At 47.7% G+C, this 72,089-nt stretch overlaps 1 pseudogene; it reads left to right on the forward strand.

The window, feature by feature from the left end:
- Positions 1-16,213: 16,213 nt before the first annotated feature.
- Positions 16,214-46,337, forward strand: LOC144180127 (uncharacterized; annotated as a pseudogene).
- The last annotated feature ends 25,752 nt before the right edge of the window (positions 46,338-72,089 follow it).

A 72,089-nucleotide genomic window follows, 5' to 3' on the forward strand; every position in this document is an offset into this window, starting at 1 on the left:
ATTCCATTACGGAACGTGAATGCCTCGCACTCGTCTGGGCAGTCAGCAAGTTTCGCCCATATTTGTACGGCAAATCTTTCGCGGTCATTACCGACCATCATGCCCTATGTTGGCTTTCTTCGCTCAAAGATCCGTCCGGACGACTCGGCCGCTGGGCGTTAAGACTCCAGGAGTATGACTATTCGGTGGTGTACAGGTCTGGTCGCATGCACCAGGACGCCGACTGCTTGTCTCGTCATCCTGTTGATCCGCCTGATCAAACGTGGAACGATGATGACCCCAGCGTATTTGCCCTCTCCGACTTGCACGACATAGCCGCCCACCAACGACGCGACCCATCGCTTCGGCAGGTTATAGACCGTCTTAGCTCAGAGCCGTCCGACCCATCTCTGCACGCCTTCAAACAGCGTAATGGCGTCCTGTTTCGCCGCAACTTCCGGGCGGATGGCCCTGACGCCCTTCTCGCAGTAACTCAGCATCTCCGTCCCGACATACTCCACCAGCTTCACGACGTGCCGACTGCTGGCCATCTGGGCGTCACTCGGACGTACGACCGGGTGCGGCGACGCTTTTACTGGCCCGGCCTTTACCGGTCCGTGTGAAGGTACGTCACGGCTTGTGATGTTTGCCAACGCCGCAAGACGCCTCGGTCACTTCCAGCAGGCACTCTTCAACCAATTGATGTTCCTCCTGAACCATTTTGCCGGGTTGGATTGGACCTTCTCGGTCCTTTCCCATTATCCCGCTCTGGTAACAGGTGGATTGCCGTTGCCACCGATTACACCACGCGATACGCCATCACACGTGCCATTCCTACCAGCTGTGCCACGGGCGTCGCCGATTTTCTACTACACGCCGTCATTCTGCAACACGGTGCTCCTCGCCAGCTGATCACGGACCGTGGTCGGTGCTTCTTATCTCAGGTCGTCGACGACCTTCTTCGGTCCTGCCGCATTAAGCACAACCTCACCACGGCCTATCATCCGCAGACCAATGGGCTCGCTGAACGATTTAACAAGACGCTTACGGATATGCTCGCTATGTACGTGTCCACTGACCACCGTGACTGGGACGTTCCTCTCCCTTACGTTACTTTCGCCTACAATTCGTCACGCCTCGACACTGCCGGCTTCTCTCCTTTCTTCCTACTTTACGGCCGCGACCCTACCCTGCCATTGGACACCATGTTGCCTGACTCGACCACGCCACGAACTGAGTATGCACGTGATCTCATTGCCCAGGCTGATGTGGCCCGCCAGATCACCCGCGCCAAGATTACAGCGTCACAGGCAAGTCAGAAGCGCCGCTACGACGAGACACACCGTGACGTGTGCTTCCCACCTGACTCCCTGGTCCTCCTTTGGACGCCTTCACGTCATGTTGGGCTATCTGAAAAACTACTGTCCCGCTTCACGGGCCCCTACCGCGTCATTCGCTTGGTTACTCCTGTGACGTACGAAATCATTCTAGTCACGCCCCCGCCGTCAACTGTGCACCAGCGTCTCAAATTGTGCACGTGTCCCGCCTGAAGCCCTACTTCGTCCGTGATTAACTTCAGCCCACACCTTCTACCGTCTTCAGCACCGGGACGTTGCTTCTGCCGCCGGGGGTCATGTCACGGGCTCCGTTCCTTGGCTCCTTACTATAAACGGAACCAGTGTCCAACCCCGCTCTGCGGGTATGCGCCCTCTGGGATGAGAAGACGACGACGCTCGCTGATGTTGGTGCGCGTTCAGTTCCTGGGACATCGCAGCTGCCTTGTCTGCCTTTGCTATCCCGTCTATTTTTGTAATTACACTATCTGAATACATCTCCTTCGTTGCCACGTCACAATATTATTATGCAGTGTCTAACCCAGTAAACCAAAGCACGTCTTGTAGAAGTCTGAAAATTATCTTATGTAGATGTTCAAGACATCTTGATCTTCACATTAGTACAGCTACCATACTTGTACACGACCTCTTGGGAAGACTTCCATGATGGCTACAGAACACTCGATCAAGATTTTTATAGACGTTTTCAAGACGTGACTGCAGCTCGCCCTCGTCCCTTTGCGCTGTTCCGAGAATGCTATACCAACACGAACAAGCTTATACCTCAGTGGATATTCTTCAACAGCGCAGATAATATTGTTGTTGGCCTCTTGTTGGCCGCGCCATCCTGTAGCGCGGCTACCGCGACGCTATTCCCAAGGTACAAGACGTCTGGCAAGATATTCCTGATGACATCTCGAAGACTTAAAAATATAACAAGACGTTTACAGGGTGAGTACTACACACCTGATACTTAGTGGATTGAAAGCAACAAAACGTTTATTCTCCGTTTTGGTGATATTCTCAATAATCTTACATGGCAATCTACGAGAAACGTCTAAGCATGCCAGATCAAGTAGTTGTGGAGACATAAAGGAAAACCTCTAACGGCAGTTTACGCCAGCATTATTGTAGTCATCTTGCTATCGTCTTCTCAATATGTCATCGAGATGACTGTTATAGCTCTCTTCCTGTTTTACGCTCATAAAATATACAGAAATTTGGGTATCAGAATTAGAGTGCAGATATATGACTGGTAACATCTAAAAAACCTTTGATGTTGCATGGATGGGACAGCATAATAGCATTTCCCTGTATTTCGTGTGGCCTGACAAATTTGAATGAGCGAAAGCTTCCAGACACGTTAAACACAACAATAAGCACACTGAGCAACTTTTGCAAGACTAAAAATTTTATTATTAAAATGAATCATGAGAAGTCAAAATAACATAAAAGGTGATTGAAAGATGTAAAAGTGAATAAAGCTTGAAGCACTAAAACTGAAGCTACACACATGTTATGGATAAAGGTAAAAATGAGAAACAACGCGTCCTATTTCGTTGCCATAGTAATAAAACATACTAATAAATAATGACTAGATACTGAATGCCTTTCAACCCTATAGCGAAAAACATGAACTGCAAAACTTAAAAAATCATCACAAGAAATAAGTTTGTGTATAGAGAAAATGTATCAATACGTATGCATTGCAGCAAAAACACATTTAAAGTGAGCTGACTTTTTAATGATGGTTGGAGCGCTGCAAGTCGAGGCAGGCTGATCTGATGGCGGACGGGTAACCTTCCTGCGATGCAATACATACTAATCTGAGTATACACACACGCACCCAAATGAAACACCGGATTAGCACATTTTAGAGTAAGGCGAATTTCTGAGACCACTTGGGCAGTGTTAAGGCAAATGGTTAAAGGAACCATGCAGACAAAGCACAAGTTTTGTTCATTCGAAAGATTGCCTCGTTAGAATCATAGCCACCCCATTTTTGAGACACACTTCGCCTAAATAAGCTATATAATGAGGGAAAAAGGGAATGGCCATGCGACCCACTAGCTCATTTCCCACAAAAAAACATGATGTCATACGCACTGCTGTACGACTGGGTGAGGCCGGCAAAAGCAAACGCAAATTAGGCAGGGCTCGTAAGCTTGCCAAACGAGCTATTTGCGCTTAAATGTAGTGTACAATAATTTTACAGCCGTAACAGTGGTCGGGTACACAGTGAGTTATGAAAATATACGTGGACGTAGAAGTATTGATGCGCACTGCTGTTGGTACTGGGCGCACTATGCTTGTCTTAGCTGCACATCTCACACGGGACTGGCCGACTGGCGAAAGCGACGTTGTTTTACGTGACCCTGTCGAGAAAAATGTCGAGCATACGACATATTTCCCGAGACGGTTACTTTCTACTGTAACAAAAACAAGTCAGGTGCAAATACAGTCTTAAGAAATCAACGACGGACTGAGTACGGCAGCGAAAGTCCGCGGCTGAGTATGGCAGCGCGATCTCGGGCAACTGACTGTAATCAAGGCTGCAAAGCCTAATGCCGCACTGGAAGTTCATTCGCCGTTATGACTTCATGGCAGACATCACGAAAACGAAATATTTGGTGAGAGAATCAAAACTTTAACCTAAATTGATTAATTTCACAGCGAATACGACAGCGTTTGCTGCCTTGCAAGCGCTGCGGGAGCCATAGAACAAGAAATCTTTCGAATACAACAAACATTTTATCTGCATGGCCCCTTTAAGGTAGCTGCTTTTTTAAGGGTTTCTTGTGAACTATTTGTGAGAAATGTTTTATGAAAATTCTTTTTTTAGATGCATGGAAGGCCATGGCATAGAGATGTCAACATGGGGAAGGGGTAGTAAGGCATACATTTCACTGCCACTTATTCAAGATGTTAATAATACGCCCCATTTGATAATGTCGTTAATTCTGCAAATTACTGCCAGGAAACGGTAAAATGTTGCTTTTCAACCATTTAAGGCAACATAAAGCAGCATAAAATCACTCTGACCGATTTCCACAATTTCAAACAAATTTAGAGGAGGGGCAGCAGAAACACAGGAGTGTGCAATATTTGCTGTATTTCCTTCCAGCCTACTATCCACAATGGAACATTTTTTTGTGGTGGGCAGCTATCCATTTGGCAATATTGTACATATTGCAATGAAAACATATAATGCAGTTTCAACCCAATTCCGAACTATACTTGGGATTGTTTTTTTAAAGATGAAACACGAATTTACTGTATTTTCACACCTCAAACATGTGTCAGGGGAATTGGGTTAAACCCGCTTTGTCCCCTGGATAAACCTTTTCAATGTTGTAATCTGCACAATCATGGGCTGACGGTCGGCCGTTCTCAACCAGTACTTGCTGGAAGCAAGCCCCCAAAACAGAGCGTCCAACCTCATTGAGCATTGGCATAGCTCTACTGCTCACTACCCCAGGCCGGCAATCGCTTCACTGACAATCCTGTGCCTTGCTGATGGAAACTGTGATATCAAGATGACTTTTCCCGCCTGACGTATGTTCAACGATCCCAGAGATCTTGTATAGAGACCGGCATGTTGTGCATGTCTGCATAAACAAAGACGTGTAAAATACGATGACCAGGTTTTTGTTAACAAAATATTTCATTTTTTTCAAATTATCAATGCTCTCCACAGTCACCTTTACTGATATATTTCCAAACAATTGCAAAATTTTGGACGGTGTTGTATAAAAAACCCTGATATCCCTCCTGATTCCCAGGTTGAAAAAAAACACAATTTTTAATGCATCCGAGTTGCGAAGGTCGTAATGCCTACTGATAAAATAAACTGAGTGCATCCATTATTACGTCTGTGGATTTACATTAAAACACAAATTGCAGAATGATTTTACAAAAATGTCAGTTTTGCCACGGTTACCATATTGAAACACAGCAGCTGATTTTACGGACAGATTTTTACTAAATATAAAACCCGAAAACGAACAACTCCAACTATGCTGCGCATGCTAACAATGTGGGCCGAACTTCGTAGCTCAAGGGCATTAATTGATAAAGAAAGGACACTTTCTTTTATTTTTGTATTTTCTGGTTATGCACGTGATTAATTCTGAATATGCTTTCAGCAAACAAAATAAAGCAAACAAAATATTACCGAGAAGCCAGCTATAGCCATGTTTAAATAGAAATCGGAACTTGGTAAACATGCGTGTGGAAGGCTCCTGTTGATTCAAGGAGTCTTGTGAGTTCAGTCAAATTTTGGCATTTTTGTGCAGCTTTCATGCATGGCACCTATCTGGCCGGCATTGTGGCCACTTTGGAAGTATCCCAAGCATTTTTTTTGGGTGGTGTTCGTGAACTTTGCGTTTCAAAGTAGAAAAGAAAAGGTTTCCCTGCCTGTCTTGAGCACAAAAAGTGACGTTTTTACTACTGATGCAAACTCGGGATTGCCACTGCTTTCTGTCATTTTTTTTTTCAATGTTGATTCAGCTGTTGTACAACTCTAAAGAACATGTAGAATGAGTAAAGAACATGCAGAGTGGGTACCGCTTTGAAACACTTTCAAGCCTGGCTGGGTAATTCTTGAGCCAGCCTTGGATGGATGCTAGGATATCTTGAAGGGAATCCTAGTCGATGCCCTCCATCAGTCCGACCGCATCTGCAGAAATTCAAAATTTGTCTTAGTGTAGAACATGTGGCATATAAAAACCAAAAAGCATTCGTCCTTTATTTAAAAGCTATACTTTGACAACAAAGCAAATATTGCAAATGTAGGGTGTTTATTGTGTAATAGCTACATAAAGAGGCCATGAGGCACGTAATATCGTAGGCTCTGGATTCATTTAGTTCGCCTGCAGACACTCAACATGCACCAAAATCTCAATACAGGCATTCTTGTTTCTTGCTTCAACCACAAAAGTGACTGCTGTGGCTAGGATTACACCTGCATCCATGGACTTAGCAGTGCAACATTTTGGCCCCTATAGGCTAGTGGTACTTTGACATGATGAACATGAGGCGACCCCGATTGGGTGCGCAGCCTCAGCCCAGGCTGGTTGAGAGTTTTTAGGTGAACTTGCTGCAAATGGACACTTGTCACAAACTGTAGGCTTCAAAATATTTCTTCGCAGTGCACAAATTTGGGGTAGTCGGTTTGAACTCACCTGCAGTGTGTCGCAGAAGAATTCAAAGGAACCAACTTCTCGAAGTCGCGTGTGTTTGAGCTGGGAGCCAAGATAAGTTGTACACCTCTTCCTTGAGACGATCCACTTTTCCCGCGTTGAGGAACGTCTGAAGGCGCCATTTCACTAATACACTGTTCACACTAAGAGTGCAACAGTGAACGAGAAGCCACCGCTGACAGCGCAACGAACTTAGCAGTTTTCTTTCACACACATTGCCAGCCTTACCGCTACTGACAGAAAACCTACTGTAGCCGCTGGCACAGCTAACAAAAAATCGACACGGAAGGAGGGTTTCAACTAAACGTAACGCCACAAAAAAAGGAAACGGTTTTATAACAGTGCATACATTCACGAAACTTTTCTTCAAAATGGCGGCAACACGGCTTTCCAGCATTCACAGAATTCCAGATTTGAAAATTGGAAAAAATAATCAGTGAGTTCCATTTCAATTACTTCTATATTTAAATTGATAAAAATCTGCAAGCGTATAGCACAAAATCATAATCATTTTCAGCAGCAAGCCTACTCTCCTTTTTATGTGTGGTCCTATTGAGTACCGCCTTCATGACATCCCTTCCCCACGCGTATGCTTCACAAATCTTCCACAGCTTCGCACTTGTTTTGTTGTGTAAACCAGCCGCCGCTGGTGCTAGTACCTTACCCCTTTTTGGCGCGGTTGTTTGAATGTGGAGTAACTAGCTGCAATCCTTCATACCGGTTCTAACCAGGAAATACTGTTTAGACGGGATTGCGCCCTACCTGATAAACATCAGTGTAAGTGTGACACCGGAATTCAACCAGCAATATTATGCCGGTGTGTGGCCAGTTCGTTCGCAGCATCGTACGAGTACCCACTTGCCGGGAATGTTCTCAGCGGTCTCTGGCCTGAAAAAGTAAAATTTTCCCTCTGTGGTAGCTTATTAGTATGTGTAGGACCGTCGTGCGGCGAAAGAATATGGTTCGTGTAAGCTCACCTAACGACGTAGTTGACCGCGGGTCAAGCCACATCTACCGCGCTTACTGCCTAACTTGGGGAAAATTCGCTTGTTTTGAGAAACCGCGAATGTTTTTTTTCGAGTTTGATGGTTCTGTTGTTCCCGAGGGCAATCAATTCCTATATTCGTAACCTTTTGGACTGCGTTAGCCTGAGTATCTAATGTGACACGAGGAAACCCTCGGCTTTGCTTCTCGTACATGTCCATTGGAGACAAAATAGTCTTTGGTTAAGGCATTTTAACAGCGAATTGTTTCTGCTCACAAAAAATGAGCGCTAAAAACCAGGAAAGAAAAACGAAGAAGTTAAGAATAGTGAAGCGTGCACGTGCACAGACTCCATACGCATACGATACAATTAAGTTTAAAAGGGTCGTACGCATACGATGTCGGCATAATAAAATCGTTTCAATGAATTTAATTTTTTATCTTGCTTATGTCAAGGTGTGATAGCCCGGTTCTCATTCATTTATCCACATATACGACCACGTGTGTGTGTCTCACAGTGAAAAGTAGCCCGGGTTTATACAGAATTTCAGTTTCTAGGGGGTGGCGATACAACCACGTGTGTGTGTCCCACAGTGAAAAGTCGCCACGGGTATATACAGAATTTCAGTTTCTAGGGGGTGGCGAAATCTGTCTGGGGTATTTTTTTGCGGGGGGGGGGGGGAAGGGGTCTATAAAACCCTGAATAGGCAGAGAAAAGAACAGTGTTCCCGTCAATCACACAACTATGTTTGCCATAAACACAAAGCGTGTCTCGTGCATCTATGGTCTCTTTAGCCAGCTGGTGCAATTCCCCTGGCGTGTCCTCTCCTTCCCCCGCCACCTCTTCTCCCACTCATCAGCGAATTCACAATGAGTCCTCTTCCCTAGTTTTGACGCTTTCACTCTTGATTGGATTGGATTGGGAAAACTTCATTGGGCTTTGCGAATGAAGTCTTCTTGCTAGGTCTTCTCGATTTAATCTTGTTTCCTCAACTTCCTTGAGACGCGTCCAGTAGACACCATAAGACATTAGTTGTCACAATAATTTGCACTATCTCATACCGGTCTCCATGCAGGTCATCACATTCTGTACCCAGATCCTTCTATCTCTATTGCAGCTAACGCCGTTTAAACATAGCTATGGGCGTAAACAGGGGGGTGCAAAAGGGGCACTTGCCCCCATCTCCAATTGCCCCACCATCCAATTGCCTACTTCCACCTTTTCTCTGCCCTCCCCTCGGACCACAACAGGTTTTCCTCCTGAAGAAAAAAATTATGCCGATGTCCATAGTCCAATGAGCTTAGCTAAACTTCCTAAACGCAAACAAAAGGCATTTCCTTGTTGTCTTTTCAAGCACCTTTGCAATTTCCTCGTAATTGTCTTTGCAAGCTCTTTAAGACACCCACAAAACGTTTATCACGAGGTGAATATAGCACGTCTTGCGTAGATAACTAGAAGACATTAATAGTAGGTGTCTTCGATTTTAAGCTAGAAAATACGTGTACACGAATATGATTGCAATGCAGCTGGACGACATTGCGTTATTGAAAATGTCTTTAACACCTTTTTAAAACGCCATCTCTTAGCTCTCTTGCAATTCACGTCGTGTAGACGTGTTCAAAAGCTGAACGTCTGACACATCTATTAGCGATATCTTTCATCTGTCTACACAAAACGTACTGTAGACATCTCATGATAAACGCTTTGTAGGTTTCCTAAGAAGCTTACATCAACTAGCTGGGACAAACGTCTGGTACACGTCGTGGTTCGTATATCTTCTAGCCATCTTAGCGAAGATGGCTTATCAACATCTAACGTCAGAGGTCTCGCACAGGTGTCCTGTAGCTATCTCTCTTAAGACATTTTTAAGACATACGAAAATAGACGTCTTATAGCTAACATTCATAGCGCAATATGTCTAAGACCTTGCAAGACCATGGTAGACATCTCTAAGACGTTTTGTGATCAGAGGGTAATATCGTCACGTAGCGTTTTGAACTTCGCTTAGTTTATTGCATTTTCCCTCTTTATTTCCCCCGAGAGGCTTCGCCAAATTTCTCTTCCTGGCGTCTACGAGTCAACACTCGGCCACTAGCGCAACCAAGAGACACAGCACATTCTCGCACGACAGCGCTCAAAGTAAATAACAAAACAAACGGCCATGGCTTCGCGGCCACAACATTCGAGACTGGCCTGGAAGCCTGGTATCATGTTTGCGTTGAACCACGCCGATGTTTCGGGATTGGGGAAAAAACGAAAATAGTCAGCCCCGCTGCAGCCGCTGCTGTGTTGTTTTTTTTTCGTCGCGTTAGCGCGGGTAAAAAAGAAGCCCCCGTGCATATGGTAAAGCAGTATTGTTGAAATGTGATGATGTCACGGTGGCTTTTGTGTATCGCCACTGGCGACCCCTGTCTCATGATTCCAATGTGCTAACTAGTTCTTGAGTCTTCGTGTTCCTCCTTGAACGGCCTCGCCTACAATGAAGCAACTGTTTATAGGTAGCCACATCGCCTGTGGTCAGGGGTGCATCCTCCGGCTCAGTCGGTGGATATCGTTGGACTTCGGGTCTTACATCTGCATCCAACTATTTATGTTCTACTTTGCAACTTTCGCTGTTAACACTCCTCGTTTGTGCCTTTTTAAAATGGCTACAGCCCAAAAAGCAACAAGAAGAACAAAAAGACAGGACCTTGCTTCTTTTTGCGCTGTTGCTATTTTTCCATGAGCTGCCAACTCACCCAACAGTACACATTGTTAATCGTTCGTGGCATTGAGTAAAGAGTAACTCTCTCTCCTTTGTACGTTTTTGTCACATCTCGTTAATGCTTCATATTCCCGTGCCTGCGCAGTTATTCGCTTCTTAAAATATACGCCCGTCTCTGTTTTTCGAATCAAGGCTCTGGCGCGTTCTTTCAGCCCCTGTTGGCGAAAGCCGCTCGTCAGAGTACGCGGGGCCCTGTTGGGTCGCTGGGTTTGTTTTCTTGCCAGAGTTGACTCACCCATCTTCCCGACAGCGTACCACATTAGCAAACATGACACTTGGGCGATCCTTGTTTTTTCTTAGAACATTTTGACTCATGTCTAAGTTCATATCGATCGTTGTTTGAGCAAGCAAAAGTATTCGGATTCTCACGTTTAATTTATCTTAAGCTCTAAGAGCACATGCGTTCTCAACACGATACCGAGGTTTGCATGTCATTTTCCTCAGCCAGAAAAGTTCATGTTGATAGCTATGTCCTAACTAGGTAAGAAATTAAGAGCCATTTACAAATACTTACCCCCCTGGAGCGTCCCACTCTCCATAAAATTCCACATAGCTTCCTACACCCAATTTCATAAGCTTGTGTTCGTACTGGTATCTCGGCTGTAACGAAAAAAAATTGTAGAATAGTGCAGGTTATATGTAGCTATGGTTCAAAGCGGAACTTGGCAAAGCCACTTCAAAACTAAAAAAATACTTTTTTGAGAGTACGTGTAACCAAAGATGCACACGGCCATCCTGGGCTAGTACAGATTCCCAGCATGCGTAAGGTCAACTTACATATTACTGTTCAAGTTTCCTACAAGGTGTCGCATCTGATCACCAAGCTGAAATATTTTCCCCGTGATTGAAAGGTATTCCTAATGTTTACAAATAGCTACGCAACCGTTTCAGACGCATCCTTGCAGAACGAGAATGCAAGTGTGTAGTGAGAGAGAGCATCTCTAAGCATTCACCGACCGATTCGGTGCTGTTTACTGCGAATAGCGTCATTGATGCGATTTTTAACATTCCCTTGACTGAGTTTTGATATTTAATATTACACTGACCAAATGTTCCAAACTTAATTTCAAGCAATCATCTCTGCATGAAAGAAGCACGTACAGGAGCGACCCGCACTTTTAAAAGACGACAATCTTTCCTGGGCTACTTAAACAGCCGAAGTCCGTCTGTGTGTCTATGTGTGTCCCTCAATTCAGGAACATGGCCCAGAAAATAAAAAAATTCTGAAACTAGCAGTTTATATTCGCAAAGGCACTCTAAACCTCAAAATCTCTCACCATACTTGACACTAGTCAACATTGTAAAGCAAAAAGAAAACGGTATGCATAATTAAGGCGAAGCATCAATACAGTAATGGATAACGGATACTCAGGAGTGTATTGTATTAATTCAAATGATGCGCACCCAATATTATCGACAGCATTAAAAATACGCGCTCAAAACCACATTTTTACCTAGAATTTCGAAAACAGATAACACCACAGGATGGGCCTCACGGCGACATTTTTACGGCGAGAGTGACGAAAGTGCCGCGACGAGATAGACAGAGAGCCTCACTGCCACCGAGTCGAGCAAGGATGCAGCAGCAGCCGCGTCAGCGTAAGCTAAGCCCGCCAACGAACACAACCAAATGTGGCACAAGCTACACCAACACCAGCGTTTTAGTTTATCAGCCCCATTTATCCTTGAAGTAACGGCAAAGACAACTGAAGCATCGTAGTGGGCTTGAGGGAGTCCACAAAGTGAGTGACCATGAAAGGGCGGTAAACAAACGCTGCGGAGAGCTACAAGAGCTCCCCGATGAGTGGTCCACACAGCCACATGAGGATGACGTCGGAGGAGCTCGACGCAGGCTCTGAGCAGGCGCACAAAGAAACAACAGCGGGAAGCCAAGATGGTCGGGTAGCAAAGGGAGCAGCACGACAACGCTGTGACAGAGGTGAGCACCCTTGCACGTGGCGGGGCTAATGAATGAACTAGTTGATTTGGAAAACGACGCACTACGTTAACAAAGGAGGACACAGTGAGGCGACATAACGGCCTGCCAGTCAAACACTATACTGCGGTTGAAATCACACAAGCTATGTTAGCTGCCTCTGTAGGAGAAGGGGGAGTGAAAATTTCTGTTTTAAGAATAGAGTTTGGGCCTGTGGCCCTCCGCACAGGTGTAGCCCCTATTCCGGGACTCCATTGCTCCAGGACACCGCTTTCGTCCTTTGTATCAGAAGCCCCGTGAAATTGAGCAGGGCCGCCTCCCATGCATCCCTGGTAGGGGAAGGGTTGCAGTATAAAGCTGGATTTTTATGATCCCAACATTTGCAAGGTATCCGACACCTCACGGCAGTGCGTACACCACCCATCTCTGCCAGGGTCGAAATACTTTGCTACTGCAGGGCACAAAAACGGGTTCGTCTGCAGGCGCCGTACTATTCACTCCCCTACCTTGCAGACACATTTTGTAGGCGCTGGAAAAAGCCCGCGTTTATTGCAGTAATGCTTAACGATTTCTCAAACCGCACACGCGGTTTCATTGTCTCCAAACTGGGAAGACTAGGTGAGGCGCGCGGTGGCTAAGTGCTCGGGCAGCCGCATTCGTGGCCTCGGTATCGCTTAGACCCGGATGGCTCGGTGAGCACACAATTTCTTTAGTTGTTGGGCCTACAAACCGCACCACTGGCTTTAATAATACTGTGTGCCAAGTCTTGCACGTCGCTCGATAAATACCCCTGAAAGGATCGGCCAGACTCCACAATTATAGTCCTTAACTTGCGCTCCGAGAAGGCGAGCGCCGAATTTTGCGCTGAGTTAGCATCCCGATAGGACAGTCCATCGACTTGCTGCTCTGGGTGAATGAAAGCGGCAGCAAATAATCATAGGGTCCTGCACATCAAGGTAGAGCATACCTCCTTTATTTTCTTTCAAGAGTCCGAGCGCGTGCTTCCGGCCTGCCTACGTGATTTTTCATGTCACGGGGAAGTGGATGCACCTGTGTCACCACGGCACTCTCGCAGTGTGCACTTGCGGTTGGAGTGCACTCGTGTTTGATATGTATGCGATCGCGACGTCTATGGGGCCTGTAAATGTTAAATACGTGTATTGGGTGGTCACGACGTCTACCTGGCACGACATTCACCATAGTGAATCCCTGCTTTGTTGCTAGATCACTTTTAACCAGGATGCACACCGTAGGGCCTGCATGGAATCAGCGATACCCTGGAAGCTTAGCACCCGTGTCAGCCTCTTGAAGAGCGAGGGCAGCTGGTGCGGCGTCTAGGGACTGTAGAGTTTCAGATGGCATCGTTTCTTTCTGTTCTGAAAGCCTCCACTGTGTCATTGTATGATCACGAATTTCTCTTTCGGAGTTTTGCTTCCCGCTTTCCACTGGGTATGGTTAGACGTGACACAAGGTTGTTGAGATTTAGGTAACACCCCCTCCACACAGGGCCAGCGATTCCGTGGATAGCGGCCAAGGTAAGTTCCTGCAAACCTGTGACCAGGAGATTCACCACTTTATGCCTCCGCCAATCCAATCCCGGGAATCGTGAATGGTTGTTTGTAAGTTGTGTGCCGACCAATCCTGAACCATTTCTCATGACGGAGTCAGTTACTGGGTGAATTACATGCTGGAGCTCCTGATACCAGATCCACGCAAAAGCGTGCCCTAACTCCTAATTTAGTTTTGTTGTGGGAAGAAATCACAGTACGTCAAAGAGCTGATAATCTCAGGTTCCAGCATTCTCGTGCTGAGAACCTCAAAACTGGAGGCAGCAAATCACCATCATCAACAGCCTACTCAAGACTACTTCAGGGGGATGGCCTCTTCCATTGACTTCCCACCGCTCCTGTCCTGCGTCGGTTTAGCCCACTGTTCACCACCGAATTTTCCAATTACATCCCTTCTCCTAGACCCCTCTCTTGGTAGCCACTCTGTTATCCTAACTGTCTGTCGGTTGTCGTTTCATCTCACAAGAGGTCCAGCCCAAGTCCATTTCTTTTTCTCTACGTGAACTCCGATATCATCAACTCGAGTTGGTTCCCTGATTCAGGAAGTTTGTTTCTTGTCTCTGAGTGTTACTGCTAACATTGTTCGTTCCAAGTCCCGTTGAGCCGATCTAAGTTTCCTTTTTATTTGTTTAGTAAGGCGCCAAGTTTCAGCTCCGTATGTCACCACCGGTAGTATGCACTGGCTGTATACTTTTCTGTTGAGTGATAGAAGTAGCATCGCTAGCATAGAAGTAGCGCTCCCCGCGCATGCCTACGCTCCGGCGGATTTTTCTCTCCTGGTGATTTTCAGCACAAACCGTCTGCCTGAGGTAGCTATATTCTTTTACTTCGTTTGCTAAGCTGAAGAAGGAGCTTCCGGCATGCATATTCCTTATTACTTTAGATTAATTCTTATTTATTTTCAGGCTCACTGCCGTGCGTTCTGTGCGTTCTCCTCAAGCATTTTTGCTGGTGTTCTGCACTCTCACTCAGCAAGGCTATGTCGCCGGGAAATCTGAAATCGGTCAAGTATGGTTCGTTTATGCTTAATCCAAAGTTTTCCCAGCCAAGCCTTCTGAATGCCCCTCCAGACATGCGTTGAGCAGTTTTGGTGAGATGGTATCTGCCTGTTTTACTCTCTTTCGGATCGGGCATTTATTGCTGTGCTTGTGAAGTGTTATCCTATCCGTACATCCTCTATATATACCAAATAGAAGTCTCCGGTAGGTGTCTTCTATTCTGTGGTGTCTTAATGATTTGAGCACGGTGGAAGTCTGTACTGATTCAAACTTTCTGTCATAGTCTATAATTACCATGTAAAGGGGTTTAATGCATTCTGCGAATTTTTCCATCGCTTCATTGACAACATGTGTGTGATCCATGGTTGAGTACCTTTCCTAAACCCAGCGTGCTCTCTGAGTTGTTGGGAAACCAGTCTGTCACTCACACGGCTAACTGTAACTTTGGTAAACAGCTTATAAACAACTGACTCTAGGCTGGTGGGTCTGTAATTTCTAAGGTCAATGGTGTCTCCCTTGTTATAAATAGGAGTAATGTAGGTGTTTTTCTAGGCTTTGGGCACTTTTTGAGTGCCTAAGCATTCCAAAAATGGTTCTGCAAGCTTTTTAGTACACTATATCCTCGTTCCATCAAAAAATTCATGGATATGCTGTCGTCATCTGCAGCTTTTCCCATGCCGTTGAGCGCCTTTCCTAACTCCTGTTTAGTTACTAGTGGGAGACATCAAGTTGGGCTTGCAGTTGCAGTAGTTTCCCCTGGTTTAACGTCGCCGGCACATAGTCTGGTCTAGAATCATTCTGCTACCTTTATTATCTCGTGCATGTTGCACGCAATGTTACCCTCCACGTCTCTGAGTTCGTACATTCCGTTCTTGCTGATGGCAGGCTTCGCCTTAGTTCCTTTCAAGCTTGCCCCAAATTCCACCGTTTCCTCCAACACTCGCATGTTATGTGAGCAAATATTGTTTGATTTACTTTTCTTAAACAATTTATAAAACTCTGCTGACTCACCTTTATCCACCGTATCTCAAACCTTCTTGTTCTTACGTTTCCCAATAGGTCCCCTCGTTCTTTTAATTTTCCGGGGTTTTTTCATCATGCTGTTCTCTGTGTTGTTCCCTTATTAATAGCTGACTCCCCATCCTTGTACAAAATGTCTATGGCTTCACTCTTTGCAAAATTGAAATGTTAAACCTTCGCGGAAGTGATCCTGCGGAGATCACCAGTGTAGCGTTTTTGGAACACATAATTAGGTGGGCGGCCCGTGGTTTCCTCTCCAATACGTCAAGAAGAATTCATGCAAGTTCGCAGAGTTCCCACACCAAATTTTTAAATTGTGCAAGCAAGTATTCTCGGACAATACCAAACGGTGCTCATTAAGTGAAAGGGGAAACGATTCCGCGATGACGCAGGCGAACTAGCCTGCTACCTTTACATGCCATCCCGAAATGTATGCCAAAGGTGCTCGACGGCGGGCATCGAGCGGAGGTGTGCCCAACACCAAAGGTGCGCAAGGGTCAAATATGCGGACTTCAGAACACAGCTGAAGGACACTGGTGCCAAGCCAGGTGTGCGCTATGTGACGAAAAGTACTCGGCCGGTGCAAAGAAATGCAAGCGCATGCTACATTAAGCGAGTATCCCCCCAGGGAATCAGAACAGAAGCAACAGACAGAAGCGGCCAAGAATGTTCAACAAGGGTTCGCCCACGCTGGAACAAACCCAAAAGCACCTGGACAGAAGAAGCAGAAGTATTTTGCCACAAGCTACAGAAAAACACCAGAAATAGACGACACCGATAATGAAAAAAAACACGAAAAACCAAGCAACACTCCCAGAATGACAGGAAACGAAAAGAATAGCAAAAAGAATAGCAAAAAGAGACAGGCTCTAAAAAAACCACGTGGTCGGGGTTAGCAAGGGTCAACATATTCCACAAAAAACACAAAATTATGGAGATTACAAGGGCAAGCAAAATAAATAAAAATGGACAGAGACAGCCAGTCAGAAGAGGCGCTTCACGCCATAACATCCGTCTAAAAACGCACCGGGGAACGACGAGCATCAAAGGCACCATGGTCAGAAACTTAGGAGACAACCAAGTGACTGGCTTTCCTAGATACCTAACATGATCCACAGCTATGAGGGTTGATCTCAACTTTACGGAAACATTTGAAGGTAGTCCTCTTCCCCAAGCAAGAGTCTCCGCTAGGTAGAGGAAACTTGAGACCTGTTTCTCTTGCATCATGTCTGGGGAAGGTGTATGAACGAATTTAATAAAACTTGTTGGAAGGCTAGTTGGTTCATGATTCCTAAATATGTTTAGCGCAAAAACCAAAGACGGGAAAGAAGGCGAGACAAGAACGTGTCCCGTCTCCTTTCTTTTGTGCCATCTTTGGTTTTTGCGGTAAACATATTTAAAGGGACCCCAAAAAGCTTTGGAAAAGTGGCAATCAAATGCATTCAGGTGGTAGAACACATAACAGGGGATTTTTGAGCCAAGTGTGAGCCCCATACGTTGTACGGATAATTTGTAAACAATTTTTGAAGATCGCCTTTTTCAGCCGATGAGCGCGACGCCGCAGCGAGCCGATCGCGGCTGACGCAGCCGCGAAGGCGCCCCCTGATTCGCCCAATCGCCGGCGAGGTCGGCCCCCGGCGGCGTCACTGTTATTGGCTTCCGGCTGCTCTCCCTCCTTCCTGCGCGATCTCGAGGCAAAGGCGGGTCCGCAGCGATTGACGTGTGCTTAGGCGCAGGAATGTAGCTGGTCTCGATGTCACATGGCTATTCCCAGTGTTTCCAGCTGCTTTGAAGGAAGCAGAGAGGGAGGAGGAGTCGATCGGCAAGTGGGGAAAGGTGCATTTAAATGCTTCTAGCGCAGCTAATACTGAATGTAGATCAATATTCCAACGGCATTGCATCGCTATAGTGGTGCTACGCGACAATACAGGCCTTTAGTAACTTTTACAGAAGGCTCTTCTGGGTCCCTTTAAGAATGTATGAACAAATTATACTCAATTGGCTAACCAGCTACATGGAAGACATCTACCTCTTTCCGGACAGTCTGATTGGCTTTAGACGCACCTTTCTGCACAGGATACCTTCATCACAATAAAAAGGCAGCCCTAGATGGAAAAGCACCGGGTTAAAAATTATCCTTGCAAAATATCTTAAAAAGGCATTCGACAACGTCACTCACTCAGCAGTACCAGAAGCACTTAAACGCATGGGATGTGGGAGAAGAATCTTCATCGTCATATCCTGCAGTACGGTTAGGTTTAATGCTAAAGTTGGGTGTTGTCCACCATGAACGCGTGTGACGAACATACCATGCAGCCGCAGAGATTGATGGTGAAAAAAAGTTTATACCATGTATTTATCGCATCTTGGGGAACAGCGCGAACTAACAGGGACACAAACAGGGACACAGGTTTTGAGGCAGCGCTAGTCCTGTCCACTTCTTTCTTTTTGTGTCCCTGTTAGTTCGCGCTGTTCCCCAAGATGCAAGTACACCAACTCGCCCAACTCGCCACCCTGCTATGTATTTATCGGACTTCACGTCGGGGACATTGAAGACGAGACAAAACAAAGGATAACAGAGTAGAAACGAATTACTTCACTGTGTATAAATAGTATCGCCGCACGATCCCGGAGAGGAGCCTCCATGACAAAAAGGTGACGGACCACCACATGAGGATAGGCACGAGGTACAAAGCGTGGGGATCCGGCGGCCAGAAGCCACCACATGACAGTATTGCCAGCGACTGCCCACGTCTGCAGCTCTAGCCCAACTCGATGAAGTTTTCTCCAGCAGTCGCCGCCGTGGCTCCTTCAACCATGCCGCCACCCCATGGCATCACACGAACTAGTTGAGGGCCTTGACCACCGTCGTCCTCTGTCCATGGCGGTCAGGAGGAAAGAAAAGCTTTCTCCAGGCGTTGCTCAGGGAACAAAACTAGTGCCAGAGGTGACCATTCGCTTCGCTCCTGCCGGCGGACGGAATTGGAAGAAAGCAGGCAACCGCAACTGACAAACAAAAAAAAGAGAAGAGCTATCACTACACCTTCCTCAGGAACAGAACGCCTACGGTCGGCATCGAAAATATGAAGACGCAAACTTTCACCCAAACATATTAACTCCACAAGGCTCCATCATCTTCCCACTTTTGTTCAACATCAGAATGTTGAAGATAGCGCACCAGCTTCGTGAAATACCCACCATAGGACCCCTCATCACTGCTTCGCAGGCAGCACAGAATTTCTAGAAAACATCGTCTTCATAGATTAAACGTCACAAAGGGATTTCAGACAGAAAAAGACGCCTTCTAGAAGTCGATGATTCCAACGATAAGATCCCCCGAAAACTACGTCTTTAAAACTTAATTTTAACAATAACTGTTAGCAGTAGTTCCTCTGGCTTCATTGTAGCCGTCCGTAAAATCGCATGCCAAAACTTTTGTCGAAGGTAGACTGCTCTGACGCGCCATTTTTCGTGGCCTCCTGTGAGTGAGGAGGCGGTGGGAGAGAGTTCACTCTGCCTCTGCCTCCTCCGGCGCCTCGGCTGCGTCCGTATGCGTAAAGAGGATATGGTCTGGGCGCGCGCTGGTTAGAGAGTACTTAGTTTTGGCGCCAAAGGCCAGTCATAGAGTTGGCGGCACAGCTGTTCTGCGACGCCGACGCTGCGGTGGAGCGTCTTTGTGCATCACTCTCAAAGTACGCTCAGAGAACATGGAGGATTTTTGTAAGTATTTGCAGTTTGTGCGGAGTCCATACCTCACATTCCTTTCCGCCCTATGTAACCGCCGTGCTATGAACCGTAAGTGTTTCTGATGTATTTGTGACAGCGATTGCGAAGGAGAGCTTTCTTTTATTTTTATCCACAAGCACCGTTACGTTTTGAGGTGCGCAGTTTGGCGCTGTTGTGAAGTATGAAAGTGTTGTATATGTTGATTGCAATGTTCAACGCGCTTACGCAACGCAGGCGATGAGGGGGGCCGTAGTGGAGGGCTCCGGATTAATTTTGACCACCTGGGGATCTTTAACGCGCACCAAATCTCGTACACATGGGCGTTTTAGCCTTTCGCCTACACCAACAAAGCGGCCGCCGCGGCAGGGAATCAAACCCGCGACCTCGTGCTCAGCAGCGCAACGCCTTAGCCACTGAGCCACCGCGGCGGGTGTGTTGTATACGTAATGCGGTAGCTACTCATAAGCAGGAAGTATTTGGGTAACCAACTGCATGAACCTCGAATATATTATTCGCATTGTAATATCGGGTAAGTGTTTTGGTTTACTTCAGCAACAACTTGTGCTCTATCTTGGAATCATTGGTCGGGAACACTAAGCTGCGCTTCCACCGTGATGTTTGCGAAAGCCGGCTTCAAAATTATGCGATATCCTTCGTAAGCCTGCATTCACCCTTAGTATCCCATCTGGAGGGCTGTACGCAAACAAGCGGGCTCGTTTCATTCCTTATGAGAGAATGATGTCGTCCCACGTGACGCAGTGCCTGCAATTACAAGGCGTCGTGGGCATCGTGGGTGAACGCAAGCGGTCTTCAGCGCGCCGTAGCGCTTCAGGTGTCCCTGTTTTGATACCGATAAAGCTCAGCAAACCGCGTACAACGTGCGTGCCTCTCTTCTCTCAGCGGAACTGCGCTTTTAATTGCGCCCGTTTATTCTTTTTTTTGCAACAATTGATATTCACGCATTGCCGGGTATTGCGTACGCAACCCCGACCTGCTTTGTCTCAGAACTGAAAACCCGACGTCGACATGGCGACATGCAGTCCCCGCGTGATGATGGATGTGGCAAGCGTTGTAGTTATGTCAAAACCCTATTCCCGACAAGGGTCGTAGGGCAGCATTAAATTAAAGTAGTGCGAAAGTATCGTGCGATTGGTATTTTTGAATATTTTAAGCGATTTACAAAATATATCAGCTCGAAACATGATTTCTTCTATGCATGCCAGCGTTGAATGTTTTCTTATTTTCGTTATATTTACAGCTGCTAAAAATCTTTCATCTTTGTTCTCATGCATGCACTTTTCGCTTCTTGAATTTCACAACTGGAGGTTCTTGCTCAGATTTCAGTAAGCGCCAGTTTGCCTAAATGTGCAAAACTTTAGGGCTTTCGTGTTGCAAGTGCGCTTAATGCAATGTGCGTGTTTGCAGCCTTTACAATTCTGCGGTTCCTGAAGACTGATGAAGTAGAGGCCTAACCTTCTTCATGAATATGGGACAAGATATGCTTTTTGGCGGTCGCCTACACTACAACATGGCTGAAAAAGGCGGTCACTCAGTTTGACCAACCGGACCCTTCCTTCAAAAAGCACGACGTACGGGTCGTTGGCGCAGCAAGTAAGTGCTTGTACCAACTTCGTGGACAGTGTAAAGTTAAATGACGGGGCAGGGAAAACTGACTACACTGCCTTTTGCTCTAATGCAAGTGGGCAGCCTTTTTCGATGCCCTTCTTCGGGGTAACCCAAGGGGTTGCACAAGAGATTGCACATGAATGAAGCTCATTTGTTTAGCTGCAGTGGCTGTCATCCGTATTTGACTTGTGGAGTTACTCATTTACCTTTTCATTGCGTGCGCTTTTCGGCACCGTTTCAGTTTGTGTTATCCAGACCAGTAAATGTTCGTTTTATGCTGCGTTGGCAAGTGCTATTTGCCGTAGTCATTTTTGAGAAGGGGGTTTAACCAGTGCTTATAGTGCTTATTCCAAGGAGAAAAGTGTCTTCGTGCTATACATGGCTTTTTATTTGTTTGGAAAAAAGTTTTTAACGTTGCCGGCCCCAGGTGAGCACTGGTATGCTGCCTAGACATTTTGGTATACAATCATTACAAGTGATCTTTCAAATAAACTCTGTTTAATTGTTTCACTTTCCTTTGTGGCGGTCATTTTTTGCAGAACCAGTTGTATTTGCATTTTATTGTTTAAGCATAAAAGCAAATGTATAAAGTTCCGAACTTGATGGTAAAAGGTTTTAGTATTCACCGTTTTTTGTAAGTGTTTTATTTGTGTTGCATTCTTGCTTTCAAATAACCATACGCAAATGTACAAAGTTGTGGACGTGATAGTGCAAGTTTCTTGCATGTACCCTTTTTTGTACAATGTATTATTTGTGCTGCATTCTTCCTTCTAAATATCCATTAAAACTGCGCAGAGTTGTGAACCTGACAGTGCAAGTTTCTTGCATTAATTTTTTTCGTTTTGTTTTGAATGTTTTGCGTGCGCTCCATCCTTGCTTTAAAAATAAAAAAGTGTGGAATCTTGTGGACCTGCTGGTACAAGTTTCTGGAATTGGTCTTTTTGTTCAGTGTTTAATTTGCACTGAATTCTTCCAGGAAAGTAACCAGTGTAGTGTTTTTGTATAATGGCGCTTGTGACACGTGTAAGGAAGATTTTTCCGCTGAATTGTGTTTTGAATGGTAATGGTATTTTTGTGCTCAGGACTTTCCCCCATTGATTAGTCTGAAATAAAATGTACTTCCAAACTAAAGGCCCTTTTATTTGGAATGCGTGCAGCAAACCGGCCGTATTCACGCCGAGCATTACCTCCGGGGGACGGAGGGGTTGTAGGGGAGCAAGTTAATGCAGCCGTATTTTATACGCGCAAAATTCGACTCTAAATACCCCAACAAAGGAATCCTTATCGCTTTCCAAAGCCCTTTTCTAGACCGTAATTATCGAGACGTCTTTAAACCACCTAATATGCCGATTGAAAAGTCACATTGACATTTCACAAACTTATACAGCTCTTGCAAAATCCGACTTTTGGACCGATTCACGAAGGCGTTTTAAAGAGGGTAAATAAATTTAAAGGCTAGACATTAGACGTGATTTATGACCTCTCTAAAACACCGCGAAAGCGTTATCGGATTGGCTGGGATGTTTACAAGCCGTTTCTTTCGTCCCGTAAAATCCTGGTAGCAGACGTCCTTACGCTCTTTTGTGCTGCCTGGGAATTACGACAGCACAATGTAGCCAAGGCGGCCCCAATTCAGAGCAAAAAAATTTCGCCATCTTCCGTAGGTGAACCCTGAGTAGTATGCGAAGCAGCCATGAGGTTGACTCAAGTCAAAGACGCCGCTATCAACACACCAAACTGCGTGCTGGTCAAATTCAAATCTAACTAGTCAAAGTTTAAATCCAGAAGGCAACCAAGGAAACCCACACGTGAAAGCTTTGCAATAAACCATCATCATCGTTACACGTAGGTGTGCATGATTTTTTAAGCGTAAGTGGCAGCTATGCTTGAAAAATGCGGCGTTCCTCGACCGCAGCATTCAGTTGTGCAACTGAGGGGAGGCTTTTGGCACCCTCAAGTCTCTTGTCCTACAGCCACGCAGTAACTATTTTTTGAAAAACCATTAACCAACTAGCTATCAGCTATTGCAAGTCATGTAAAGCAATGCTTTTCCACGAGAAGAAAAACTACTATCACGCGGTATGTATTCTGTAAACGATTCCCGATGACTGTAGTAAGCGTATTTCTGTGAAATTAAACACGTTTCTACCGTAGTTAATAAAGTTACCGAGCTTCATCCATCCCAATTTCTCTTTTGGTGTAAATCTTATAAAGCACCCCCTCCTCCCCCCAAATTCTCCCCCCCCCCCCCCCAGTTAGTTTTGTCTTTTGCTTGTGTACGAAGCCATTCGGTGATCAGCTCCCAAAGGCCAGCGCCGCAGCATTCCTGGATCAGCTGCACACACCGGCCCTGTACGGGCATTGAGCTGCAATATAAATTTCTCGTTACGCGAAACTGCATGCAGACGTGCAAAATCTGCGCGAAGGAACGGACGTGCACTTCCCGCTTGACTTCCAGCTTGGCGCATTGAGAGTCATCTGCAATTTGTAATTGCTGAGTATGGGCGTAAATGACACACATTACATGCCACGTAAAGCTCGCCTCTACTTTTAAGGTTTGTCGATATAAAAAACGTCCTTGTGGTTATCTCAGTTTTGTCAGCCGCACCGCAGCAGAACGACAGGAAGTCATGCCCAACTACGCTGCGCTGGCCGCCACCAGCATTCCACTGACGAGCGGTACGCCACTGCCCGCGCTGTTCGCTGAAGCGACGGTAGTGCCATGCAACGGCCGCCCAGTCCCAATAGGACCAGCTAAACCAGCTGCAAAGAGCCCAGGGTGGAGCCATCACTACTGCAGCCCTCCGGACCGAGGGTTCTGCTTGTGGTTACCTTTTCATACATTGTCTACATCCTCTGACTTCCACCACCCCATTGTTTCTCCCTTTCATTCATTCTTTCTAATTGAATTGATCTAAGCAAATTACGTTTCAGGGAAGGCAGAAGACTATTTTATATCGACGGCATAATTAGTAATTGCAATTATCAGTCATTCAAATTATCACTAATAGACCTTATGCCAAATTGCTTGGTGATCTAGCAACACTGATGTAAACGAGACCGTCGGCCATATTGGTACGGGCGCCGATCGGGAAGTCTCGTATTGTTTACTGTGGAAGAGTAGGTGACGGTAACGCGGAATGGCTCAAACTGGACGGCGTTTTGCGGCTCCCGACCGCGGATTGTGGACGAAGGACTTGTCTGCGCAGCCGACTGTGTCTGAAGACGCATACCACTCGGGGTGCCGCGCCAAAGACCTATCCGAGCGGCAGCGGAGCAGGCATGCCGCCTAGCCACCGAGGCGCATTGCTCGCCTTCATCGGTGCGGACAAACACGTGCGACTCGCAGTAAGTAAATCCTTCTTTGTTTTTTACTTGACGCGAGTTAACCGGCATGAGCATTTGTATAGCACTTTGTTCACCATTGTTTACCATGCAAATGTGTAGCGGCGACCCTGTCGCAGTAACCCTGAAAGAGGACAGCGACAACCACTAGACCGTACCGCTAGTGTGTGGATTAGGTATTTTCAAATGCTGTACATCGAATTTACGGGATGATTTTTGGCGAAGATGTTTACGGAAAGGTTGCGGCCATTTTCCGTGATGGTCGTCCGCCCGCGCGTTTGCCGCAAAGCAATCGCCCTTTGCGGTGAAGTCAACTACAAATGCGCACATACGCCTTAAATTTTCTTTTTTTGTGTGTGTTTTCATTATTTATTGCGCATGTTCTGCCGCAAAAATCTGTTTGTGTGTCCTTTTCTCCTTTTTTGGCGGTGGGGTGGTTGTGTTTGGTTCTAAAGCGCGTGTTTTTGGTCTGCACGAATAGATACTACAGTAAAACCTCCTATAGCTCGAACTCACTGAACTAGAAGATTTTTTTTTTAATTCGATGGGTCATCGGTATAGCCCGAATGTTTACCTGTTTATCTCGAAAGGTTGTGGAAGTGAGTTCAAGATAATTATATTATTGCTTGGTAAAGTTATGACGAACACGATTATGCGGGTACTGGTATCAGTACCCACGGTGAGGTTTTAAATGTGAAACTTCCTTCTCTTGAAAATGCATTAACAAAGCATGCAGAGATAGTTGCACGCTCGAACATGACAAACAATTTTGACATCATTGCTCTTTGAGGTGTACATTTTTGTCCTTGCAACAGTGATAAGAAAGACACAAAATCGGGTCATTTTGAGTCCGTTCCTTGCGGCCACTTCTTTCTGCTCTGTCCCTTTACCATAAACTGTAGCTGACTACTCCTGTTCTTCCCTGAGTGCTATTTACTGTTACTCTCTCTGTTCTTGCAGGTAGGGCCTCATCCATGTGCTAAGCATCTACTTTCGCTCCAAGAAGAAAAGTGGCCGGCCCTATGTTGTGTGCCTCACCTTTGAGACGGACAGTGGGGCGATTGTGGAGGCCGCGTGCGAGTGCCCGGCAGGTTGCAGTTCAGCATGGAGTTACATCCTGCCTGCTGTGCACCGACTCGCCCTCTTGGAAGCCGAAGGTTTTAAGCGGCGCCACCGGAGCTTGCGTGCACTGAGCTGCCACAACAGTGGGGACGTCCGAGACAGCAGGGCATCAAGCCAGCGAGTATCCAAGACATTGACTGGGGAGCCCACGAGAAAATGGCCCCTCCCTTCCCTTGCCAATGCGTCTGTTCGATGCACGTCGAGTACAGGAGCAATGCGAGCAGCAACAAAGTGCCGTGCAGGCGCTTGGGAGAAAACTTGGTAGCCTTGGGAATGGGTTTTTGCCCAAGTTGTGCTGGCCTCACCCCCCGCAGTGACAGGAACAAGGACTGGCATGGCACCTGAAGGGTCACCTATGAGCTGCCAGCAGGCATTCATGCCACATTTCACCGTCGTCATCTCGCGAGCAAGCAGAGGCTGGGCAACGTCGTGTTTACTAGACCGCGGCATGCAGGGGTGCGCGAATGCTTCCTTTTGGTCCATTTATATCCACAGTTTCCTATACTGCACGCGCTATAAATCAGCGAAGTAGTTTTATTTACTGGGATTTTCACTGTGGAAACAAAAAATGCAAAAGCACTCAAGCTGATGCGCGGCGGCCTGATGCAGCTCTGGCAGATTTCTTTTTGTTTTTGAATAAAACTTGAAAATTGTCTCAGCTACCTACATCAATTGCCACTATCATTACGACGGAGACATGCATGCAGCATGTGACAAACTACAGGAGTGAGTGTGTATTTTAGTCGCAAAATATTCGACAGTAAATACATCGTGGCTGAAATGACAATGGGCACCAAGTTATCTTGACGTAACGACAAACCTTTCAGCCCGGCAAATCGGGAACCAAGTGCAAAAGCTCGAATTTTTCACCGTTCGATCATCATACAACAGTGTACGCCACTTCTGCAACGACATGCGGCTAAACGCAACGTAAAAGAAACCAACAACACACTCCCATACCGTGTGCGCCCGCCACAGAGGAAATTTTGAACCGCGCCGTGATGGCGTAGTGTGGCACAATAAGTTTGTTTATAGCCCTAGGTAAGATAAAGGCTCGTTTAGGGGATAAGCGGTAACATTTAACAATGAAATAAAGCGGGCGCAGAGCCACAGGGACTAGTAAAGAAACAGCCTAATTTTGGCAACGTGTGGTACTGTTTTCGCGGTCGACCACCGCTGTCAGACGCATGAATAGGTGGCGCACGCTCAGGCTTTATTTAGAATACAAGGCTGGACCACAGAACTTCAACACAGCTGTATTTTTCATCCGGACAGCGACTACAGAATCCCGCGCTTAGCAAACCAAGGACAAATATTCGCTCCCAGCGCACCGCGCCCAGCGTGTCACAAAGGTTGCTCGCGCCGGCATAGTTCACGTCAGAAATTTCGTTCAAAAGCGTGGAACTTCACGTACCCTTTCTCCATTTGTACCGGTATTTCCGCATTGCGTGCACTGCGGCACTAAGCAATGCTCCGGCATTGTAGTCCATCACCAAGAGCGGTCAATGCCCACCTTCAATGTTCAGCTAATTGGTTTCGGTTTCAATCGACCGTACCAAAATGGCGGACCTAGTTACCGGAGTCGACGTGAGATGGCGGGGCGCATTTTGCATAGGGTCTATTGCAATTATCATTTGTAATTACTTCGATATGCAATTGCAATTATCAACAATTGCGGTAACCGGATGTAGCTCTTGTGAAATCACTTTAGTGATTATTGGAGTTAGGTTTGAATGTACTGCTAGACACTCTGGTCAGTGTATAAATTTGTAACGGGGTTACATAAATCAATTTTCTTTGCTTTTGTGGCGGGCAACAACTGGGCTGGTACTGTAAGAGTAGTCATGCCTGCTAATATTATTCTCCGGCTGTCATGTTTAGCGGAGTGAGAATACGACGGTCCAGGCTTGCATGCACATATTTTTTACATACATTCAAAAAACAAAGCACCTGCACGTTTCACTATTGACTGTCATATGTGAGACAAAACAATGTTTTATTTGCTTTGCGTTTCTTTTGCAACTTTAGCTGCCCTAAGCTGAGCATAACATAGCCGCCAATGGAGTATTTTGGGACATTATGAAGAACAAATTATTGTTTGTAAATTATTTTATATTGTGGGGGCGAAGCTCCGAATCGTATAAATTCATATATTGCACTTCCACATTATCCCCTTCATCAAACATTTCGAGGAATGCTTCGTCTACTTCTGGACTGATCATTATCATCGTTCGTTCCTGGACCGATGTTCGGAGACGGATGTGTTGTAAAATAAACGCCCTAGTTCCCCAAGTACCCAAGGCCCTTACAGTATTCACAATAACTTTGGCGGTCTTCCTTGTTCAAGTTGCCCTGTAAGCACTGTCCTCTTGAGAAGTTGCTGCCGAGCCACGCCGTCAACGTGGTTGGGCAGCGAAGCCACTGCGTGCACTATACAAAAGAGGATTGGCCTCGGCTTGCACAAATGCGGCGAACTATTATTGTGGGCGTACCACTGGGCATACCTTTTTTTTGAAATAGTTGCTCGCTCTCTTTCTTCCACCTGTCCCCTCTCGTAATCCACATAAATAGAGTGCGGTTTGTTCAATGCAATTTATTATTGGCGTCGGGATAGAGACCATCCCTTGGCCAGCGCCTTGACCCACCCAGCCTCTCTCCCATTCCCTTTCCACCACATTTGGTGCACCGAGAACCAAATGGTATACACGTTTCAAGCGAGCAAGCAATCTTCTCGCGTTCGCTCAGCTCACCCACAAACTGTGGTTACACAAATGGCAGGTGGTTGCGTAACCGCGCATCTACCGTTACATCCTATATTATTTTCATTTAACTGTGACTGCTAGTAGTTTCTGGTACCTCCTGAGACAAAACCTGCCATGCGTGTGCAGCCGTTTGAGAACACCAACGTCGCAAAATTTGTTTCCAAAACAACAATGAATCGGGCCCTTCAGCAGTGCACAAAGCTCTGTAAGCTTGAAGTAAACCGCCTCCTCCTCGTTTACGAATCGACCGTGAAAGAGCCGCAGGACGGACAGTCGGGCGAGTTGGCATTGCGACGTGGTTTTGGAATCAGCGCGTTAAAACAGGACCAAAAAGAAAAAAAACAGACAGGACGAGCGCTGACTTTCAACTGAGGTTTATTCAAAACGAAGGAAACATTTGTGCACAAAACATTATATCTACGCATGCGCTACGGTAATAATCACATCCAAACACGGATAGAGATAAAAGGAACTATTTACCCTTGCACCTGCGTTTAACTGCAATCAAGAAAGCCCAGTTCTTTCTCATGTGAATAATCGGAGGCCTGACTAAAGCACTTTTCACCAGGCCTGGTTCCGTTGAAAGCCTCTATAATTTCTCCCTTAAGCTGATTAGAACGATGGAACAGTACAGCAGTTTTATCTAAATGGGGCTGACAGGAGCGCGAGGAACAAGAACGACAGTGATCCGACAAATAAGATGCCCGTGTGCCTTCAAAGAAATTAAAGTGCTCTCATAAACGCACGTTTAAGCACCGGCCCGTAGGGCCAACGTAAGCCTGAGCACATGGCAAAGGAGTTTGGTAAACAACACCAGAGCAACGTGGAACACACTTATTCTCGTGATTAACAGAGCACTTGACATATGTACCGGATTCATTGCCTTCTTCCATCTACTGAGGCGTACACTTTACCAAGATTATTTGGAGCCGATATAGCAACCTGTACCCAACAGCCGGAAGCAGCTTTTTTTAGACTGTGAGTGGTCCGGTAAACATACAAAACCGCGGCGTACTTTTTCTGTTGTTCTACTTCCTTTTGTGGGCCAGATTAATCGCGAGCTTTTATCATTTTTACAAGCTTATTACAGGCTGATGCCAAAGCAATGTTAGGAAAAGCTGCTTCTTTTAGTTTTTTGACGTGTTCTTTAAAAATTTAATTCACTGAGTGTATTCATGATATAGACAACGTTGAATGAAGGCTAGAAAAGGCAACTAAATTCTCTACAAGTTTACTGTGACCGGGTTTGTAGTTCAACAATGGCTTTACTGATCTCGGCGAAAATTGCCAGCAAACATGGTCGTTACCAAATTTCCAATCACAACTCCACATTTTTTTTACCAGATTTGAAATTATACGTCACCACTTCTCATTAGCCCTCCGGGAGCTGATGAGTAGTGCTGTGTGCAAAAAAAAGTGGATGCTTCAGCAGGATGACGAACATTCGCTGCTGCCACAACCGTTATCTGCGACAAAGTAGTCAAGCCTTGAATCGAGAGCATTGTTACAAAGTACAGTGATGTGCTTCTGGCAAAGAATGCTCTCGTCGCTGCACTGCACAAGCCCGCAGCGCCGGAGCTGTGGTTGTCACTGCCTGCCCGCTAGGGTGCATTTTGAGCGCGGCTACCCTGTATGAATCGATGCGGCTGAAACAGTAAGCGGTTTTGGAACACACATACAGCCCCTCTGCTACCACTGCGCCGAAGCCGCTCTCGTGCTCTGTCAATGCGCCTATTGCCGACTGCCATTTCGTGAGTTCTCACGAAGGCACCTTGGCCACGCTACAGAGAACCACCGCAAGAAACTGAAAAGCACCTTTCCCCCTGCAAGCTTAGCTAACCCCGCAACTCTTCGTTCCCGATCGCCTTATCACGCAGGTACTGGGGCCTCGCGGTCTCGAATCCCTTCGATCTGCTGGGAAGTTCACCCCAAGCTCACTCCTGGGAAACTGAAACCGGCGTGCTCCGGGGGAAAGGCCTATTCGCATACACCTCAAGAACCTCCTCTGAAGCAACGACATCGACATGCCCATTGGACCCGAACTTCTCCTAAATTGAAGGCAGAAACTCATTTCTGCCGAAATCCCGATCCTCTTCGACAATCACCCGGTGACTGCCATCGGTGACACCGGCGCTGATTATTCTGTCATTAGATGGTTACTCGCGTCGAAGCCACGTAATGTCAGGACGCCGTAGGGTGGGCCGCAAATCCGCAAAGCTGCCTTGTGGTGCCGACTGGCGTGTGTTCCGCACACATTTAAATTCTACGTGCGACGTGCACCAGCAGTTTTGATGTGCTGAGTTAATGCTCGAAACAACTGCAACTGGGTTTGGACTTCGTGTTAAAATACGGTGCAGGGATCATCTCCAAATATGCATCCTAACCAATTCATTTGAAGCACTCAAAACCATCAAGAATTTCGCTACTATAAACACACTTTCTCCCAAGATCATGCCGGGGGGTGTGGGAATCACAATTTATAAAATCGACTCTGGACTGCACACTATTTCCCTGCTACATGAAGCCCTGTCAGAACTTATCCACGTTCTGCAACGCATCTCCAACCACCGTCGAGGCCTTCAAGAACCGATACCCCTTGAATAGTACAAGCTTTGCTTATTAGCATAATTACCTGCGGAACCCCATACCTTGCTCTCAAAGCAATTAGAACAGGCTCGGTCCAACACCATTATTCGCGAAGCGTACCATCCTGTCACTGCGACCCACAAACTACTCACTTTGGTAGTTCACAACACGTGGGGAGACCTGCAAGGATCCCATCATTCCGCTCAACTACGGCGCTTGCAATTGACTTCCACAGGTCGCCCATTCCTTACACGCTTAGGAAACTGCACGGTACCCCCGCGAGAACAAAAAGCGCATCGCTATAGCCCTTCAAGATTGCATGAGGGCGGCCCCAATCCCCCGCATTATACACGCCAACTACCACATTGACCGCCGGGCTGCTCGTGCTCGAGCCGTGACTGCGTGATGTGGGGAAGACCCCACCGCCCTATACACGGATGCTACCCCCTACACTGGGAGCACAGGTTACGTAGCCTGTGTAGTTACGCATACTGGCCAATGCATTATTGCCGCCTCTATTACCACAACCTCAATCGAAGTCGCTGAACAAAAAGCCATTGCTCTTCCCGCCAGTTCCCGCCCTGAGCCTGTCACTATCGTCACCAATTCGCCAACAGCCTGCCGAAACTGCCTGATTGGCCGCATTTCTTTATTTGTCCTACACATCCTCAACAACTGCTTGACCACTCCTGACCCCCGCGTGATCTGGGCTCCTGGACAGGCCGGAGTACCCGGCAATGAGGCGGCCCACGCCGCGGCTTACGATCTGATACACCGAGCCGTTGCCAATGGTGGCCACCGTCAACCCCTTTAATATCAACCCCACCAAATGAGTGGCTACACAGAGGTTCCCACCCGTTACAGGCGAACTCGCCACAGCTTCCCACCGCCACACTGGCGCCTCTCCAGAGAGGAAGCTACAAGTTGGCAGCGGCTCCAGACGAATAGCTAGCCACATCCCACCCTCTCCAAATCAGTTTCCCCACCCAACAACCTTCCCTCTGTGCTTACTGTCCCCAGCCAGGCACCCTCTACAATATAGTATGGTAGTGCCAACGTAGTACAGACTTCCCCCCACTTCCCAACCCCACATTTGAGCAGTGTAGGGTTTCCCTAGCCAGCCCAGACTCAGATACCCAGTTTAAGTTGGTGACCCCAGCAAGGGCAGCCAGCCGAAATCAAGGCATCCGGGGCTAGGGATGCTTTCCACGGGGCGAGGCCCATACAGCAGCCTATTCAAGAAAAATAAAAATAGTTATTCTCCAAAATAAAAATATTTATCTCTCCAATCAGTTAACCACAAACCCCGGAACGGTTCGGGAAGTTGCATCGATTGGACACCGTTTCATAACAGTCTGTGCCCCTGGATATCAAGCTGCTCATGCGGCTGCGCAGAAGAGTATGTAAATACATAGCTACGCTGTTCTCCCCACACCACCGCCTTCCTTGAACGCCTCATATTTGGCAGCTGGGCGGATATATCGGTGCAAGAAAGAAAAACTCCGTTTTAAAAACATCACCCTCGTGGGTTCATCACTGCTCGAACTTAACTACGAAGAGTTGCTGAGGTACTCTTAAGCTAACCGCACTAGGAATGCCAAAACCATAAGCAAATAATACGCTCCACACTCCGGAAGTGCCACTCCTCTACCAAAGATGATCTGTACCACCTCATTTGGTTTGGCCCAAATGACTCGTTATCGAACGTGTGGTCAAAGGGTTACGCACGCAACCTAAGCAGCTGCGCCCTTTCATTGCCATCTCACTGCATGATCACTCCTCTTTGAAAGTGGTCGCAGAGGAATATTGCAAGATCCTCTCCTCATCAACGCTGAGTACACTTCCACCTCTTAAGCCTCCCGAATCAGCTGTTCCAGCAGTGAACCTACCTTTTACATTACAAGAACTGACAGCAGCAATCTGCGATGTAGAAACCAAGTCGTGTCCAGGTCCGGGTGGCATTAGTTACGCAACTTTCACTGCACTTGCCCCACAATGCCCAGCTCCGTCTCCTAGAATCCTACAATTCCTCTTGGGTGAACGGTGCACTGCCCTCTGATTGAAACTCGCACAAATTAATCCCATCCTCAAGCCAAGCCGGCCGCCCACGTGTTATTCCTCTTTTCGGACTATAGCTCTGTAGCACTGTATTGGAAAACTGATGGAGTACATAAAAGAATGTCCTGGTTTCTCGAAATCAGACGCCTTTACGCGCAAGAGATGAATAGATTTCGTAGGCACGGATCATTGATTGAGAATATAATGACCCTTATCTCGTCAGTTGAGGAGCAATTGGATTCTAGCCACATACCAATCGCGATTTTCTTAAACTTAAAAGCTGCCTATGACTGTCACACACAGCCATTCTTACTGCTCTTGCAATACACGGCTTTGGAGGAAGACTCTACGCCTGGATCGAGGATTACCTTGCTGGATGTCAGCTTTTCATGTGCACTTCGGACGGTGACACATCACGTTTTCCCGTCGAAAAGGGCGCTCCACAAGGAGCTCTTTTAAGTCCAGTTATCTTGAATTTGACTCTCATTCAGCCGAAATGGTGCCTACCGCGGGGAGGTAACATCACGATTTACGCAGACGACATTTGTATCTGGTACGGAGCTCCCTCCCGACGCACCACTCAGCAACGTCTCCAGAAGGCCCTCTGCTCCATTTCCACCTACCTTGCTGCTCGTGGATTTCACCTATCGCAGGAGAAAAGTGTAGTAATGGCGTTTGCAAGGAAGCGCATGGATCGGTATCCAATTCTACTGAGTGGGCGAGCCCTCCCGTACGCCCGGACCCACAGGTATCTTGGCGTATTCATCGACCCTAATCTCTCCTGGTCGCCTGAGATGAAAAGACTGTGTGCCCGCGTCTCTGCGACGTCTCACGTTCGGACATACCTTGCCGCTTCGCGATGGGGCAGGAATTGCGGGTCGATGCTACAGCTTCACAAAGCTTACATCGACGGCTTCATACGCTATAGCCTTCCCTTACTACACCATGCAGCGCATACAAACAAAATGAAGCTAGCCTGCGCATTTTCCTTGGTCTACCCAGAGGTTCCTCGGGTGCTGGGACCGTCGCTGAAGCTCGTTGCTTGCCTCTGGCCGCACTCATGTTACAGGAGTCGCTCCGTGTCCATTACCGGCATCTACTTAAACCTACACCCCACTGTCTGAGCAGGATCACTGCGGCCCAGAGTTCTGGGTTTGGAGATGCTATTAGAGCTTCGTCCCTTCCCAAAACAACGCAACCACCGCGAGTAATGCCATCTCAGTTTGCACCCTAGACATCAGCGTATACTAGTATAGGTTTAGGCATGCCAGGGATGACAACTAAGAGGATAACGCCCCAGACTGAACTGCTCCAAGTGGCGTTGGACTACATGCACAGGTTGCACTCCACCAGGGCTAATGTTTTCACTGATGGGTGTTCGTTGCCTGAGAGTTCCCCCTCTGGATTATTGGTCCCGTCGACCGGTAAACTCTTCTCCTACCGTTTACAAAGGCCAACGTCCTCGACATCAGCTGAACTACATTCCCTCAAAGAGGCAATCGGCTACATACTCCGTCAAGAGCCCAATGGATGGACCATACTCACCGACTCTAAACCTGCCCTTCAGTGCCTGGTTAAGAGCGGCCAGCACCTTACATAAAAACTTGCCGTTCAAGATATTCTCTATCTACACCACCTTGCAGTAGGTGCAGGGCACAATATTGTGTTTCAGTGTGTGCCTGGTCACTGCGGAATAACAGTAATCCAAAAAGCTGGTGACGCTGCCTCTGCATGCCACACCTGCCGAAATATGTGAAGAATATTTTTACCAAACACGACGCTTCCCCATTTGCTACACGATAGGCCCTTTTAGAGAGAAACAGAATCTGGTCCAATCCTACCCACCACCCCAAGCTTCTTTACTCCCTTAACCCTCAGCTGTCGTCAAGACTTCCTCACCAGCTCCCCCTTCATCTAGAAACATTATTTCATCGGCTCCGACTTAACGCAGCGTACACCAACAGCTACCGTTTCCGCATTGGACTATCTCCCTATTCAAGGTGTAACACCTGTGCACTGGAAGACGCCATTGAGCATCTTTTACTCTACTGTCCTGCCTACAAGGACTCTAGATCAACTTTGCTACAACACGTTGCACGCATAGGTTATACGCAAGGACCATTGACTTTAAAAACCATTTTAGTGCCCTGGCCTCCTTATTCTCAGCAACGCCTAGCCCTCGTGCCTCTTTTCGTGCCTCTTCACATTGGCTTAATTCAAAAGCGTTAAATCTCTTCACTCTGAGACTTTTCCACTTGCGTTTTTTTACCCAAATTCGTTGGGACATTCGAAGCTTGCATCTCTTTTCTTCCCTACTCTCTTTTGAGCATTTCTTCATTTTCCCCCTCCCCTAACAGAGTAGCATGAAGGGGATTTTGCACGCGGGCTAGACGCTCTGTTTTCTAATAAAGAGCATCTCTCTCTCGTTATCAAAATTTCTCTGTCCCGCAAAAAATCCCACGATACCCAAAAATCGTCATTCCCTGGACGCTCTTACTCTTCACCTAATTTTGCTATTCGGACACTCAAGTGGTCTTGCTTGAGAACATCATAGACGGAAGAGCGCTTTTGAAACCGCGAAGCGCAAAGAACGTACACTACGAGTGAGGTGTGTATCGCGCTTCCCTCGTACTGTACGTTCTTTCCGTTGTGTGGTTGTCCCCTGTAGTTTCAAAAGGGCTCCCCGTCTATCATGTACCGATACCAACCAGCTTTAGTGAACTTAATTTGCTTGAGAAGTATAGAACGGCGGGTCTGCTCCTCTCTTCCTATAACGACACCAACATGATTCCTCGTCCCAGGGACTAACGTGCAATTGATCTTACCCAATCCTTTAGCACGCATCCCCCAACATGTCTAAAGCCGGCCTTGCCTCCAATAAAAGCCTTTTTTCTCTCCCCTCGTTAGGCCCACAGCAGGGGCGTTCGAGGGTGCCCTCGGTCAACTGTGTCCCCGTAGAGGCCCTTCCCTTCACAAAATCGCTCAGGGTACTGTATACATGAAAATGTTGCATCTGGTTGGTTCTTCTTCAAGATTCTTTTGGGGCGTGCATTTCCCGGGATACAGAACTCTGGTTTCTCCTGTGCGGAGCCTGGCTGACTTATATTTTGCTGTTAATCTGAAGACACATAGTGTGGACCGGTATGTGTTCGTGGAAGAGCAACGTTTTTTATGTCTGTGGTGGATAATTTGAAGTCGAGGTTTTGATGGAAGCCTGTCTGCTTGCAAGAACAGGTTTAACCATAAGAGAAAACGAAGAACTGAGTAAAAATTAAAATATGTTTCGCCACCCGCGTGACTATCGAAATGTATTCTACTTTTGGTTTCTTGCTGGCTGCTTTTGGCAGATGCTTCCTAGAACTGTTGGTAGAGGGCAATAAAGTGTGTAGTTCATAAACGCTGAGGCTAACGTTTAGGGTAACGCTCAGGGTAAAGCTCAGGGTAACGCTCAGGTTAGAGTTGAGTAACGCTCAGGGGAAAGCTCACGCTAGCGCTACCCTCTGGGTAGCGTTCTTGGCCCCTTACGTTTTCTAATTTACTGTAGTGATATTGTCTCGATAATCGAAGAACCCATCCAAATTCGGGTTTTCACGAACGACTGCGCTCTTTTTAATGATACTGCAATCCTCTCCTGGAGATTTAAATGGGGCATGGTACTAAACCCCGAAAAAACTGCGTCCTTTCGGCTCACCAATAGGCGGAATCCTCACCAAATTTCGTACTGTCTCGCAGTCATCTGGATACCTGGTCATCAATCTCTCGAAGGTAATGAGGCGGCTCACGCCGCTGCCCGCGCGCTTATACACCGGGCCATTACCATAGAGGGACAAACACCGCTTGCGGCCCCCGAAACAGAAGCGCTTGTCAGGTATGCTGACATTCTCATTTACTACCGTCAAGGCCGAAGAACCTTTCCGACTGCGCATTCCCAGTTAACAAGAGCAGAAGCCACCACCCTTCGAAGAGTACAGACAAATACGTACCCCCGCAGAACCCTACTCCATACGATTTACCCCATCCAATACCCGTCTACCTGCAATTTCTGTCCAACGCCCGGTACACTGTACCACCAGATTTGGGAGTGCCAGAAGACCCCAGGCCTTGCCCCAATAATCTCCCCCTTCTACAAGCAGTGGGCGAACCGCCTGACGAGCCCGGACCTTGGGATCCAGTTTGAAATGGTGAAGAGGGCCTGCACCGCCAGCCGAGGTCAGGGTATCTCGGAATAGGGAAGCCCCCCCCCCCCCCCCCTTCTCTCCCCCCGGGCGGATGCTCTAAAATCTGCACCAGCTTGACAAATGAAGAGTTATTCATTATCATCATCATCGCAGGAAATCATTGAAACCAAGTTCAGGAATGTAAATATTTGGGCATAACTTCAACAAATCATCTAAGCTGAAATTCACATATTACTAATGATTCTTCCTCTTCCTATGGTAAATTATGTTTACTTCGGCATAAGCTTCGAGACGCTCCCAACTAATGTTAAACTACTTGCAAATACAACGTTAATTAGACCTAAACTGAACTATTATTGCGCTGTTTGGGAGCCTCACACAACAAAGAATATTGACTTGTTAGAAAAGATCCAAACAAGAGCTATTCGGTTTGTTTGTTCAAAATTTCATCCCACAGATTCAGTTTGCGAGCTCATGCGTACAAACAGAATTCCAACATTGCAGTCCAGGAGACAGTTTCTTCCACTTACATTGTTGTATTTACTTTATCACCACAAACGTGTTTTGTACAGGAGTTTCTTCTTGAAACCCCTTGCTACTCACCGTACGCGTCATTCCCATTCTCTGTTCTGTTCTTAACCACAACGTTCGCCTCTACCAATCTGTTTAAATTTTCTTTTTTCTCCTACACAACTATTGATTGGAACAATACACCCGAATATTGCCTTAACTCCCTGGGTTCATTACAAGCAAATGTTTAGTTGTGTCTTTTTAGTCGTGCCTAGCGTACACTGTGTTATACTTCTTTTCTTGGTTCTGATTTTTGCTGTTTGCCATTTGTATTTTTGTACGGTTTATATGGTTAGCACCTTATGCCCCTCCTGCTTGGGCCGCCATGGCCTGAACTATGTTGTAAATAAATAAAATATATCAATATAAAAAAGGAAGCAAAACCGAAGATTTTACGCCTTGTTTGTATGATGTGCGTCCACCCACTTGCACCTTCGTTGAGTGGCTTAGCCATCCTATACCGCGTGCTTTGAAACTGTCTCTTTCTGAGCTACTTTAAAGCTGCACAAAATATGTATGTATAGATTGCGGGCACTTACATCAAAGTTTTTTGTTATGTCGGGTATGATTTGGTGGGTTTCCCAAACAACAATGGGGCTGTCCGCAGAAGGATCGCCTATCAAAACCGTGTATTCGCCCGCCTTATCTGTGATTGAACCCTGCTGGACACAACGTCGACCATCAAGGAATACCTGAAAAAAATTTGTGTCAGTTACATCGGAAGTAGTTCCTCGCTGGATGCTTCTTATTTAATTGTGGTTTTAATGTACCGGAAACTTAAATGTGAACGCAAGTTGGCGGGAAAAGCTTTTAGCATGCAGGGCAGGTTAGTTCTTAAAAGGGACGCCAACTGTTTTTCGATGACTGTTTGGGCTCCAGCTCGTATGAAAGCCAGGGATGTAGGAAGCTCACCATGGGCGCCGGCGGGCCGTGCAAAAGGCGCACCTGCCCCCTACACCAGCTTTTCCCACACGCCCTCCTTTCCCTACTCGTCTCAGTCCGGATGCTCCATTCGTGCGTACGTACTTTCCCTCTGACATTGGTGATAATAAACTTTTCAGAATGTTCGATGTCACCCCAGCGACAAAATAGAAGTGACGATGGGCGGACATTGGTGTTTGTCTTTATTCAGCGAGAATGCAAGTAGAGGCCAGTAGGAGCGATCTAAGGCTACCACCCCTGAAAAAGTCAACCATGGAAATAGTGGCCCTGGCCTTGTTCCTTAAAACCGAAGTCCTCTCTCCGGACGAATTCAGGATGTAACTTGTCCATCTCCTTATTGACTATGCCTGGGTTATTTAATAACGACAGCTTCGTTCACGCAAGGTACTGAGCTACGCAAGTGCTGTTTCGAATGTGTCCAACGGCTGGGTTCTGTGCACTTGGCTTCTTAGGAACTTTCCGATCGGCAGCTGCTGTTTACTGTTGGAACGTAAACTTGCTTCGTCCGCGCAGCCTTTCCAAAATTGCAGCGCATGGGCGCGAGAAACCAGGTTCTGGTGAATATGAAATTCATTACGACACCGCGGACCCCCGCCATGTTCAACACAAAAGTGCCGGCTATCTCAGCATCAGCAAAAAAAGTCTATTCGCGGGTGGCAGGGTGCTTAGGCGCATCTTTTCCAGCTCTGTGCTCGTGAACATTGCTGCGTGTCATGGTCAGTAACTGTTTTTCACCTCACTTGCCACCGCGTTTCCTCCGTATGTGGTGGACCTGCATGCGAGGTTGCTGCGTCACCTGAACTCGCGCTTTTGGCTTCCGTTCACGGTCCTTTTCTTCCTTCCAGCTTTTTTTGCACCGCCGCACCAAGCGGCAGCGACAGGGCAAATTGGCTGCACCCATGTTTGGCAGCCATAGCGTCACCAACTCACTCCAGCAACCCTTCTCACCTGAACCACTCATGGCCTCAATGTGCGCCTCACAGCGTAAATACGGAAAAGAGACCCAAAGACCAGATCCCGCCCTCCGGGCGCGGAAGTGCCGTGACTCAGAAGGCAAAGTGAGCTCGCGTCTGGGAGCGTCCTGGAGCTGTTTTATGCAAACGCGTTGACACTGCAATACTAAAATGGTCATCAGAAGCATCTTGAAACGAAAACCATGATTCTCATTTTAGTGTTACCCCGGCTTGGTAAAAAAAAATCTTTTCGAGCTGGTTCACGATCCCCGAAAGTGAACATGTTTTAATACATGGCTGCACCTCCGCAATCTCCGGCATCGAAGGACGCCATCTCCACTGCTTAGACCTCAAGCCAACTATTTTAGATAACCTTCGTCAGACCCAAGAGTACGGCTCCAGTCCTTGCTACTCAAAACTTTTACGTACAACCACTTTCTCAGCAAAAGACTGATTGACGCTGATTCATTACCTATTTCTCTATTTCGCTGTGAGTTTTACTGAATATTTTTATTCCAAACTTTCTTGTTCTACATGGCTGCGTCTATGCCATCGGCCATGAAGCTGTCCTGCTAGCGTACGACATACATGCTTGTGGACAAAAAATTATTGTGCTTTTCCTGACATTTCACTCCTCAGAGCAGGTTTAGGTTAACTTCACTGAAAACTGCCCTTTCAGGTTTAATCTTGCGTAATGAATAGGCCCGTTGGGCCCACATCGGGAAACCGGATGTTCACGTAATTAAAAAGCATCAGTGGAAAAATGCAGCATACACCGCAATAATTTGTTCGGTTCTTTACACTTTGCTAAAAAGTACACATTTTTTTTGTTTAACGCGCCGACGCAACGCAGGCGATGAGGTGCGCCGACTCCGGACTAATTTTTACCACCTGTGCATCTTTAGCGTCCGCCGAAATCTCGTACACACTCGCGTTTTTGCTTTTCGCCTCCATCAGAAAGGTGGCCGCTGCGAAGGTACGCATTCTAAATGGACGCAACGGACAGTTTCAAGCCGCAAAAGCACATGTGTCTCGTAATCAAAATAATCAGCGAGCACTGCGCAAAAGTGAAGGAAGACGAGCAGAAATGACAGCTGGGAACAAACGCCAATGTCCCGCTAATATTTCATGCCGAATTCGTCATCAAACACTGCAGAACTCAGAAAGAATATTTGTAGTATCTTCAAACCAATACACTGTCTATTCTCCCGTAGCCGGTAGAATTTCTGATAATAGTTTCTTCCGGAAGTCGCCTCATATTGGCTATCGGAAGTCACATTACAAGCTACAATATATATTAGTAATAGTAATAGTTTATTTCATCTCTTGAAATATACAAATCAACTTCGGGTCAGCCTAAGCCATGCAAGGCTTTTATGGCTGTACCCGGCAGTCAGTACAGGCAATAAATGGTATTAGTTTGAGGTAGAAAAAACCGGAAAGAAATCGATCGACAGTTTTGTGTTCCGGCCCAGTAAATGGTTAATTGTCGTCGAAGTTTTTCTTGGGCAGAATGGATTCTCGTAGAACGATTTGTTATAGTACGAACTGTTCACTGATATCAGCAGATCTGTAACTTTATTTCGCATAGATCTAAACTACATCTTCAACGCGGGATTACAAGAGCGCTTACAGCGTGCCCAAAGCGCGTCTTTTTCTTGAATAGCTTGCCTAATTTCGTTTGTTACCCAAGGGCTATTCATCGTGTGTTTCTTTAATAGCACGGTTTTTTTGTGCCTCTTGTTTAAGTTGTTTTAATATTATTAAAAATTTCTGATACAGGTCTTGAAAAGTGACCCTCTGTAAGAAATCTTCCCAATGAAAATAAGCTGCGGATTTCTCACGTTTCACTATGTCAAGGATAGCCAGTTACTGCGCCGTAAGATGTGCCCTGTTCTGCTCCAGAGAGGAAAGATGACAACCGACGAAATAATGGCCGGCCAGTTTCTGCTCGATAACAGCAGCGGTAACTTCAGATATGGGTGCTCTAATGTTCCCATGTCTCTAATGTTCACATATCTTGGCACCCGTACGCCAACTGCCGGTAAAACGCCGGCAATTTAACGATCATCCATTACTAGTTATAGGTTGAGGTCTTGGCAATTTAGTCATAATTTCTGCACAGCCGGTGACAGCCAAGCGTTAAAGAGTGCGACGATAGGCTGCCGCGCAATCGGTCGCTCCATGTCACTGTAGGGAACCAATGCCATCCCGAGCGTATTGTTTTAGAATTTCATAGATTAGCTAAGTTGAATAATTGCAAATATCATTGTGATTTAGGTGTTTTGAATAGGGGTGATGCAAGGTGAGCTTGTCGAAACATGTTTGGCATGATAAAACATGCAGGGGGTTCGAGATGGTGTCTTGGCTGCGATGTGGTCTGCTCGTATTCCAGACTTCGCCATTTGAGCAGGGGCCCCAAAGATGGCGCGGTAGAATTACTTGGTGCCGAGACCGCACTCGCCGACAGTCGATTTCCGAAACAATCCAATTTGATTGTGTAATAATCGGATAAGAAAATACATGTTTATCACGCTGCCTCGACGTCGTGTTGGCTGCATTGTCAATGAATCAGGTTCTTGACGGCGAGCTTTCGCACACCGTTTTGAGTGCGAATGCACTTTATAAGCGACCCTGAATTCCGTTGACCGCCGTCCGTCCACATAGCAACAGCTGCGGGTGCGCGCGCTCCTCGTCTTCCTTGGCAACGGGGGGAGATGGGCGTGCGCTGCCCGGCCGCTGACATAACACATACCCACGTGGGGGATTGGCCAGGAATCTCCTCGTCTTCCTTGGCAACGGCGGGAGATGGGCGCACGCTGCCTGGCCGCTGACATGGCACATACCCACGTGGGGGATTGGCCAGGAATCGGGCGTGAGAAGGGCTAATGCACCCGCTTAAAGGAGTACTGACACGAAATTTCAAAGCTGAGATCCGCTGTAGCGATCAAGTACAACGACAACACAAATAGGTGTCTGTGCATGGCACATACCCACGTGGGGGATTGGCCAGGAATCGGGCGTGAGAAGGGCTAATGCACCCGCTTAAAGGAGTACTGACACGAAATTTCAAAGCTGAGATCCGCTCTAGCAATCAAGTACAACGACAACACAAATAGGTGTCTGTGAATAAATGCATCCTTCTTTCTTTGTAGTTGTGTGTGTGTGTGTGATCTCTCTATCGCGAACATTACCGAACCGCGCAAATTCAACTCCTGCATTCGCACTTTCACATTCTTCCCCTCGGGGAAATGCGGGGAAGTTTTTTCGTTCTATTATCGCCATCTATAGAGCGAAAGTTTTATGCGCTGTACCCCAATATCTGCGCTTCAAATTTACCGTAACTGCCGAAACTATCACCGACCGCTACGCAAGCCGCACTTGGCCGGCACCAGTCTCGTGCACCGGTGAAGCACTCGATGGGCTTAATGTCGCGTTCCCCGTAACGGTAAATAAAGGCTTAACGAACCAGCAAATCATTTGTTGTGCACGCGGGCACTACTGATGGAAGTTCTTACCGGAACTTTCTAACACGACGTTCGAGCGCCAATAGGGGTGACTTCGGTCAGAAATTATTTTCAGAAATTCCGCCGGCTGCCGAAAGAACACTGCCTTCTCACCCCTTTAGACACCCTGCTACGAGCCGGGGAAGAAAAATTTGGGGACATCCCCGCATTTGCTTTACCTTACTTCCATCACCCAAAGGCGTGGAGGGAACCAGCAAAATTTCAAGACCTGCGAGCCAGTTAAGAAGTTCTGCCATTTCGACAACTTGGAGAGTGAACGTCAGCTTTGGCATCGGTCGTCGGGAAAGACGGACTTCAATGGAGACCTGTGTAATATTCTAGCATTCACTCGATCTCTCCACTTTAAGTCGCGCTCTGCTAACACTAATCAAAATTATCTCCAATCTACACTGCCAAGGTGGTTGTACAGCGAAGCTGTAAACGACATCCAGAAGGCATTACAACGTCACTGGAATTTCACATGCACCTGCGCGGCCGGCGACTCGGCTTGCGCCGCTACTTCGTGCACCTACGAACAGTGAGCCACACACAAGCGAAGTGCACTTTGTAGCTGCATCGCTTGGTCGCCTTCTCGGCTTCACGATGTCCATACGTGACACCATTGTCGCATCTCTTCTCGACGCCGCTCCTCGTGTGCTCTTAGGGCCATCTCTATATGTGGCCTTGCCATAGCCCCGTAACATTAGAAATGCAATGCCTTACTAGGCGGGCCCTTTTATATACATCTATGTAATGTAGTTGCGTTACGCCCATAGTTAGAAACTGTGCTGTCGCAAACCTGCGCTTTCGCTCATATTCAATATGGGTATTGGCGTCACGCCGCCTGTGATGTTATCAATCATTGTGTGCTTCCCATTATTAATAGCTGCCTTATCATCCAGCTGGTATTTGACATCACACCACGTCTTTGCCTACCGCTTTCTACTAAAAAAAACGTTACTCCTTGTTTCGTAAACAGCCGACGTTAAGCCTTCTCTGGAGCAGCTTATGCAACCGCAATTGTAAGCGGGAAACACATGCTGCATGCTTCGCATTGTCCACATGCGCCTTATCATCCATAATGCGATTTTGATGATTGTTTTGTGGTGACGAGCAAAGCGCAAAAAGTACGCAAGAAAGGAAAGAACACATAGACAAGCACTGTGTGTCCTTCTCTCGTATTTGTGTACGTTTTGTGCTAATTAGTTATCACCTACGGAGTATTAACTTGCCCAGAAGTCCGCATTAATCGGTTATTTTGTAATCTTCTCTATTCAAATGACTACTGAGCTGTATGCTGCATTCCTGATACGCGCGTGAGTTTTCGCCCACAAATTTTTCGCCGACGTAGTTTTTGTCCACGGATTTAAAACCGTTGGGGGGTAGAGATATACAGTTTTGGAGAAGTATTCCCCGCAACGACGTGTTGCCCATGTCGAGCGTTCTTTTAGCGCGATTCGGCAAGTTGAAACGTAGCCTCGTTCGACGATGTGTAACAACCATCTGTCTAGTCTGTAAACCGTCACTGCATCGCGAAAAAAGAGAAAAAGTAGGGCAAACAGCTTTTACAGATATATCCACTTTTCAAGGCACACACCTACAGACGTAGGGGGCTTTTACAGACGAGGGAGTGCAAGGTTGGGTATTCGAAAACAAAAACAATTTTTTTATAATCATGAATAATACATGGTCGTTCGGTCGGCGCAAGACCTACGCCTTGGATCGTCCTGTTCCACAGAATGTTGCTGTTATGTACGACAGTAGTTTCTAGTTTTCATGCATGATCGGTAATACACAATTTCAAACTTGAAATCCTTCAGAGTAGAAAACACCTTTCTTCATTCTTGTACATGACATCGCCTGGATGCCGTGTTTTTTTAGATTACAATTATTAACGACCTCTCCCCGCTAGTCCTCCTTTCTCTCCCTCTTTTTCGCGGTTCAACAGGTTCGCCCCCTCAAAACAAACTCCTGCCGACGCCCGTGGAGGCAAGCAAAGCACAACGAATTAGTAAATAAGTCTGGGGAAATAATTTTTATTTTGCACTAAACATTCGCTTATCTGTAATGTGTCGATATGTGGTGTTTAAACTGGACACTACCGTTCGTATGCCAACTCAAAACCTTGCAACAACCTAACAGTTTTTTACTGGCCCAAGGTTTTTTCTCGCAATATTGTGAGCTTTTTTTATTTCTGCTCCCCCATGTTTTGCAAGGATCACATTTCGAAGATGGGCTTAAAACTTCAACGTTGTGCTCCCGTTTTGGAAACTTTCCTTGGCTAGCGGTGGCCGGCAGCCCTCTCACATGGAAAAAAGCAGCTTGCAACGCTTGATTCTGTCTCGCTAGCCGGGTCGAACGAGACATGTCCCCGGGTTGCAATGGGCAGAAGGCCGCATCTTTATTGCAGCAGTGTTTACCTACGGAGCGGACAAAGAAGGGTGGGCACCCTTGCCTCACTATCGTATCATAAACTCTCACAAAATGTTAAGCTCTCGTTCACGGCATTTGCACAAAGATATCGTTGCAAGCCAGGTGTTCCGGCGTGTTGCGTTGTCGCTGCCATCTTCTTGGAAGTTGCGTAGCTGTTGTGCCGGAGATCGACGCCACAGGCAAGGACCCCGGCAAGCTGACTGGAACCTCATGGGCCGTAGTACATGGTGATTCGTTGTCACTGCTTTCGGGAATGTCTGGGCTGAAGGCCTCGCTGGTTAGTAGCAAATTTCAACGATTCCGTGGCAGCTGCCGCCCTGATGTCGTGACGTCGTAGGACCTGGGATGCGTACAAGGCATCAAGACATTAGCATTGCACGCCCAGGCTCCATTGGAACGCAGACTAACCGTGGCCCCTGTGTCGAGCGGCGCCAGAAGCCTTCCAGGGCGGCTGGCTTGGGAGCGCGTCACGATGGAGTGGTCCGCTCCGGTACCCATGTGCGGCAGGGTGTTGCGCAGTCTGCTGCCTTGCAATAGCTCCGCTGGAGCCATGCCGCAGTCTAGTGGCGTTGTCCTGTAAGCAGGGAGACCAAGCCAGAAATCTTGCTTAGCTTCTTACGTTTTCTTCACGATCCTTTTGATAACCTGGACGTCTTTCTCGGTCAAACCATTTGATTGCGATTATCCTGGACTGAATCTGACGGGTTTAAAGTCGTATGGACTTCAAACAGATCTGAAGTCGTGACGCGAAAATTGTGGGCTAGTATCTGTTAAGACGTCCAGTAGTATGCCGTGCCTATAAAATACGGTGCTCATTGCCTCAAAGACCGAGCTCGCCGATGTGTCACGCAACTGCTCCACTTCGGGAAAATTTGACAGGGCGTCGTATACAGTCGTATACGACGCCCTGTCGTATACTCAAGGGGCGTCGTATACTCAAAGTATACGAGGCGTCGTATACTCAAAGATATCGACGCCAACTTGCTTGCACGGCATCTTGGGAACCGGGTTCATAAGCAGAGGATCATGCGGCTGCGCATAAGCGTGCGTCTCGCAAACGGCACATTTCTGCACTAATGCAGAGATGTCGGCCGTAATGCCAGGCCAAACGATCACCTTTTCTTTGCATTTGTTGATGCCCATGTTGCCTAAGTCAATTTTTCTAGAATACCCCTCCTCAAACTCTTTGAAATGATAAATTTACATCCTTTCAAAAGGTCACCTCTCCCCTGCGTCAGCTCTGTAGAAAACGGCATCACCGGTCCATCTATGCGTAGCCCGTCTTTTAAATTGTGCAGCAACCTTTTAGATATGCGTCCTGACTCGTTTCTACGGCCAGATGTTTCCATGTGTCATCACTGACGAGAGATGACGCAACACACACGGCGTGCACTTCCACCTAATCGCTCCTGACGTCACTGGCATAACTTGAGGTGGGCGCCCGGGACAGCATGTCGGCCAGTAGTAGCCGTTGTCCTGGAACGGATGGCGTTTCTGCGTCATAGCGCACCATTCGCAAGAAGAATCGTTGAAGGCGGGGCGGCGTATCACCAATGGGTTTCTGGGCGATAGAAATCAAAGGGTGATTGATGGATTGATGGTCAGTCTCTACGGCAACCCTTCGGCCATACATGAAGTGGTGAAAGCGTTCGCAGAAATGGACGCAAGCCATTGCTTCCTTTTGAATTTGCGAATAACACTTCTCAGTTTGAGTTTGCCCTAGGGAGGCATAGGCGACAAGCTTCTATATCTCATTGTAACACCGAATCACCGCCGCTCCGATGCTGCTCTGCGATGCATCGCGCAATACGTTAGGGGCGTTCGTCGCATCGAAAACCGAAAGTACATACTGCCTGCTGGGGTCAGCGCAAAGTTGCTTTCCCTCGAGCACGTGGTTTGCACTCTATTCAAACATTGTATCTCGCTTCAGCAGGCTTTGACAGACAGTTGTCCTTTCCGCTAAACATGGAAGGTATTTACGAAATAATTGGCGACTACTACCATTCTTTGGGCCGCCAATATGTCCTCCGATGCGGGCGTCTGCTGCATGCATGTTATTAGCGAGGGGCTCGGCCTGATGCCGTCCTTGCTGGTGACGTCGCCGAGATACTCTATAGAGATATCTTCTGAACCCAGAGTGTGCATTTTGCCGACTTAAACGTTAGGTGAGCTTGTTGGGCTGCTTGTAGTGCCTACCTCAGGCGCACGTCATGCTCTTGCCGAGTTGTGCGCTCCAAATGCGAATGTGATCAACGTAGACTGGGACACCCAAAAAACCGCAAAAATTTAGGTTAAGGTTTTCTGAGTGACCTCGGATGCCGAGGATGTACCCAACGGTAATCTCAGAAAACGGTACCGGCCGAAGGGCGTTGAGAACGCGCACATTTTAGAGGTCTCTTCCCCGAGGGGTATTTGAGGGAACCCTGAATTGGTATCTGGTCGAGAGAACAGCGTCGCGCCAGGGAACTCAGCTTCTACTTCCTTTCTCCTAGGCATCTAGCAGTGCTTTCGTTTCTGGGGTGGATTTATTTTTCTATGGTCTACGCAACTGCAGAGCTTTTCGTCTTGTTTCCGGGCAATTACAAGTGGACTCACCGAGTCCGTCGGTTCGTCTACTTTTGCGATGATGCGCCCCGTACCATGCATTATACTTCGTGTTTGGGGGATTTCTGAAGACTCAGGGGTATGCGTCGAGTTTATTGGACGACTGGCACCGTTTCCTTGTTGAGGACCATCTTGTAGACACGCTTGACACAACGCTTACCGGTGAACAAGTGGCGAAATTCGGCGACAATTTCTTCCGAGCTTGTACGAGACACGGCGTGTATGGGCGGGGTCAATAGAAGCTGCTCTCTCGCCTTTAAGCCTAAGATGGCCTGTCCCTTCTGCACTACGAAAACGTCGACTGCCCCGGTGGGATCACTCAGCGTCCCCTCTATTTAGACCATTCCTGCATGTTTTATTATACCGCCGCCATATCAGCGAAGCACTGCGCAGATGGGCTTTAGTGCTGGTCTCAGATGCATCCCGCTGAACAACTCTGGGACCGTAAAATTGCCTGTGATCCTGTGTAACTCTTCAGCGTGACTGGCAAAATAATAATATTGTAGCGTGTGGATAAAACAAGGGTGCACTTTTAATTACTCGGCACACGGAGAGTCAAAATGGTGACACATCTGGAGCAAGAGCCCCGGCCAGAGACCTTTGTCCTTCTCTTCGCCCAGTCCAGTATCGCGCTACCATTAGCGGCATTGACCGCTACGCCACTGTAATAATAGACCCCGCTTCACTACCCCCCGCCTTATCCGAGCATCGTCCCGATGCAGTGGAATATTACGAGGCGAGGGTGGCTTCCGATCCGGATGACGACGATGCGGTGGCTCACTGTCCAAGTACATAGAGTTGTCAGCCAAAAGGTCAGCTTCCACACTGGCCTTGGCGGGGGGTGGGCGGGGTGGCGTTGTGAGTGGGAACCGTCTCTGTCGTAATGCGGCTTCATTCGTACGACGTGCACGACCTCGGTAGTTGACTTGCGCCGTGAGGAGTGCGCCCTACTAACCGGTGTGACTTCATAATTGACGGCACTAATGCGACGCACCACCTTGTAGGGCCGAAGTACCGGCGAAGCAGTTTTTCGGATCGACCCCGCTGGCGTACTGGTATCCATACCCACACCGCGTCTCCGGGATTGTAGAACACAGCATGTCGGTGCTGATTGTAATGGCTTGCGTCGACACGCTGCTGATTTTCTGTTCGTTGTCTTCCCAGCTGCCGAGCTTCCTCCGCCTTTTGTACAAAGTCGTCGACATCACCATTGTATTCGTCCTCTTGAACGCGAAGCATAGAATCTAGTGTCGTGGTCACCGTGCGACCGTAAGCCAATTGGAAGGAAGTCCGTCCTGTAGTTTCTTGAACTGCCGTGTTGTGGGCGAATTTTAGGTACGCTAGAATGTCATCTCAAGTTTTGTGTTCGACCTCGACATACATGGACAGCATGTCGGCGAGGGTTTTGTTTAATCTCTCGGTCAAGCCGATGGTCTGCGGGTGGTAGGCTGTCGTTCGCCTATGGATTGTCTGAGGTAAGCTTATGATAGACTGCATTAGATTAGCTGTAAAGGATGTCCCTATGTCTGTTATTACGACCTGCGGGGCCCCGCGCCGTAAAACGACGCTGTTCAGAAAGAATTCCGCAACGTCACCCGACGTTGCCCGCACTACAGACGCTGTCTCCTCATAGCGCGTCAGGTAGTCTGTTGCTACGACTATCCATCTAGTTCCTTTTTTTGACGTCGATATTGGGTGAAGAAGATCGATACCAACTTGCTGGAATGGTGCTGTAGGTGGTGTTATCGGCTGAAGAAGACCTGCCGGTTTCAAAGGTGGAGTCTTCCTTCTTTGGCACTCACGGCAGCTCCACACATACTGCTGGACCGTTTGCAAATGTTTCGGCCAGAAATACTTTTCACGAATCCTGGATACTGTACGGCTGACACCGAAATGGTCGGCTGAAGGTTCGTCGCGCCAGGCATACAAGATTTCCGCACGCATGGCCGACGGCACAACGGGTAGAAACACCTCCTTTGTGTTTCCAAAATTGCGTTTTTAAAGCACGCTGTTTCGGAGGCTGAAGGAGGCGATGTTGCAGATAAAAGCTGGCGGTACGCGAACGTCACGACCTCCCAGATGCTGGATAACGAGTAGCAGCTCTGGGTCAGCTCATTGCAGTTGGGCCATTTCGGACGTGCTGACGGCTCCAAGAAATGATATATTTTCCTCCAATTTTTGGCCTGGTAAGTCGACAGGCGCTAGGGACAAGCAGTCGACATCATTATAAATGCCTTCGGACTTGTAGACGACCTTCATGTCGTACTCCTGCAGCCGGAGGCTCCATCTAGCAAGGCGCCCAGATGGGTCCTTTAAGTTTGCCAGCCAGCACAACGAGTGGTGGCCCCTGACGAACCTAAATGGCCTACCGTAAAGTATGGCCGGAACTTGCTGGTGGCCCAGACTGCGGCGAGGCACTCTTTCCGCCACGTAACAATATAGTAAAACGTTGCAGAGACATCTACGTTAGTATCCTAGGATGTAAGGCGCCATACTGATACTCTGACTCCCACGGAAAGTTTCCGTACGGCCCTGCTGCACTTCCTATCTATGCTTATCTAAAACATTATCCGAAAGGTTATCCAAAAAAGATACTAGAAACCAGGTTTTTTTATCTCCTCGTCCCAGGAGGAACAATGGCTCTATTTGCTTCTGCGGCTTAAAATACGAGCGTGGAAGGTTGTAAATGCGATGTGTGTGGTAGTTGGAGCGAGGAATCAGTGCCAGTGTATCAAAAGTTTTATTCCGTGACGTCTAGGAAGGGATGACTAATTTTGCTTTTTTTAAAGGCAGAGACAGAAGGAGATCAGGCTGTTCACGTAGAAATACTTGTGGTTTACGAGAAGGGGGTATAGAGACGGCAGGGAGATCAAAGGTGGAACCTGAGTCTGCGGCGCCATAATGCAGCTCCTTCTCCTGCCCTCTGAATCAGCTCGCGCTGATCTTGGGGTGTAAAGCTGGGGAAATCTGCTTCTCATGTTTTGGAGAAGTGAAATATATTAAGTTTAACTTGGTCTCCCCTGGCCATACCTTTGGACATTGCTTGGTTTTGCGCAAGAATGTGGATGTTTCCCCTATTTTAGCAGATTTCTCTTTTGATGTCTGGTGTTCCCATCGAACACCTTAACACACATGGATTTTTAGGCCACTGTGTTGATTTTCGTCCGCAGGTGTTTGTGGGTCTTTGGCATTGAGACCTCGATAAAGCACGGGGGATGATTGTGTTCCTGTGCATAGGATGAGGATTCGTTCTTAACGTTTTTTCGAAGGGGGCAGTGTGGTACTCGTGGTGTCAAGGAGCACGGTATCCGAGTTCGTGTGCCTGTTTTATAGTGCGCCTTACGCTTTCAGATCATTGGATCCGGCTGGCTTAGTGACGTTGTTAGCTTTCTGCATTATGGATAGGAATATCTTACCGAAGCGCTTGGCATTCTGCCTCTAGAAAACAGTATAATGTCATTTGTGAGTCTTTAATGATGCTATAGTTTTATTGGATGCTTCCGCTATCCGATCGCCAAGAGGATGACTCGAGCTTCCACTTCTTTGCTCATGCATGTTGGAGGGTCATGCCGTTATAAAGATTATCAGAGTAGTCAACTAGGCAAATTGGGGCCTCGTGCTTTCCTACATCCTGGAGTCCGTGTATACTGTGCGTTCATGACATTGAAACTTTCCCCGAACGAACGTGAGTCTGACATAGAGCCCCTTCTTGCGTAGGATTTTATCCATATATTTTTGATTGAGGATAGTTTTGAAGCACGATCGCTGGATCGGTGCCATGTCTGTCATGTCGTGAAGCGGTTTCATATCAAAGGGGTGGGGTGCCAGTCTTTTCTTTCCTGTTTGGGGGTGCGTTTTTTTCCAAAGGGGGTACGATGGGCCCTCCCCATTATGTTTTTATACTTGTTTCGTGGTGCTACATCAGTACATTGTTTCTCCGATTTCTTGAAATGCGCCAGGAAGACACAAGTTGAGGGGCTATACTCCGTTATTATCACCAATATAAGACGTCCGCAGAGGGAAGTCCTCTCCTGTTGTCCTTCACCCGCTGTTGCACTGCTCTTCCCGTGTTCATTCTCTTGCTCTGAATACTGTTATTTCGTCCCTACATAGAGTAAATGGCCGTCCCCTTCCTGTAGAGCCGTCTATGTGGGTTCATTGTGCTACCCTGGTGATCCACCCTTTGTTGGTTGGTTTCTTGGTCAAAATCGCTATACTGATAACTGTCTTATATGCTGTCTTGATTATGGTGTTTGTTTCACTTTCTTTGGTACGGGTAAATTTTTGGTACGGCAGGCTCTGAAATATTCAGGTCATGATCACTGGTTGCATAAGTACTATCGTTTTTTCTCACTTTTTCTTGCTATTTCTTCCTTGGACGCTCTGCTTGTGGGCAATAAGTGGGTAAATAGTTTGTTTTTGGCGATTGTGAGTTGTGAACTACCCGATTGTATATAACCCCGCCGAGTATTCTTACGTGGCTGCTCACTGGAAAGATGCTCGTACCTATGTTTAGGCTGATTTCTCAATTGGCCGCATGGCACCATCTGTCATTTACCAAGCCGAGCTTTCAGCGGAGCCATAACCGGGGGAATATTGAAATTTTTAGAAAACTTGTGGGATTAGACGCTATATAGTGGGCTTTATTTTAGGAATGTTCGCCTTATAATCTATGCCTTCCTTGATTTCTGACAAACCGCCGTAAATGCTTTGTCCTCAGTTTTAGTTACCCCACCAACTGGACGTGCCAGTATCAGTCCCAGTGGAAGACACACCGCGGTGGCTCAGTGGGTAAGGCGTTGCGCCGCGCGGACGCGGCGGCCGCTTTTCTGATGGAGGCGGAAAGCAAAAACACCCGTTTGTACGAGATTTCGGCGCACGTTTAATCCGGAGTTCTCCACTACGGCGCACCTCATTGCCTGTGTTGCGTCGGCGCGTAAACGCTACAATCAATCAAGGCATTCCGCTGCTCAGCCCAAAGCTGCTGGTGCTATTCCCAGCCGCGGCGGTCGTTTTTCTGACGAAAAATAAAACAAAAAGTAGTGCCCTTCCAACCCGTGAAGAAGGATGACCTGCAAAGCTCGACACAGTCTACAGAGTGCACGAAACAAAAAACGTTTATCGTAATTTGCGATGGAGCATACTTTTTAGCCCATTAGCTGAATAAACCTCTGAAGGATCCAACCTTTGTTCTTGCAGACAAAGATGAAACTGCTTGTCTACCTCCCGCGTCGTAAGCATCTTGGGGGAGTTTCTCTTATAACGGGAGGGATTTGCAGCTACTTGGCGAATTGAATTTGAGGGGAAAGAGCGACAATGGGTTTCGGTCATTTTAGGGGGAAGCTCTTTGATAGCCGTTATCTGGGCTTCGCGGGAGCGTCGTCTGTTTATGTCTGCGTAACCGAGTGAGCGAATGCAGCAGCGATGACAGAAAGAAAACAGAGACGATCGTCTAGTGAAGGGTGAGGTGGAGTACGACACTTGTGGCTACGGCGTCATCTCTCTCATTGCCTTTCCTTCGCACGTCTCATGCAACGCCACCAAGGATGGCCCCCTTCCTGACACTTTCCCCAAACGCTGTTCCATTCTCCGCTAATCCAAACCACGTGACGTTTGCGCGGGAGGTTCAAACACGATCTCAACATGCTCGCTGCTCCCTTGTTAGGGGCTGATCTGAACCACGTCATATTTGCGCGGGAGGTTTAAACAGGATTTGCAACATGCTGACTGGCGGAGGCGCACTGCCAGGTACCAACACAGTAGCCCCCGCAGCCGTGCATTCGCTGATCACGCGAACTCTTCCTGAGAACCAGCAGAAATGTGCCGTGACCTAGAAGACTGCCGCTCGCGCTGAGCACAAATTTTTGTTAGGGAGTGTAGTAATCGCGAGTGCATTTTTTACCCCCATCAGTGGTTCCGTTTATCTGTCGCAATCGCTTGATAACCACACTACCCCCGTCAGCTGCCGGCTGCGCAAGTTCCCAAAGGGGCATCGGTGGAGGGGAGGGGGAAAATTGTTGTAAAAGAGGTGTCAGCGTGGTGAGGAGGAGCCCCAGAGCGGCGCCGTGTAAATAGATGACACCGGAATAAAAACCCGGGGGGTGAGACATATACTGCTTTGCAGAAAAACGGCAGTGTGTCGAGATTTCGGGGTATGTTAAAGATCCTAAAGAGGTCGAAATTCTTCCAGAGGCTTCCAGTAAGACGCCCCTCGTAGCCCAGGAGCAGCGTGGGGAATGAGTTACCGGAAATTTATATTTTTGATCTTCCGGGGAAACCTGCTTTGGTGTGATTACGTCTCTTGCGGTCACGGGTAGAGAGGGAGAGAGAGAGAGAGAGAGAGAGAGAGAGACAACTTTATTACGCAATAATGCGAGAGTGGTTCCTCAGTCCAGGAGCCCATGTGCTGTCCAGGCTGCCGTAGCCCTGGTCACACGCAAAAGCTGGTCCTCAGGTCGACAGCTGGACAGCAATATCTCCCACTGCTCAGGGGAAGGGGACGGATTCAGGGGCGGAAGGTCCGAGTTTTTTGTGCAATCGAATAATATGTGTGTACGAGTTCCTGGTTCGTGGCAGAATTTACACTTATCAGAGTACTGTGTAAGAAAGACTAAATGCATACGGATGGGGTGGGGAAAAGTACCTCCTTGAATTTGTCTGAGTGTGGTTTCTTGGCTTTTGTTCAAAGATGTGTGAGGACTGGGGAATGTCTGCCTCATGGTTCTGTAGTATTGGGTGATTCCTTGGTAGGTGAGGAGAGGTGCGGAAACAGCCCCGGTCTCAGCGGCTCGGTGAGTGAGGTTTCGAGCCTGTTGATGAGCAAAATTGTTGCCCGTCAGTGCAGAGTGGGCGGGAGTTCACACAATGTCCACCCGATGGGCAGGCGGATGTGGCGGGGGCCACCCGTCCAGACAAGTGCCTGCGGCAGGCGGCTTGCAAATCCGTCAATATAATCTTGGAGGTGTTTTGGGTACGGGCGAGCGCAATAGCTAATTCTTCAGCGTCCAGGTAGGAAGTTGTCCGAGTTGAAGCGGTGGTAATGAGGGCGTTCTTCGATGTTACCACTGCCACTATAGTTTGGTTATCTGGGTAACTGCCCGCATCTGGTTAGATTACGTCAGATCGGCTGCTGTAAAGTGTTTCGTGGGCTTGGTTACGGGCTTCTTTACGACCAGGGTGGAGGTACGGGTGCATATTTCTAGGAATGGGGCGTACAAAAATGGACTGGCGCAGAGTGTCGGGGACGGTGACCAGGTGCCTCTGGTCAGGGCATAACCATTGAATATTTTGAAGGACTGCGCGGCCTGCTTTGGTTTGGGCAAGTCGAAGGCGTGACTGGAAAGGTGTCCTTGAATGAACTTTTCTATGTTATTGTGGAGCCCCATGCTAAGCAGTTTGGACGTAGACGTGCTCATCGGGAGACCCAAAGCTTGTTTTGTTGCTTTACGAATGGATAGTGTGTGCGTCGAGGGTTATCGAGATTTTGTCAGGGTCAGCGTTGAGGCTGTGCTTACGAACTATAATTAATTCGGACTTTTGAGGAGAACAGCGGAGGCCATTGGCTTGGGCATACGCGTTCACTGTGTCCGCAGCACGTTGGAGCGTTTCTTGAATTCCCCCAAGGGAATCGGTGCCCGTCCACAGGGTGATATCATCCGCATAAAGGGCATTTCGAAGGTTGGGTATTTGCTCTAGGGCAGCGGATAGGCCAATGAATGCGATGTTAAGCCGGAAGGGAGACAATACAGATCCCTGGGGCGTGCCGCGACTGCCGAGTTGGATTGGTTTAGAGGTGATATCCCCTAGCTTGAGGATGGCTCGGCGATCTGTGAGAAAATCGGCGATGTAGCTGTATCTTCGTTCTCAGCAGCCAGTCTGCGGAGAACGAAGCTTTTTTCTAAGTCCTTTTTAAGGGCTTAGAAAATCTAAGCCCTTTTACGACGACGTTGCCCTCAGTAATTACGATGCGTACTGCATCACTGAGACCTGGTTACCGCAACACACTGTTTCTGCCGACTACTTTACTGCTGAATATACAGTTTTTTGTAATGACCGAGATTATGCAACAACAGGGCAAAAATATGGTGGAGGAGTCCTCATTGCTCTGAAAAAATGTTTCTGCGCGTTTAGACGGCCGAACGTTGAGCTGTACAGTGAATGCATTTGGGTTGAGGTGAAAGTTAAAGGTGCAAAAAATGTTCTCCTTGGCGTGTACTATTTACAACCGGCTCGCATTTACAACCGGCTCTTTGTCCGCATCAGCTCTACAGGGTTTATCTGAAAAGCTAGATCCAGAAAAATATAATATTCTTCTCTTTGGCGACTTTAATGCCCCCGGTTCTTGGTGGGACCCTGCAGAAAATGTCGGTGGGAATTCGAAAGCAGTCCATTTGCTTAATTTCTTTTCTTTGAATGACATTCAGCCAGCTTTTTTGCATCAAAACCCTGCTGGAAATGTTCTAGACACTGTATTTACGAACTTCACCTCAGTCATTGTTGAAAATTTCGCCGATCCTGTTGTTGCCGTTGATGCGTGGCACCCTCCTTTTGCAGTTACAGCTCACGTATCCGTGGCACGCGACAGGAGTGGGACCATTCCAAGGCACGACTTTGCTCGAGGCGATTACACGTCTCTACCAATCTCTTGACAACGCTCTTTGAAAAATTTTCCATCTTGAATGCACATGTACTAAAGCGCGGTCGCACATGCACTTCTCCCTTTGTTCTTGTGGATCGGAGCGAAGTGAATCATCACGATTGTGCTTGTATTTGTCGTTTAGTGTACACACAATCTCTGTGCTCTTGTTGCTCAGAAAATGTCTCTGTCTCTTTGATAACTCTCCTTCTTTGTGTATATATACCCATATAATTGTACTGTTACTTCCCTTTTCATATTCTGTCTTTTGTATTCCTTATATGTCTGTATTCTATGCATCACCCGAGAAGGCCATTGCGCTGTTGGTGAGCATTTCAAATAAATAATAAATAAATACTAAATACTAATTAACATCACGAGTGAGGTGTTCCATTTATTACATAAAGGGTTAGTGAGGGTCTGAGGACCGAATTAGGCGGGATTTCTGAAATGCATCCCAATTGGTGATACGGGCGAATCCGGTGCGGGCTTTGAAATCCCGGTGTCGGAGGAGGAGGTGGATAATGTCGTGGTCCGAGCCAAGATTTATTTGCATATTACTCCATCTAACATCAAGTTGTCCCGATAGCAGAGATGTCTGGGCTTGTGTCACGACATGTGCTAGTCCCTGTGCGGGTCGGCGTGTTGGGATCATTCAGGAGGGTGAGGCTGAGGTTTTCGATGGCTGACAGCACGCTCTGCACTTTTCTTGTGTTATACTTGTACCCCCAAAGCTGGTGTGGAGCGTTGAAGTCCCCGAGTACAAGTAGTGGACGCTGCCTAGCGAGGTTAAGTGCTTCCTGAATTGTCATCTAGATCTCAGGTTGCTTGGTAGAAGGGCGACAGTAAACGTTCAAAATAAATAGATGAGATGTTTGTTTGGTTGAAGGGGAGAGGACCTCCACAAGCGTGTGTTCACATCCGGCTTGTGGCGTGAGATGGTGTGTTGCTGCAATAGAATTACGAACTAAAGTAGCGGTAGCTTTCTTCAAGGGATGTTCATAGGAGAGGTAGCCCGGGAGCTTGGTGGGTCCATTTGTTTCCTGTAGTACTATAATATCTGGTTGTGGGTCTAAAGTAAGTATGTACTGTTGTAGAGAGGCTACTTTGCCTCGGTAGCTACGGCAATTCCATTGAAGGATTGCCGTGGCTTGTTGCTTAGAGCGTGTCGTGGCCATCTGAAGGTGGGTGGCAGGTCGTGCCATCGACTGTTCGAGCGTATGGTACTGCGCGGCGCTGGGGACGGGAGCCACAACCATCGATTCTGTCTAGTCTAACGGGCCGTGCGTCTGTACGGGTTTCAAGGCCTGCGAAATTGACGACGAGAGAAGCCTGCGTTGTCTGCCGGAGGGTGGCAAGATCTTCCTTGAGGGATTGAAATTCTTGCTTGAGGATGGCAATGCCTGAGCGGAGGTTTTTGAATTCCTCATTCAAATTTCCAAGCTGAATGACTAGTTGAGCAAAGACATCCTGAGATGAGGGAGGTTGGTTTCCATTTGGTAAGGTTGGATTTTGGACTGCAGCGGGTGTGGATGAGTGAGCCATAGGTTCGAAATCACGATTGGGTTTCTTCGTTTTTCTAGGTTAGTGCTGGGGGGTGCGCGTTCTAAGGCTTCGAGGCGGGATTGTGAAGAGGCTATCATAATTTTCTGCTGTTCAAGGATTTGCAGCAACTGAGGGCACTCGTGGCATTGTGTGTTAGCCTGGGGTGACTGTGTATTTTTATTTATTTATTTATTTATTTTCAATACTGCCAGTCTCGGGCGAGACCATAGCAGGTGGGCATTCATACAATTTCAGCAGGAACAACAGCGATGGGCCTAACATTGGCCAACAAGCAAAAACAACAATAAACCGTACAATAAAAGGGTATCACACACTTTCATTTCACGTGCAGAACCTCTGAGTTGTGCAGCATCGTCAATGTTGAGGTTACCCTCAGGGAGCCCTTGCGGGGTGTTACATAAGGGGAAGGTAAAAACAATGGTATAGACGCAACAATGGTGTAGACACAAGAATACAGACAACAATACGGACGTACAGACATGTAAACAATGTAAAGACATAGACATACAAAGTCATCGCGCACTGTAGACAACCGAAATTTAGTTACGAAAAGCATCAAATTCCCTCCACCCCGACATCCAGTTCACGCTTCAAAGCGAACGCGATAGCTCCCTTCCCCGCTCCTTCCCCCCCCTCCTTCTTATTTGATGTCCAAGTGACGAGTAGACCGAAAGGCCTCAGGTGTGTCCTCCCTATTCCCAGAGCGGCGACTGTGTGTTTCCCGTATTATGCCCGCAAAGAGAGCAGAATCGGGTAATTTCGGACCCAACAACAAGAAAGAAGAAAAAGAGAACCACTCTAAAAGTTTATCTTTTCCGTATCCGCCGCCGTAAGCAAGAGAGGGCGGCTAACTGCGAGAGGGCATCGACCGTCGGAGCCCTGGAACGCCGAAGCCGGTGCCCGGCGTGCCATGAACAAGCGAGGCGCCAGACGGCTTATACAGAAAAGAGGGGTGCAAATCGTCCATAACCATCAACGGCGACGGGCTACACGGTCCCCGCCCCGAAGAGAGCGCCGGGACGGCAGAAACGGAGTCGGCGGACAGAAGAAAGGACGCAGCGCCGTCGACGAACAATGCGGGACAGGATACCAGGAAGTTGACCTTGCCGGAACGGCCGTCCTCGAAAGGGGAACGAACTGGGGGAAGCAGCCCCTCCCTTTGTTGCCCCACCGGGCCTGAATCATTCGGCTTAGCCCTGCAGACAGGCGCCCGTCCGTGTAGGAAAAAGGGCTACGTTGTTCAGCGAAGATCCCCGAGAGAGGTCAACCGCGCTGAAAGAATGCAAGACAGCGCTAGAGTGGGGGCGCCGCATCCACGAAGCCTCAAGGCCGTGCCGGCCTCGGAACGTCGGGTTTCTATTCCCTGCGCTATTGGTTGGGCTGGGGTGCAACCATATCCAAAGGACATGTAGAGGAAACCGCAAAGTGAGTTCATTGCGTGGACAACAGATGTGCTTTACAAAAAGAAAAACAAAACCAAACAAAGGTGGCATTGACCGGAGTGTCACTTTGAAAGGAGGGCACTTCGTACTTAAAGCAGGTGGCTATGGGAATGAGTGCAATAGAGTGGTCTTAACATCTTTAAAGTTCGCCATTGGGATCGGTTGAGTCGTTATCCAGTAATTTGCAGAAAGTTGAAAAGCATACTGTATTTGATATAGTTGGGTCCAGTTCGTTCCATTCTTTCACTGCAAGCGGAAAAAGCGAGTATTGAAATGTATCATTATGGAAAGAGTACTCTTTTAGTGTGTACGAGTGTTTGCGGCGTGAGAGGCGTGAAGTCGAGAGTGATATATATTTGGAGGCATCTATTTTCAGCCGATGGTGTAGTACCTGGTGTAGGAATTTCAAGCGCGCTACTCTTGCTCTGCCTGATAGTGTTGAAAGACCCGCAAGAAGTAGCAAGTTTGTGGGCGAGTCGTTACGGGTGTACCTGTTGTAGATGAACCTGATGGCTTTTCTCTGTACCCTTTCTATTTTATTTCTGCTGGAAATTGTGTGCGGAAACCAAACAACGTTGGCATACTCGAGAATTGGGCGTACGAAGGTGGTGTAGGCCAGAAGCTTGGTACGCCATGGTGCTAGTCGCAAGCGGCGTCTAAGAAAAAATAACTTGCGCAGAGCAGTTGAAGTGATGATGTCGATGTGTGAATCCCACTGAAGGGTTGATGTTAGAGTGACACCTAAATATTTGTGCTGATTGACTTTGGTAAGGACGGTTCCTTCAAGAACGTAGGAGAAGTTAGAGGGATTCTTTTTCGCTGTAATGGTGATACACACTGATTTTTTTTTTGTAGATGGACATTTGCCACGTGTTACACCATTCGGCAATTTTTTTGAGTGAGCTATTCAGAGTGCAGTGGTCTTTCGGGCCCTTAATTTCTTTGTATATGATGCAGTCGTCCGCACAAAGTTTAATGTGACAGTCTAAGTTGCAGGTGATGTCGTTAATGAAAATGAGGAATAACAGAGGTCCTAACACTGATCCCTGGGGGACGCCTGAGGTGACGGGAACTGTATCGGATGGTGCTTGGTCGCAAACAGTGTATTGCAATCGCTGGGACAGAAAGCTTGTGATCCATGCTGTGATCGGTCCTTCCCCGATAATGGCCCTGAGTTTCGAGATTAACTTGGCGTGGGATACACAGTCGAATGCTTTTTTGAAGTCTAAAAGAATTATGTCTGTTTGACCGCGGTTGTTGATCGTTAGCGCGAGATCATGTACTACCTCGGCTAACTGGGTGGTGGTTGATAGGTTCCTTCGGAAGCCGTGCTGGGGATTGAGGTGGAGCAGTGCGAGATACGTGCTGAGCCCAGCTACTTGGTTTGAGTCTTGACTGTGTACAGCCGGCCCCGCTGGTGCTCCGCCAGGCCCCTTGCTTTTGGATGTGCTCCGGCGTCTCGAACTTGGAGTAGCGGACCGCTCCCTTCTCTGGCCACGTGAAGGGGTCGGGACCCGAGCTCTGTCCCGGCTGGCCACGACGACTTGCCGGAATCGTTGTTGCCGGAGGATGTAGGGTTCGGCACACCGCTTCGTGCAGCCAGACGAGCCCGAGAGATGGGGACCCCCACAAAGGCCGCAGGTGGGGAAGCAGGGATGGTCTGGGGCCGGGTCTTGGAGGCCGCAGTGGTGACACACTTGGACGTTGGGCTGAGGGCAAGCCGTAGACCGATGCCCTACGTCGTGGCACATGGCGCAGACTGGAACAGTCTTCTTGTGCAACGAGCAAGTGTATTCGTCCCTAGAGGCGTCTAAAGTATGGGACCTTCAGTCCTGCAAAGATCAGAATCACGGTCGTGGTTTGCCCAAGACGACTCACTGCATAGATTTCGTGCTCAGTTTGGTCGAGGTTGCCGAGAATTTCATTATTTGTGAAGCGGAGGGGAACCCCATAGATTACACCCTGGCATCATCGGGAGCAAGTCCGTACAGTGATACTGGATGAACAGCCTGAGGTTTGCTTTTCGCCACGTAGTGTCAATCGCGTTCAGCAGGGCCAGTGCGGCTTCGGCTTATCACGTCTCGGAGGCGTAAACCACCTTGCGGCCGTAAGACGAGCTTATAATCGCCTCGGGGGAGTGGCTGAGGACGAAATGTTGGCTTACGTGTCTGTAGTAGGTTGGCTGCTTGCGCTTGGGCTGGGGATACGCCTACAGTACTTGCTGGCGGTGTTATGGTGCCGCGTTGGCGTCGGCGTTGAGATCGCGACACGACCTCGATGAAATCGTCATCTTGATTCGTAGTGAAAGCCTGTTGACCCTCCTGGTACGTGATATTCGATTCCATAGCTTGATGCAGGTTTGGATGAAGGGCTTGCACGTGCGAAGTGCCGTCACCATCACGCAAAGGGCTTTGCATGCCGTTCTCGGGAGTTAGGCCTACCTGCCACGGTAGGCCTGGCGGGTGATTCTGCACCCTAAATGTCCAAAAATCGCACCCACCGCGTAAAATGTGGTGTCGGGATGATCTTCTTGATTGGCTGAGTTCGTTGACACCACAGGTTTGGAGGGTCAGAAGAAATTATCGCATATTTGCTCGAAGGAGACCATGTCTGCCGAGCATGCTATCACCGACTGGGCATAGAACCAAATTCACCACGCAGGCGGGGCACCTGTTGAAAACACGGGTGATTTTTTTCGTATCCCACGTTGTATCATTGTCCTGTTTTCCAAACTTCTGTTACCGGAGCACCCCATTACAGGTCCAGCGGAGCCCATGAATCTTGCTGCCTCAGTCGTTGCTACCGGACAGCCACAGTGACGTGTTTCCGTGGACGCCTGATGAGCGTGGCTGGTAGCGGACGGCTAGGAGCCACGGAGAATCGAAAAAAGAGCCTAATGGCAGTATCGCGTTATAAACAAATTTAATATTGAGGAGTACGTACGGTGGTAAAATGGGCCCGCCAAAGCGAACAGCTCGGTTTGTGTGGCGTCACCCGGCAGCCCGGATGTTTTGGAGATGCGCCTCAACGTCCCAATCGCGTTGACTTGTCACACTTCTTGCGGACACATCGAGCACTTCAAAGTCGTCTTCAGCAGTTACCACCTCGTCAAATTCCAAAGCCTATATGAAGTAACATCAAATCTAAGGTGGGGCGCACACATTGACAATGCTACTTCTTCTGGCATGCAAGAACTATTTTTTCTTCGCAAATCGCTCCATCGGGCACCCACCTAAACAAAACTGCTAGCCTACAAAACATTCATTAGGCCGATCCTTGAATATGGAAATACTGTATGGTTTCCTCATGCTGACTAACATACAGAAAATAGAAAAGGTATAAAGAAAGGTCATAAGATACATACATAACAAATTTTAACTGGCTGATTCAACCACTACCCTTCTAGCTGTTTGTGGGCTTCCCACGCTCGAACACGGGCGAAGCAGTCACGTTTAAAATCTCTTTATCAACTCTTATATAATTATAACAAAATAGACGTTTCAAAGTACGTTGAATATTCGCAAACAAGAGCTACCCGGCACAAACATACAAATTCTTTATTAAATATAAATATAACAATGATGCGTTTAAATACTTTTTTTAAGTTGCCATCCACGAATAAAATTTGTTAACCCCTTTTACATTATCAAGAATTGAAAATGACGTCCTTTGGCGTCTTTGATATGTCGTTGGTTTTCTGTGACATGCAAACCAGCATGCACTTGTACTTGTTGTGGATAGTTGTGCATATAGTGCATAATGCTAAAACTGCCATTGTTATTTTTCTCATAAAAATTAGCTTGTACTTGTAGCACTTTGTGTATGGTATGCAGAATTGCTGTTTGTAAACTTCAAAGTTGCTGTTTTATTTTTGCGTATTTTTTAACTATTTATCTCTTTACGATCCTTAAAGTGTTGCAAGGATCTATATTGTACTGCCCACCTGCTATGGCATCTGTGGAGACTTGCACTATTGCAAATAAACAAATAAATAAATGCCCACTAAAGGGGTTTTGTGGTAGGCATCTTCTTCATGTCCGTCCATATGCAGGGCATTTTTTATAGCGTGCTGGCGTGCGCACGTCTGGCATTTACTGTTGCCTTGCCTATTCTCGCCTTGGCTGTGCTTTGAATTCCGCACAGCGTGTACTTAATTTTGCTGGCTGTGCAATTGCCTCGGTGAGCCGTTTTGCTCCGCTGCCTTGCAAACTTGCTGTGGCTTATCTAAGGTCAAATTTTTGTCACTGAGCAGCTTTTCGCTAGTTTTATCATCGCCTATTCCAAAAACAAGTTGATCCCGGTTCATGGAATCTGTTAGTGTGCCAAAGTTGCCCTAGCGGGCATGATTTTTCAAGTCTTCAGAAAGTGTTCCAGGGGCTCACTCGGGGCTTGACTCATGGTCCGAAAGACGTAGCGCTGGTGTACGTCGCTGTATTGGGTGGCGCAGTATCCCTCAAACTTCCACATCCGCCGCGTAGTCCTCTCTGCTGTGAAGGCGTCGAAACGTGAAGGGGTTGAAAACTTCGAGCACTTCTTCGCCGGCGGCACTCTCAAGTAAACCTGCATTCTTCTTTGCCAATGGAGGTTTTTCAGGTGGGTTGAATGGGGTGAAGAAAAGTTGAAATCTCTGAATGCACAGGTTCCAGTTATTTTCCTGTGTCTCCTGACATACACTGTCCAGTGGGTCTGGTGGCTTGAGGAAGTCCATGGCTCTTCCCGTCGTCGTGGTACAACGCTGATGTCGTGGGCTTGACTTCTGGCACCATACATCGCTCGTGAGATCGAACGAGACGTTTCGCATGAGTGGAATGGGAATAAGGCCGCATCTTCATTGTAGCAGTGTTTATATAAGAAGCGTGACAATAAAGGACGCGTACCATCGCCGCAATACCGCATTACAAAAGGGGCGCGTTTGACACGAGGCGCATGCTGCGCAAGATATGATACTGATTCGACAGCACCTTCAAGGAATAGCGTTTTAACCTGTACTTTATGATTGATGCAGCTGGGGTCTAGTTTGCAGAAAATCCCATTTTTCATCGCACGTGCAGGTGAGATGATACAGCTCACTGTCGCGGCTGTATTAGCTTTGGCAGCACACTTAAGACTGGTAGACCTAAAAATTCAGCTTTGAAACGTTCCAGTGCGCCATCAGCAAAACATTTCGGTATATGTGTCTTACGTGATGCCCTTCAATTTGGCGTATACTACATTAACTCACATAATGGCATCACTTCGCCTTTAATAATTGTATAGCGTAGCATTCTTTGACGAGTACACCCACAGCCAGGACCGTAAAGCCCCCTGCATTTTCACAAAAATGCAGATATCGCGGGAGTTCCACCTGTAATCGCTATAATGGCGTAAAAAGAGATAACTGTCTAATGAAATTTTGAAAAAATAAAAATATGAAAAATATAAAAAGTACTAAAAATGGCAAAACGTGTAGCCCCCTTCATTTCCAGAATAATACATCTTTCGCAAAAGTTCCACCTGTAACCGTTTTTATAGCATAGAGATAATTGGTCAAACTATATTTAAAAAAATAAAAATGAAAAAATATACCATATTTACGAAAATTGGCGAACCCTGTAGCTCCCCGCATTTCCACAATAATGCAGATTTCGCGAAAGGTCCACATGTAATCGTTATACTGACGTAAATGAAGATAATTGGTAGAACGAAATTTTAAAAAAGTAAAAAAGTAATAAAAATATTCGAAGTTACGAAAAATGTGAAAACGTCTAACATGGTATTTCCACAATAATACAGGTATCGAGAAAGTCCCACCGGTAATCGCCATAATAACTTATATGGAGATAATTGGTCCTACAAAATTTTGGAAAACTATGAAAAATATAAAATAATTATGAAAACTCGCGAACCGGGCAACCCCCCGCATTTCAACAATAGTGCACATTTGTGGACAGCTCTATGTGTAATCGTTATAATAACGTAAACGGAGATAATTGATCTTTTAGGAAGGCAGCAATGAAGTTATGCATGCGCCCTCTGATTCCTAATTCTTTCACCGCTTGCATGATGGAGGTGTGAGGTTTGGCATCAAAAGCTTTCCTCACATCGACTCCTGCAACAATGCGCGGGAATGGAGACCTTGCGTCGAGAACGACGCTTTTTAAGCGAAGCATGATGTCCTGTGTGGTGAAACCAGGTTGGAAGCCATACTGGGCGGGGGGGAATTTTTGGTTGTCTTCTAGCCACCAAATCAGGCGGGCATTCACCATGCTTTCCATGATCTTGCACAGGCATGACGTGAGAGACACCGGCGTAAGGTTTGCAAGACTGTTAGGAGGCTTTCCCGGATTCGGAATGGGCTTCATGATCGAATGTAGCCATTCGTCTGGCAGCTTTCCGGACATCCACAGTCGGTTGAACTCTTGGAGCAGCACTGCTTTGCACAGGGTGGGAAGATTTTTAACGTGCGCTACACTGACGCCGTCGGACCGTGCGGCACTGCGCACGTTCGCCCGCTGAATCGGACGCTCCAGTTAGTTCATCGTGAATTGACTATTCATAGCCTCAGCATCGGGAGGTCCAGTGTTCATGTGGTATGTGTCGGCATTCGGGGAGGACGTCTGAGGGAACAAGATATTCGCTGCCTTTTCGGCCATGTCTTGCGCGCTTACGCCTTCCCTCAAAGCCACTCTTGCGGCCGCATTGTTGGGCTTACGCTGCCCCAAGAGTACGCGAAGGATGGCCCATTAACGAGCTGAATTTGTCTGACCATTCATTTGCTCACATGTGTCCATCCACCGTTCAGATGCGAGTTCGTTTGTGTAGCTCTCGATTTCCTCCTGAATGCGGCTGAGCTTCATGCGGAGGTTTTTTGGCCGTCCGCGTTTTCGGTAAGCGCCCAGAAGTCTCAACTTAAGGTTCCACAAAGATAACAGATGCCTGTCCAGATCCGGGTGGTCTTCTGGCACGCCTGATGTTTTGGTAGCCTTGCGCTTCGCCTCCGTCATCGCTTGTGTGAGCTCCGATACATTCGCTGCCATTGGCAACGTATTGAGAATGTCTCTATAGCGATCCCAGTGCTTGACGCAGCAGTCTCTCTTTACTTGTGCCCCTCTTCTTGATTTGTTGCTTCCGGTCCTAATGGTGACAACAATAGGAAAGTGATCTCTGCCCATCGGATCCTCCAGCACCTTCCACGTGCAGAGCTGACGTCAGGCGTGGGTCAGGTGAGATCAGGCGTGGTATCTGCTTGTCTGCTTGTTTGTCCGATACGGGTGTACACGTGTGGCAGATTCAGAAGGGAGAGACCAAGGTGGTCGGCGTCTTCCATCAACTTCCTGCCCCTCTGGCTGCATGTCGCATAGTCCCACGCCGTGTGTTTCGAGCTGAAATATCCACACACGAGGACAAGGTCGGGGGGGTACAGCTTTTGAAAATGTGCCACGAAACTTGTGTCCGGTAGGGGGTTCTTGAGTTTCGTACGGGAATTCTCTGGCTTAATGTAGACTGAGAAGACGAGGATGGTCCTTTGCGGGGAAAGGTGAACGCGGCATCCCGTCACATTGGTGTTGGTTGGGCACCACGAGTCCGTATCCAGTTGGGTGTCAACAATTGCTCTTCGAAAATATACAGCTGTTAATGCCCGTTCTTTAGGATCGTTTCCGGACCGTAGCCTTCGTATCCTGGCAATTTACCGATAGGACCATTTACCTCCTGAAGAGCTATAACCGCGGGTGAGTTTTGTTGATTCTGCCCGAGTGACAATATCAGATTTGCTTTCTTCCGCCGCAACGAACGACAGTTTCATTGAATGATGGTCGCGGATTTCGCCTCATTACCCCAACCGTGCCCGGAGCCCCTGTCACACGAAGGATGCAGTCATGGGTTTGCTGCGGTGAGCTCGAGTTGGTGACGCCACATGAATTGCGCCAGTGAGCGCCGTCGCCAAAGCAGGCGGTGCCCCAAGAGGGAACGTGCCGCTGAGCATGAGCTTTTCCATTATTGTGCGAACGCACGTTTCGACCGTCTTCTCAAGCATTGCCTGAACCTGTGTAATGATTTTCGCCTCCAGCTGAGCCATGCGGGCTTCCAGTATGGCTTCGAAGTTCGGTTGCTGAGGAGAGTCCGAGGGCTGTGCTTTGCCCTTGTTGGGTTCTAAGTTTACCCCGGGATGCTCCCCCCCCAGCTGCAGGCCCACTGGAGTTGGTGGAGAATTTCGAGGCTGCGGTTTCGCGCACTGGGGCGGTCGGATGAAGCATGTGCATTCACGGCCCCAACAACGTTCGCATAGGTAGACCGGCCATGCTGCGTTGCGTTGTCACGAGCACGTGGAGATGCACTGATACCTGTGCAGAAGTCCCGCCGCGCGGCCGTGATGACCGGAGGCCTAACGCTTTTATGCTGCCCGGCGTCCCGTGATCCAGCGGTCGAATTTTCAGACTTTCTGGGAGATGAGGAAGAGTTTCTTTGCTTCATGTTCTTGTTGATTTGCTTGTTAATTTCTACTCTCTTCGGACAGTTTTTCGCCGTAGTTAAGTGTGCGCCTCCACAATTTCTGCACTTGAGAGCTTGCTTAGGGCAGCTGCTACCTTCTTTGAATTGTCCTCCCCCGCATGTCGAGCACCTTGGTTTGTCGTGGTTCGGGCACTGTTCCTTTCGGTGGCCGAGCTTATGCCATGTCTCGCACGTACATACACGAGCCTTGTACGGAAGTACCCGAACGGTGAAGGACCAATTCTATACGGTAGGCTGTTGCTTTGAAAGGTCACAACAGCTGTCCCCTTGTTTCCAAGTGGGCGCGCGCCGACAATCTCGCACTTTCTGCAGTGAACTTTCCCCATCAGCTGTTCAGAGGTCATTCCTCTCGCGTTTCGGATGATGCCGCGGATTTGCCCCTTGTGAATAGCTTCGTAAGCTTGAAACGCGGTTGGTTTCTCGTTGATCGGGAGCTTCTTGAGCGTCAGGAGGGCGTGTCCGCGTTTCGTTGTCTGCTGCGTCCACGGCTATCTGGTTGCTCCTGTGAAGGTATCGTATGACGATATTCGGTCGGGACCGCTTCGCATAAGCTGGTTTGCAGCTTGTGATATGGCGCGATATTGCCTCATCTATGTCAATGAAGTTATCGTCCATGATCCTACAAGGCTGACATGGTTGTAGCACAACGGTGTGAACGTATTCTGGTCGGCCCGAACTCGACTCCTCCGTAGCGGCTCCCGTTCGCTTCTTGCGTTTGTTTCGTGCTTCCTGCCATTCAGTTTGGTCAGAAACTTCTTCTTGAGCCACAATCTCCTGATCTGACTCGTATGAGTTGTATTCGGCATCCGTGACCTCATTGGCGTGAGCCTTGGTGCGAACGCCGGTGTAGTTAGGCCTAGCCCCGAGTACGGCGACGCTTTGCTAGGTTGGTGCGGCACCCCGCGCTCGCTTCTGCCCCTGCTTGGCAGTATGCGCACGGCAGATGTAGCAAAGGAGTTGCACTTGCCTTCGCCGTCTGGTTGTTCAAGGTCTGCCAGCGGCGCGAAGGAATTGTTGTGAGGTAGCAGTAGCGTCCGTACCGGCAGCGAGTTCGGACCTGCGACGAGTGCCGTACTACTGGGTAGGCCTAGTGAAGCGTCCCAGCTGGCGGAGTGTACGGAAGGCTGTAAATCCATATCCTCCGAGGCTGGGTCATTGAATGAAGCTCCGAGTTGGTCCATGGTGTTCAATGGTGCCGTAGAGACCGGAGTTGTGGGCCGCGGGCCCACAGGACCGATTAAAAACGCCGTAATTGACGCAGCCGTAGGGAGGTGCGATCACCTAGTCGTGCCACCTGGTGGCGGGCCCCGGTAGAACCGCTTGGGCGACGGCCCCATATGTGCTGATGGCAGTCTGCGCCGTGCCGGAAATGACAAAGCAGGGCGTGCACACCGGATGGGCAGTTCTCGCTGCTAACAGCTGGCGAGATCGAGAAGCGCAGCAGGGAACTTGAGCTTGAGGTGATAGACCAGGTGTAGCAGTAGTTCTTTGTCGGTAGCATACAATTGGTGTGAAAGGACCTTGAGGATATTCATTGTTTTCATACATTTATGCTGAAGTTGCTTGATTTGAGGAATAAACGTGAGTTTGTGGTCCAACACAACTCCCAAAATCTTGTTCTTCTTGTGCACAGGAAGTGACACCAATTAAGAGGATTACCCCATGTTTCCTGGAGAACACACGCAGGATCACACCACGCTTCCTGGAGAACACAACGCAAGAGCTTTTTGCAGGATTCAATTTAAAACCATTCTTGTCCGCTCACGTGGCCAGTTTCTTGACCCCAAGTTGGACTTGACGTGAACAGGTTGACATGTTACATGATTTAAAATATATCTGCACGTCGTCTACATACATGGAATAAGAATTTGCAGGTGCAATACCTTCCCAAGAGAGTTTATCTTTATTATGAAGAGAGTGGACTCAACACTCCACGTTGCGGGACACCATTTTCTTGCACGTGAACCCTTGAGAGTGCACTACCGACTCTCACACTAAACGTTCTCTCCGACAGGTAACTAACAGGGGTGTCTAACAGGTTACCCGGGACACCAAATGACTTGAGGTCACTCAGAATACCGTAACGCCAAGCGGTGTCATAGGCCTTCTAGATGTCGAAAAACACTAAGACAGAACTGTTTATGAACGAAGGCATCCTTTCGATATAATTCAAGTGCCGCGAGTTGGCTGTTCGTGGATCGCCCGGCCTTGAAGCCAACCTGAAAGCTGACTAGAAGACCATTGTACTCTGGAAAGTACACCAGCCTCCAGTTTACCGTCTTCTCGAATTGCTTGCACAGGCAGCTTCTCAGGGCGATGGGATGGTAACTTGAGGGGTACGAAGGATCCTTCCCTTCTTTAAGGAAAGCGACTACAATGGCCTCCTCCAAGACTTTCTAAGCTGCCCCAAAAGCCAGAATTTCTTGTATAAATGGAGCGCTTCAACTGTGTGCGTGTAAGTGTTGTATGATTGTTTACATAATGTTGACTGGGGCTGGTGCGGAGAGCTAAATCTGCTCAGAGCAGGCCTCAGCTCATGTAGTGAAAACAGGGAGTTGTAACTAGTCTGGGATTTGTTGTCGGGAAGGTACTTCTTTTCACAAGGCCCTTTATGTTTCAGGAATGTGTTCGTGTAGTATGCTGAACTGGACACGTGCTGGAAGTGTTGTGCGAGTGTTAGTCTGGTCTTCCAGTGTGTCCCCTGTTGTAAAAAGCAAGGGCAGGCTTTGTGTCTGTTGTCCTTTGAGTTTACGTATACGTGTCCATACTTTGCGTGTGTCTGTGTATGAGTTTATGGATGTTATGAATCAGCGCCTACTAGCTCGTTTAGTCTCACGGCGCACAAGTTTTCTAAACGCCTTTGCCCGTTTGAACAAGACGAGGTTACCCGACGTGAGGTACCGACGAAGGATACCCCACGCCTTGTTCTCAGCCTCTCGCGCCCGCCTACATACCTAATTCCTCCACGGCCTACTCTGGTTGCGCGACGCTACAAATGCGTGGTGAAAGGACTTCTCGGCGTCGTCGAGGATGTGCAACGTGAGTAGTTGGGAAGCTTCTTCAATGTGTAGGTGTGTTATGGTTGTGTATAGTTTGGATGTTTCTGTAAAGGCATTCCAGTTAGCTCTTGCTTCATTGAACCTGTTCGGGAAATATGAACTCCGTGGGCCTTTACCTATATGTTAGTGATGTGGGGAAGTGGTCCCTACCATATGGGTCCATGCCCACACCTCACTCAAGACACGGAAAGAGAATTGCAGATCCAATAGCCAAGTCGAGATGTGACATATGTATTGTGTCCTAAGGTATGGTATGTAGGCTGTTTTTTGTTGAAAAGGCATGCTCCCGGGGATATTATGAATTTTCCAGTCGACTTCGAGTATCCGTACGAGAAGAGCCCCAAAGATAATTGTGCGCATTAAGGTCGCCTGTTATGATGCATGGTTCGGGCAGCTGGTCAACCAGCGCCTCCATGTCGGAGCTTGAAAGTGCAAAACCGAGAGGAATGTAAAAGGAGAATACCGTTATCAACCTATTAAATTTTATTGTGCGGATTGCTAAAGCCTCATGAGAAGTTTTTAAAGTGATAGGGTGGCATGGTAAGGATTTCCGGGCGATTATTGCCCGGAAGAACTTTGAAGAAATGTCAAGAAATTTGTGTGATTGGAATTTCAATGTATTTCCTCGGCACACAATACACTTGCCTGGTTAGCATGCAGGATATCAGACACATCGTAAAGATTACATAGAAGGCTTCTGC

This window comes from Haemaphysalis longicornis, unplaced genomic scaffold (assembly GCF_048455015.1).
Source record: "Haemaphysalis longicornis isolate Haplotype H1 unplaced genomic scaffold, Haemaphysalis longicornis Haplotype H1 scaffold_4, whole genome shotgun sequence".
In the NCBI taxonomy this organism is placed as follows: Eukaryota; Metazoa; Arthropoda; class Arachnida; order Ixodida; family Ixodidae; genus Haemaphysalis; species Haemaphysalis longicornis.